This window comes from Aricia agestis, chromosome 21 (genome assembly GCF_905147365.1).
Source record: "Aricia agestis chromosome 21, ilAriAges1.1, whole genome shotgun sequence".
In the NCBI taxonomy this organism is placed as follows: Eukaryota; Metazoa; Arthropoda; class Insecta; order Lepidoptera; family Lycaenidae; genus Aricia; species Aricia agestis.
In genome coordinates this window covers 1029539-1101627 of record NC_056426.1, presented here as the reverse complement: position 1 = coordinate 1101627, position 72089 = coordinate 1029539, and the positions used below count along the sequence as shown (strand labels likewise).

Here is a 72089-nt window from a genome sequence, read left to right as displayed (position 1 = left end):
CGGCAACGCACCTGCAGCTCTTCTGATGCTTCGAGTGTCCATGGGCGACGGAAGTTGCTTTCCATCAGGTGACCCGTTTGCTCGTTTGCCCTTTTATTTCATAAAAAAAGGCAGTCTCATTTGTGCCTGTTAGACGTTTGTCAGCAAAAGCTAAAAATAATTGCTTTCGAAAAACCCACAGGCACTTTAGATAATTTACCTATGTTCGCAAGTCGCAACCGATAATAATTACTAATAGTCATAGACGTTAAACCCTTATAATTCTTATACCTTATATCTGTGCCAATTGTTCATTTTAACCGACTTCCAAAATAAAAAGTCTTCATTATTTTAAAATCGGTCCTAATCAGTAGTCACAAAAGTTGCAGATATTCTGTCATATAATTCACGATTATGATTATAATATTATTGTGACGACCTCTGTGGCGCGTCGGTAGCTCAAGCCGGGGGTCGCGGGTTCGAATCCCGCCGACGGAACAAAAAGTTTTCGATGTTCCCGGGTCTGGATGTGTATTAAATATGTGTAAGAAATATGATATAGTAAAATCTTCAATATATGTATAGTACAAAAGTATTAAATATATTTCCGTTGTCTGGTACCTGTAACACAAGTCCTTTAGGTACTTAGCACACGGCCAGACAGACGTGGTGTGAAGCGTCCATAGCTATTATTATTATTATTATTCTGTTATAAAAATGTCTACTTGCTTTTGTGTTTGTAAATAAATTCCCAGCCTCATACTAAAAACACGTACCTAGGCACATTCAAAATTAACTTCAACCCTTCACAGATACAGCTGAATTTCATTCAGTTGATATTGTGAATCGGTGCGGGGTAGTCGCGTTCATTGTTTGACAACTCGGTAGTCGTAAGTCGAAAAATAAATAAAAAAGTCGAAATAATAAAGTGAAATCAAGCGATTGTGTTGTGTTGTTTAATTATGAAGTTGTAAAGTTCCATGTAAGTATCATTTTGAACAACAAAGTGAAGTTTGTTAAAAATGTAAGTAGACTTTTAATAAAGTTTTAGGGGATTCAATAATTGTGTTAAATATTATATATAACACATTGTTATCATACAAATTATTGTCTTAATTTTTTATTAATTCAACTAATACTCATTGAAGAAAAGTGGATTATCTTATATTATATAAAATTCTCGTGTCACAATGTTAGTTACCCAGTACCCTACTCCTCTGAAACGGCTTTACTGATTTTTACCAAATTTTATATGCATATTCAGTAGGTCTGAGAATCGGCTACTGGGTACTTTTTATATTGATAGTACATTTGTTCAATAAATAAGGGATATTATTAAATGCACATCAGAATAATTTTTCAGCACACTACCTTAACTCCGCTAATTAACTGAATGCATACCAGAAAAACTAATGCTGATCAAAAAAAAAAAATTGATTAACTGAACATGTCCTTAAAAAAAACGTAAATATCATACAAAACGAGATGACCTTTATAACCGAATTCACACCAAAAGTATGGTTCATACATCAAATATTATTTGTAAAACTAAAATTTAAATTGTTTATCAAAAATACTAACTTGCACTCTAAATTGGACAATCTTACAACGGAATTTCTAAAAACGATATCGAAAGGTGCACCACAATAAAATCAATTTCTATTAAAAACAAGTCTACAAATTGACAAATCGTGCAACTAAAATATTTTTAACCTAACTTTATTTTCTTTTTGTTTCTCTGTTTTACTGAAAAAATTGTTGGGGCCTCCTCATCTAACGCCGCACTCACTCCTTTGCGCTCGCTCTTTACTCTTTAGCGACCACAGATATATCTTGATCTATTTCTGTGTTAGCGACAAAGATTTTTGGTAATTATGATGAGATATGGTGAAAGATTTTATCATTCCAAAACTATATAATTCAATATAAATTAAGAATTAAAAATTAAGAAAAATTATTAAAATTCACTACTGTATTGTAATTGTATGGATTAATAAATTTAATAATGATTCTTAAATAATTAATAGCAATGTTGGCCCAATACGACTTGATTGGGTTATGTTAGATGGCTAAGGTGGGAGCGTAGCGCAGCGTAGCTCCTGTCTTAGCCATCGTGGTTATTTTTTGTGAACCACCCAGATTGAAGCCAGTTGTTTTTTTCTTTTTTTTTTCTTTAGTAGCTTGTCAACCGCTAGAGTGCAATTCCTAAGCCGGAGGCTTAATTATTTTGCAATATATCGGTAAGGAACCCTTTGTGCGCGGATCCCACTCGCTCTTTGCCGATTGTTTATTATTATTGATTATAAACTGAGTTACCATTCACTATGCGAAAGTTTAGTCTATGTTAAATTAGCACTTGATGATGATGTGTTCTTAATTATATAAACATAACAGATTAAATTGGGTTTTATTTAGAATAAATGATGTTCCTAAAAGTAATTTAGGTGATGGTTTTCCTTTAAAAAGTTGTAGTATCTTTGTTGAACTAAGGAATTGTTAGATATACTATTTATAGTAATAGTTATTCGTTCAGTAAAACAGTTTCGCAAATAACTTTAAATAGTATGCTGAATTCGCATTATTTAGGGTGCATAATTAGTGTGCAAGTCAGTATTTTTGGTGAAACTTTCAAATATTTTGATCGAGAAAAGGGAATGTACAGATATTGATTTAAATACATGCCAATAAATAATAGTAAATTAATACAACTCGAGATTGACGGCGACCATGTTACCAATTACGATACTTATTTGGTCACTTCAATAACATAATAGTATTAATGGGCGAAATACTTTATATAAGCATATATATATTTTTTTATGAAATAAACGGGGGCAAACGAGCAAACGGGTCACCTGATGGAAAGCAACTTATGTCGCCCATGGACACTCGCAGCATTAGAAGTAAATTAGAGCTGCAAGTACGTTGCCGGCCTTTTAAGAGGGAACAGGGTAATAGGGGAGGGTAAGGGAGGAAAGGGTATAGGGGAGGGGCATATGGCAAAACAACGTTTGCCGCGACAGCTAGTAAATTATAATATTACTAGTTGATCCGGCAACTTTGCTTTCCTATCTATACCTACTTAGTACCTATTACAAATGCGGAAGTGTGTCGGTTCAGTGGTTTGGGCGGGAAGACGTAGGTAACCGACAAGCAGACAGACACACTAGCATTTATAATATTACAATTTACCAGAATGAAAAGTATATTATGTCTTTTACCAGGACTCAAAGTATCTTACCAAACTTCATCAAGACCAGTTCAGCAGTTTAAACGTGATAAGGTAACAGACATACAGATGCACTTTTGAATTTATATTAATGATTAGTAAGTATGAGTACATAATAAGTTTCACACATCATTTTAATGGTACTTAAGAGCTCACCTGACTCTAAAAATCAAACATCGTCCTTCTCTCTTCACACTCACGCCCGTCTTTCATATGCCAGGTGAAAAAGGACGGCGCGGAATCATCGCCGAGTTAGTTTTACTTGAATAAAAGACGAACTATAATGATTATGAAAAAAGTGTTTTGAGCAAATTTAGGTTTTATCAATACCTTTTTAGATAAAAAAAAATAAAAAAAGAAAAGACAGCAAACTTCGAAGATCCAAGCAAAAATGTGTCTAAAACAAGGTTTTTTGTAAAAAAGAAACTATCGAGCATTTTTTGAGTAATCGTGTTTTCGTCTTGAGCATTTAATCTTCATGAACTGAAGTTACTTGTGTCAAAAAATCAGTTTTCTAGACCTTACAGATTTTGAGATCTAGGTTAAAGTATGTAGTCAAGTTAGGGTCATATGGGCTCTTAATATAATGTTTAAAGCACAAACTAGACAATAATAATAAGTATGTATTCTGTGACATAACACCTTTATAAACTACAAGTACATTATGTGAATAAATGATTTGATTTCAATTGATTAGTAAGTATAATAATAATAATAATAATAATAGCTCCCACACCGGTTTCGGTGACGGTGGCCGGTTTCATTGAAACCAGGCCAGCTACGCAGGAGTAATTTTATAGTGCCCAAGTGTGTGCGCAGTACACAAGAACACTCTCTATTCCTTTACTCTCATAACCCAGTGGGACGGCAGACCGACACGACCGGCGAGAGATCAGGCGCAGGACCGACTTTTTACATGCCCATCCGACGCATGGATCATCTTAGTTGTCAGACAATCAGGTGATCAGCCTGCATTATCCTAACCAAACTTGGAAATAACATGTTTCCAACGCGGGAATCGAACCCACGACCTCCGAGTCAAGAGCCGAGCTCTGAACCACCTGACCACGGAGGCGTTGTAGTAAGTATAATATAGTATTGTTAAACAATGGCTTTAACTATAACAGATGTAAATGCGCCTTTTTACATATTAACTAGGTTAAACTTTATTTCAATAAAGTTGTATCTACTTACAGGCCTCTGAAAGCAAAAATTTAATTTCCTTTTACAAAAACGCCTAATTTCAATATTGCGAATGTTTCAAATAAGTAGGTAGTTCAATTTTATCTTTACCGGCTAATAATAATCATTAGCTTGTCAAGACAAAAGCATTTTAAATATTTGTCCAGTAATTCTAATTATTTTTTAATTAAATAATTAGAATTACGTAAATTTTAATTAAATAATTAGAAATACGTGGGAGAGCCATGCTTCGGCACGAATGGGCCGGCTTGACCGGATAAATACCACGTTCTCACAGAAAACCGGCGTGAAACAGCGCTTGCGCTGTGTTTCGCCGAGTGAGTGAGTTTACCGGAGGCCCAATCCCCTAACCCCTACCCTATTCCCTTCCCTACCCTCAACTATTCCCTTCCCTTCCCTACCCTCCTCTATTAACCTATTCCCTCCTAAAAGGTCGGCAACGCACTTGCAGCTCTTCTGATGCTGCGAGTGTCCATGGGCGACGGAAGTTGCTTTCCATCAGGTGACCCGTTTGCTCGTTTGCCCCCTTATTTCATAAAAAAAAATATTAAAATACTTAACTATTGGGCCAAAATTCATCGACAGCTAGTCTTTCGTCAATTTATAAAAGTCTTAACACACTAGGCCGAAAAACGCGGTCGAAGTTCGGCATGATTTACGCCTCTTCGGCCGCTTTTTTTCGGCCTAGTGTGTTTAGAGTCTAAACAAATAGGTATAATGTGTCTTAACTTAAGACACTTATACAGAAAAACTTTCAGCAGGAGTTTCTGGTTGTTCTCTATAACCTCTATAACCTCTATAATAGGGGTCATCCCCCATCAAAAAATTGTTAAAAATTTGTGTGTTTTTGTATGGGAAGATAATGAAATGTACTTATATTTTATTTTTAAATTTTATTAGTACTCATAAAGTAAAATTATACTTAATCGAAATTTTATGAATTTTGACATTCTTGATATCGACCAAAAAATTACGTTTGTTGTGTGAGAGCCTCCCCTTAAATATAAAGTTTATTTTTTTTAGTGTTTGCTGTTATGGTGATAATAGAAATTTATAATCTTTGAAAATTTTGGAAGTCTAGCTAGGTATCGGTTCTTGAGATACAGCCTGGAGACAGACAGACGGAGAGTCAACGAAGTCCTAAATAATAGGGTCCAGTTTACCCTTTGGGTACGAAACCCTAAAATCTTTCAGCTTTTTATGTTCTCGGTACAATTATATTATATACAATTATATGCCTAAGTTAACTTCAATAATAATACGCTTCAAATATAATTGCTATTTCAAAATTGTAGGCTCATTATTTTATTTGGTCCACTGTTGCATATTATTATATTTAACTAGCATTTGCGCCTGGCTTTGTCGAGTTTTTTTTTTTTTTTTTATGAAATAAGGGGGCAAACGAGCAAACGGGTCACCTGATGGAAAGCAACTTCCGTCGCCCATGGACACTCGCAGCATCAGAAGAGCTGCAAGTGCGTTGCCGGCCTTTTAAGAGGGAATAGGGTAATAGGGGAGGGTAGGGAAGGGAAGGGAAGGGAATAGTTGAGGGTAGGGAAGGGAATAGGGTAGGGGTTAGGGGATTGGGCCTCCGGTAAACTCACTCACTCGGCGAAACACAGCGCAAGCGCTGTTTCACGCCGGTTTGCTGTGAGAACGTGGTATTTATCCGGTCGAGCCGGCCCATTCGTGCCGAAGTATGGCTCTCCCACGTATAGCATGGCTCTCCCACGTATTCTTTTTTTACCTGTCACATAAAACTACTAGCTTTTACGCGCGGCTTCGCTCGCGTTAAGAAGTATTATTATATACAATATTTCATTCCCTACTTTATCTCCTTAGGGGTAGAATTTATCAAAATTATTTTATTAGAGGATGCCTACGTCATAGTAGCTATATGCATGGTAAGTCTCAACCCGATCGGTTTAAAATTGACAAAATTTCATACAAACTTTCATCCCCTATTTTAACCTTTTGGGGGTAGAATTGATCAAAATCCGTTCTCAGCGGATGCGTACGCAACATCTACCTGCAAGCCAAATTTCAGCCTGTTAAGTATAAAATTAATAATGGTATTATATTTAGATTTAGATGAATGCTATGATAAAGTCATAATTATAATCTTATAATATGTGTCCGTTGGCGTCACGTTTATTTTCTTTTTCTTATTAGGTACTTATAAAAATAAAAATACTTAATTTTAAGTCTGGAATCTAATATTTACAAATTATTATTTAGGCAGGTACTTTTTACAGGTTCTCGGGCTTATTAAATGCATACTTAATATTATACATGCAAAAGTCTGTCTGTCTGTTACCTCTTCACGCCCAAACCGTTCAACCGATTGTGATGAAAATATATCTTGGTATGGATATATTATGTTCTTTGATTCCCGGAAAAGAATATTTACGACATTTTTTATCCCGGAAAAATGCACGGTTCCCGTGCGATAAATGAATTTTAGCGAAACGAAGTTGCGGGGTCATTTAGTATATAATATTATGATAAATGCGAAAGTGTGTCTGTCTGTCTATCTGTCTGTTTGTTACCTCTTGACGCCCGAACCGCTAAACCGATTTTGGTGCAAGTTATGGAGATACTTTGAGTCGGAAAGGACATAGGATACTATTATCCCGGAAAATATACGGTTCCCACGCGATAAAATTTGGCGCAACGGAATTTCGGGCGTTATTAATTACTAAATAAAGCTAGACACCATCTCATGTTTATTCATGGGCAGTTGTCGTTTAACTGGGAGAAATAATATATCACTCTGGCAATCCTAGTTCTATACAGGGTTGCCAGGATTTAATTAATTTCTCTTATAGGCCAAGAGCCAGCGGCAGGCTTTCGTCATTTTATAAATGCTCAAAGTTTTCTTGTATATTATCCATACCTTATTATTATAAATGCGAAAGTGTGTGTGTCTGTCTGTTGCCTCTTCACGCCCAGACTACTGAACCGATTTTGCTGAAAGAATCATGGCCAAATTTGTATAGGAGCTGGACTCGACTTTTATTTTTGATGTCCCAAAATAAACTATAGTTAGATTTGGTTGTTCTTATGCTCTAAACATAATTCCGTTTGAGAATTATGTCTTAATAGCCAGCCACGATTTTTTTATAATAATTAATAACGTTTACAATTATTTTGAGGTTAGACTTAAGAACTACCTTTTTCCCGCTGCAGTGTGGCCTACAAGTGTATATTCGGCGATCTCGTTTCTAATTATTTCAATTTTTCCTAGAGTATTACCCAAATAATAGAACGAATGCGAATGATCGCCGGCTGTCAGAACATAACAAAACTAAAATGTATTGATCTTTTTTTTGTGGCTATTTATAGACACATTTCTAATGATTTTCGATGCCTTAAAATATTAGGGAATTTTTGCTACTAATGGCATATCGGGACGCCACCGCCCACCTGGGCCTCTATCATGAGCTCTTAAAGCCAGCCAGAATACTGACTGGCTCGCATTTTGGTACCATGACCTCTATTTTCCAGCCAGTCAGTGGTCACGTGACACAAAACTCACTTCTCCATTGTTAACTGAGTATAATTTCGTATCATTTGGTATCATGACAACACTTCTGACATAAGCTCGCTTGCTTTTACGTCAAATACAGCAATTCAATAAACACCAACCAACGAGTAGCTTTTACTGAATAGTTTACATTTTAGTAATTTTATTTATTAATATTACATACTTTTTAGTCTTAAATTATATTGCTATTTAGTTGGTTAGTTACTTAATAAGTTATATTTTAGTCTGTAGCATATATTTTAGTGAAAATAATTCGTTATTAAAACCAAAAAACTTAACATTCGAAGTGTCCAAATTTTTGGAAAACGATTAAGTATTCTCAAGTTAATCACGAACTGATACATAAGTAAAGACGTAGAGACCTTAGTAATCCATTTAGTGTTAGTGAGGTTTCAGAATAATAACATAAGTGAGGTGTAGTATACCTATATGTCTAGTCAACAATAAGGTTTGCATTTGTGCGATGAGCTAAGACTGCATTGATTTAGTACACAAGAAACACATACAAGGTATAAGGAACACAAGTGTTGTGTATAATTACTGTAAAACAAGTATGAATTTTCACCAAAAACCTACAGGTACAATCTTATAGTTGCATTGTAGGTTTTTGTGTTATTTCACAAACTATTTCCTTGTAAACCTGAAGTATTTTGGTATATGCATGATAAACACTGCACCAAAGAGGTAAATAATTCAATATTACTTACTTTTAACAAGAATTTTCAGAACACAACCTTTTAACCTTTAGATGTATGTATAACATGCTCCGGATAAACATTGACACACCTAAACTACTAGAAAAGTTAAATAATTGATATGATATTATCAATCCCAATTAGAAACCCAATTAGCTAAATTCTCATATGAGCACTTTTTCATTTATAACTTCTTCTCTTGACGACAATATGGTATTATATGATGGGAATAGTGTAAATCACTAAATTTTACTCAAAAACAAAAACCTACATTATAGTACTTTTCCAAAAAAGACTTACTTAATAAGAATTGCATAACAAACATATGGAACTTATTGTTCATAAAACATAATATTATCATAGGAACATATATTATTATGTATTACCAAAAATACTTTTGTACTTACCTCAATAATAATAATAAGTATTAGTTTTATATTAAATTAAAACTTACTATGTACTTCTTAGGAACCTATCTTAGGAGCATTTCGTACAATCTTTTGATTGCAGTAGGTCTTTGTGTTATTTCACAAACTATTTCCTTGTAAACCATGCATGATAAACGCTGCACCAAAGAGGTAAATTCAAAGGTATTACTTTCTCAATAACAAGAATTTTGAGAACACAACCTTTGAAACTTTAGATTCAAGTATATTCACGAATAAATATTGACACACACACATACACCTAAACTACTAGAAAAGTTAAATCATTGATAATATAAAATCCAAATTAGCTAAATTCTCATATGCACTTTTTCATTTATAACTTCTCTTGACTACAATATGATATAATATACAATGGGAATAGTCACTAAAACTCAAAAATATAATCCTACATTACTTATAGTACTTTTTCCAAAAAGACATAACAAAAATTGCATAACAAACATACTTATTGTTCATAAAACATAATATTTTCATTGGAACTTATATTATTATTACCAAAAATTCTTTTGTACCTCAATAATAATAATATTAGTTTTATATTACTTATTACATTAAAATTTAAAATACATGAGGACTTTAGTAAGTCCTCATGTATTATACATTTTAAAAAGATGTGGTCGTTTTAGGGACCTATCAGACAGAGTGGTCACGCGTTGAAGCATTTGCGTTGGAGCAGTCAGTGTGTGACTGAGGAGCAATTCTAACACATTCAGAACTCCTCCTGTGTGAGTATATAGAGATACTCACACGGGAGGCATTCTACAACATAATACAACACAAAGAACACAAAACCCTTGACCGCTCTCTGTCTGAGATATCCCAGGCAATTTCCCATAGTTGCAACTTGCAATGCAGTTTCTAATTGTTATTGGTTTGCCAAATAAAAGTCTGAAATTATAATATTGTTTTTATCTTTCATCAAAAGTTGGTATTTGAACTCCTTTAATAATAATAAATTAATATTTACACAAGGGATATTTGATTCATCTTCTTTGATTTTAAGTGACAAGACCTTGTTTAAGATTTCCGCTGTATAAATATTTTTAGAAGTATAATATAAAAGAGATTTAACACTTGCCTATCTGATACTAGGTTGATAATAAGGTGTAAGACAAATGTAGTACCTATTGATGAAAGCTGTGTATGAATATGTATCTAAGGTAGGTATATTTAAGTGAGAAAATAAATGAAAAAACATTTAAAAACGAGTATTTATTAAATTTCTTTTAATTAAAGCTTTTGAGTGAATATATATTATCTTCCTAGGACTTCGTCATCATTACACTTGCTATTCTTTATTATAAAATGTAGTACTTATAGTATCTCAGTGTTAGCAATCATCCTTTATCCTGAAAAATATTTGGTTCAGCGTACACAGTACTAATAATGTAAAATGCCTTACAAGGCACAAAAAGGGGATTATTAAACTTATAAATTGCCTGTTTATGTTACAATAATACCTATTTGAAAGCTCAAAAAATGTATCCAATTATCTTTTTTTTTTGTCTCCTTCTTCTTCTCTTTTTTAATTGCCGACTCAGTTAGTTGCCAATGTCAGAGAATTCTTTCTCCTCTAGATCGCCATGCTTGTGATAATATAAACATGAAGGAGTGTTATTTTCTCAGTGTTTTCATAAAGGGCTTATAAAATACCAAAAAATATAAATAAAACCATTTACACATTTATAATAATTACCTTTAAATACAATAAATCGGTGCAAAAGTAACTATTCCTACATTGACCACGTTTTATATTAGAAAATAGTATATTTTATAATAAAAAATATTAATCTTTTTTTAAACTATATTTTCATCTTGATTTACAATTTTTCCGTTAGTCGTTATGGCTAAGCCATTTCAATTCCTAAAAAAAAAAACAATTCCGTTAGTCAAATTTGACGTTCGTGTTTGACATTTCTTAATCCAGTTCAGAGACAAATATTACAGGTTAAAACCATTGAGAAGTAAAAGTGCACATGATACGGAAACATAACCATTCACTTTACAACTGTTTACATACCTGCACGGATTAGCTCAGGTTTTGACAAAGTTAATGATAGGGGGGCTGGTACGATTTGGCCATTGTTATTTGGCATGGAGATACTTTGAGTCCCGGGAAAGGACATAGGATACTTTTTAACCCGGAAAAATGTACGGTTCACGCGCGATAAACGAATTTTGGCGCAACGGAGTTGCGGGCTTCGTCTATTTCAGAATACTTAACTTTCAGCTTTTATAAAATGACGAAAACCTATCACTGGCTATTACCCTATTATATTATGTAGGTACTAGGTAGGTACAATGTAAAATGAACTGCTGTTTCCGTCGACTATGTATTGCGTAAATCGTAATTTAAACCTTTGTTATGTACTTACCATAAAGTTAATATACCTAGCGGAATAGAGAAACAAAGGCCTGAGCAAGAGAGATGTCACTATCTGTAACACTGCGTGGTAAAAAGAGACATATTGTGATACATGACAGCAGCACTGTTTTTTTTACGTCCAGTCGGTACGTGCCGCACGTTGACAATTTAATCTCATAGAATTCATGTTCAGTCATGCTTGTGTAAGTGTATACGTACACATATTTTACACACAGATGAAACCAATTTCGGTTTCGTTCGACAGCTCGAGATTGTTGCTCTATTCCGCTAGCTATATTAACTTTATGGTACTTACTTAGATGTTTCCTGTGACGTCGTAGAAAATTACACAGAAACCGTGCATTTAAAACGATAATGAGTAGCTTTTATGGGATTAATTGTTTTACTCTATGTTTGCGCCAAATTACATTAAAATCGGTCTAACCATATATTTTAAACGATAAGGTAGCCTATATTAAGGCATATATTTTACTCTATGGTTGGGTTGCACCAGAGGCGTGGTTAAAGTTAAAGTTAAGGTTAAAGTTATGGTTATAGTTAAATATGGCGTCCTTGAGCTTTAACTTTAACCCTAACTTTAACCCGAGAAATTCACAGATGTCTGTTGCGTTTATTTTTTTATTGAAGCTACAGGTATTACGGGATTGGGGGTATAAAAAATTGAATTATCCGTAAAAATCGACAGGAAAAATATAACACTGTAAAACATAGTAAATTTTCAGATATACGTATGAGCGGGTTAACCAAAGATTTGACATTTTGCACTGTAGTTATAGTTAAAGTTAGTTGGTGCAACCCAACCTAAATCTGCGCCAAATTTCATTAAAATCGGTCTAGCAGTTGCCAGTTCACGCTCGATGCCTATTCTAGGTTCCAACGTGATAGTCCAATTTCTGAAAAACATAAACGAAATGGGAGAGCCATGCTTCGGCACGAATGGGCCGGCTCGACCGGAGAAATACCACGTTCTCACAGAAAACCGGCGTGAAACAGCGCTTGCGCTGTGTTTCGCCGAGTGAGTGAGTTTACCGGAGGCCCAATCCCCTACCCTATTCCCTTCCCCACCCTCCCCTATTACCCTATTCCCTCTTAAAAGGCCGGCAACGCACCTGCAGCTCTTCTGATGCTGCGAGTGTCCATGGGTGATGGAAGTTGCTTTCCATCGAGTGACCCGTCTGCTCGTTTGCCCCCTTATTTCATAAAAAAATTAATGTCTAAATTTAATTAAAAACACTTTACTCTCTTTTGCGTGGCAGTCAGTAAAATACACTGCACACCTAGAAGCTTCCCTTGTCCGTACTAATATTATAAAATACGAGCTTTTGCCCGCGGCTTCGCTCGCGTTAAGAAGTATTATTATATACAAATTTTCATCCCCTATTTGAGCCTCTTGGGGTTGGAATTTATCAAAATCCTTTCTTAGCGGATGCCTACGTCATAACATCTACCTGCATGCCAAATTTCAGCCCGATCCGTCCAGTGGTTTGGGCTGTGCGTTGATAGATCACTATGTCAATCAGTCAGTCAGTCACCTTTGAGTTTTATATATTATATAGATGTGAAAGCGTGCCTGTCTGTCTATTAGCTCTTCTTGTCGAAACCGCTGAACCGATTAGCTGAAATTTGGTATGCAGGTACTTTGAGTTCCCGGAAAGAACATAGGATACTCAACATACCGGAAAAATGTACGGTCATCTGGTATAATTAACAGTATCTTACTGAACCCGTATTGTTCAGAAAATTCCTGAATATACATTTCTCAGTAATATCAGGCGTACTTATCTCCCATTCAGGGGCATTCACGCCAAATTCCCCCCCCCCCCCCCAGGTAACGTCCTTACGTCGCCCCCACGGTAATATGTTACTGCTTGTAAGCATAATGGCTTATAATTAATCGTCTTAAAGTATTTTAATTGCTGTCATTTGTTAGAGAAATTGTCAAATTACTTTCGAAGAAAAAGTGAGGGAAAATGTAAGAAAGAGTTTAGTAACAAGCATCGCCCAATTATGGTCGAAATTCGACCTTAAATTTACTTATCTTCTTCTTTTGACCATTTCAGATTAAAAAAAAAACAACAATCCATTTTTAATTTGATAACAGACTTCTTCATTCTTAATTTGACTACGGACTTCAACCATAAACAAAAGAGTATAATTCGTATGTATAGTCATTGTCATTAAAAAAGATGGTAGTGTGCACATTGTAGTGGGTGTAATGTTTTATTTATTAAAAAAATGTATGATAAAAGCATAATTTCAAAATAATATTAGCTCGATGCACTCCTTCTCTATATAAACTATAACTGTGCAAAATTTCATTCACCTACATTACCCGCATTTTTCGTCAAAAGGTATCCAAAGTTTTTCGCTCGCGTATACATATTATAATAATTTACTTAACTATGACTTAATATACTTAATAATTACTGGTGTACCATAATTAGTTTATCGCGCGGGAACCGTACATTTTTCCGGGGTAAAAGTAGCGGTAAAAAGTAATGGGAAAGGATACATCCTTTTCCGAGGCTCACAAGTCATAGTATCTCCATACCAAACAGCAAAATCTGTTCAGCTGTTTTGGCGTAAAAAGGTATACAGGGTGTAACAAAAATAAGTGATAATACTTTAGGGTGTGTACGTGTTCCTTGTAGAGAGTTCACTGTGAAAGTAGTAGCGCTGAAAGACCAAATTTTTTTTTCACGTACACACCCTAAAGTATTATCACTTATTTTTGTTACACCCTGTAGATAGACAGACAGATTGACGGACAGACAGACACACTTTCGCATTAATATTATTAGTATGAATCAACAATGCTGTTGAATGGATAAATTTCGATCAAAAAACTCTAAAAACTAAGTGATGTCAACAGTCAAACACGTTACACACTAATATAATAAAATTGAAGTGTCTGCTTGTAATATTGAAAGAACCAAGAATTATACGTGGGAGAGCCATGCTTCGGCACGAATGGGCCGGCTCGACCGGATAAATACCACGTTCTCACAGAAAACCGGCGTGAAACAGCGCTTGCGCTGTGTTTCGCCGAGTGAGTGAGTTTACCGGAGGCCCAATCCCCTAACCCCTACCCTATTCCCTTCCCTACCCTCAACTATTCCCTTCCCTACCTTCCTCTATTCCCTCTTAAAAGGCCGGCAACGCACTTGCAGCTCTTCTGATGCTGCGAGTGTCCATGGGCGACGGAAGTTGCTTTCCATCAGGTGACCCGTTTGCTCGTTTGCTCCCTTATTTCATAAAAAAAAGAACCATTTTTTACTAAATGCATATGAATGTACTATCAGAGATGTTGATTAGTATTAGACTAGCACGAGTCGGCGCTTGAGTACCGAAAACTATTCCACCTCAATTTTTTTATGCGATCCTCTTCAAATTGCCCTCCTGATGATATAAATGCATGTTGCCAGGGCGCAACCCGGTGCCATATTGTTCAAACAAACATTGTTAAACAATTACAAGGAATTGTTATTTTTCAACCGAACAAATTTTTTTTATATTCTTTATTGAAATACCAATAAAAAGGTCCTATGACTTTTTACGATAAAGTTAATATTTTTAAAGATATGAATTTTTAAATGTTCGAAAAACCTCAAATTTGGGTACTTTCGACCGATGAAAAATATATAAAAAAAAATGTCAAAGTAATATATTTTTTTAAATTCTATAAACAATAGTTAATACTATTGTTAATAGAGATTTCAAAAAAATTCATTGTTTATATCTTTTTTTTTATCTTAGCAAAAGTAGACAAAAATTGTGTTTTTGTATGGGAGCCCCCCTTAAACAATTACTTTATTTTAATTTTATTATTAATTATTAAAATAAGAATATAATTAAAGATTTTGTGAAAATTTCAAGTGCCTAACTGTTACTATTATTGATTACGAGCAAAAAAGGGCAAAAAATCACGTTTCTTGTATGGAAAATTTCAGAAGTCTGAATAATAGGGTTTACTAAGACTTCGTTGTCTGTCCGTCTGCCTGTTTGTCTATATGTCTCCAGACTGAATCTCAAGAACCGCTATAGATAGACTCCTGACATTTTTACAGATTGTGTATGTCTGTTGCCGCTATAAGAACAAGTACTAAAAATAAAATAAAGTTAATATTTAGGGGGGGCTCCCATACAATAAACGTGATTTTTTTGGCCTTTTTTGCTCGTAATCAATAATAGTAACAGCGAGGTACTTGAAAATTTCACGAAGTCCTCAATTATATTTGTACTTTAATACTAAAAACACAATTTTTTGTCTACTTTTGCTAAGATAAAAAAAGATATAAAAAATGAAATTTTTTGAAATCTCTATTCACAATATTATTAACTATTGTATATAGAATTAAAAAAAAATATATTACTTTGACATTATTATTTTTTTTAAATATATTTTTCATCGGTCGAAAGTACCCGAGGTTTTTCGAACCTTTAAAAATTCATATCTTTAAAAATATTAACTTTATCGTAAAAAGTCATGGGACCTTTTTTATTAGTCTTTCAATAAAGAATATAAAAAAAATTGTTCGGTTGAAAAATAACAATTCCTTGCAATTGTTCAAACAATGTTTGTTTAAACAATATGGCACCGGGTTGCGCCCTGGCAACATGCATTTATATCATCAGGAGGGCAATTTGAAGAGGATCGCATAAAAAATTGAGGTGGAATAGTTTTCGGTATTCATGCGCCGACTCGTCCTAGTCTATATGCAAATCGGGGTCCTAAGTAGTTTGGTTGCGTTACGTCAAACCCAGCTGAGAGCTGACAGATCACAATTAACATTGAATTGACATATTCGACCAAATAACGTTGGTCTGTCAATTGCATAGGAATCAATTTCCTCGATGGTACTTACGATACATATACCAAAATAGCATTTTTTACAATTTTTGTCTGTCTGTATGTCTGTCTGTTTGTTCCGGCTAATCTCCGAAACGGCTGGGGCGATTTTGACGGGACTTTTTTCGGCAGATAGCTGATGTAATAAGGAGTAACTTAGGCTACTTTTTAACTGACTTTCAATAAAGGAGGAGGATATATTTTATTTTTTTATATATTTTGTTCGGAAAAATTCTCTCTTTTTTATTATCTTCGTTATCACATTTTGCTGACGCGGACGAAGTCGCGAGCAACATATACAATATGTACAGTATACACTCCTGTTTCATTTGCTAATAAATCATTTTATACGTGTATACTTGTAGTTTTATACGTGGGAGAGCCATGCTTCGGCACGAATGGGCCGGCTCGACCGGATAAATACCACGTTCTCACAGAAAACCGGCGTGAAACAGCGCTTGCGCTGTGTTTCGCCGAGTGAGTGAGTTTACCGGAGGCCCAATCTCCTAACCCCTACCCTATTCCCTTCCCTTCCCTACCCTCCCCTATTACCCTATTCCCTCTTAAAAGGTCGGCAACGCACTTGCAGCTCTTCTGATGCTGCGAGTGTCCATGGGCGATGGAAGTTGCTTTCCATCAGGTGACCCGTTTGCTCGTTTGCCCCCTTATTTCATAAAAAAAAAAAAAACTATACTAAACTTCCAGAGCAAATAATATTCAGTCAAGTGTAAATATTGAACTTCTCAATATGTCCTATCAAATGTATTATATGTTAAAAAATATATATATGAATTTAAGAAAAAATGTGATACCCATGGGAGAAATACTCCAATAAACATTAGCTTAAAATTCCGGTGACTAGACTTACTAAAGGTATTAAAAGATCCTGCGCTGTTAAGAGATCATTATACCTTAGTTACAAATATAAGAAAGCAAATAAAGAGGAACAAAAAAAAGAATATAAAAATTACACAAAAATATTAAAAAAATGTATAAGTAAAGCTCAAAGTTCATTCAATAATAACTACATAAAAAAATCAAAAAACAAATGTAAGGCTACCTGGAATGTGATAAAAACTAACATGGGCAGTATAATTAATAATAAGAACATAAATATAATAAAAACAAAAAATAGAGTATATACAAATAGTAATGACATAGCAGAGCTCTTTAATAATTATTTCATTAATCTAACTAAGACAACTACAAATAATAAAAATGGAAATATTGACATGAATACAAAAGATGACAATTCTACAAGAAATTATAGCAACTCTATGTATTTATCCCCAACTGTGCCACAAGATATATACAAAATCATTAAGTCTTTGAACGATACACAGTCGGCAAGCTATGACGGAATTGTAACGAAAATAGTAAAGTTGGCAGCAAAATATATATGCATCCCTATTAGTCACACGGTGAACCTATCATTTGAACAGGGGCATTTTCCAAATCAATTAAAAAAATCGATCGTTAAACCCCTCTACAAAAAAGGTGATAGAGAGAATATTGCAAATTATAGACCGGTTACAATAGTACCTATATTTTCAAAAGTGTTCGAAAAAGCAATGCAAACTAAATTAATGAGTTACCTTAGCACTAATAATATATTGACTAAGCAACAATTTGGTTTTATAAAAGGGAGCTCTACCACCCTAGCTTGTTTCTCTCTAATTAAACAAATCGGTGAGGCTATTGACAAAGGTCTAGAAGCCGCCGCAGTATTCTTGGATATGAGTAAGGCCTTTGATTTTGTGGAACATAAAATACTACTCAATAAATTAGATAAATGTGGTATCAGAGGAAATGCTAACGATTGGTTTAAATCTTACTTAGAAAATAGGACACAGTGTACAGAAATAACTAATTTATCCAACAAAAGATTAAAAAAATATCAGTCGCAATTCAAATTGAATACTATCGGAGTCCCACAGGGCAGTATACTTGGTCCTATTCTATTTTTATTGTATATTAACGACTTGCCACATTCAACAAATCATGAATGTATTATGTTTGCTGATGACACGACATTGATAATTAAATGTAAAAAAGGACAATTAAATCATGATATTAAAATTGAATTGAATAATATAATAAATTGGCTAAATAAGAATAATTTGAAAATTAATTTAGATAAGACAAAAATTATTAAATTTAATAAAAAAATTGATGATAATGACAATGAATTAGATCCTATAAAATGTGTGACAACAACAAACTTTCTAGGTTTTACAATTGACAATGACATGAAGTGGAAAGACCATGTTGACAATGTGTGTAATAAATTGAATCGATTTATATTTGCCTTGAGAAGAATTAGAAATATAGCATCTGTTAATTCAGCACTAATGGCATACCACGGATATGTTGCGCCTATTTTAAGATATGGGTTAATATTATGGGGGAACTCATCAGATATCACAAGGGCATTTATTGTTCAAAAAAGATGCATAAGGGCTATAGCGGGAGCTGACTACTTGGAACATTGTAAACCGCTATTTAAAGACCTGAAAATTCTCCCCCTACCGTGTCAGTATATATTTGAGATCTGTCTCTTTGTTAAAAAATACCAATATTTATTTCCAACAAATCAAGAAATGCAGAAACAAGGATCAAGTAGGCATAAGCATAAAATTTGGGTACCTAAACAAAATCTTGAAATTTATCGTAGAAATGCATTTATCATGTCAATAAATATATATAATAAGCTACCAAATAATATAAAAAATATAACAACCTACAATAAATTTAAAAATAGTTTGTTTTCTTGGCTGTTAGACAAATGTTTTTATTCAAATAAAGAATATTTTGAAGACAGACAAAATGTAGGAAGGTTTTGATCAAGTTAAAATTAGATTGTTGATATTTTTTATAATTTCCTACTACAATTAAATAATTCTGTAATTTTAAATTCTTTGACATCTATGGTAAATAACCCTTATTTAATAATTTTAATAATTGTAAATTTGACTGACATTTTTATTGGATTGACTTTTTATTTAATTTATTATTATAATCAATAAATAATTATTGTATAGACTTGATTATATGACCACAATGTATAGCACAGAACTGTAAAGATGACACTGACATTATAACTTCTTTTTTTTTTCTTTTTTTTTTCTTCATCTATTCTCCTTCATCTTATCGCTCTTTTTTTTTTTTTCTTTTTGTTATTTAAATCGTTTTAGACGATGAATTTAATTTAATTACTGTATGCATTGCTAATTTTAATATTTTTTAATTGACATGTTTAAAAATACGATATTATATGCCTCAACTTATAAATTTGATTATTAATTGTGTAGTGATTATGACAATGTAATGATTATTAAGGAACTAATGTTACTATCTTGAGTCTTGACCAATGTTCATATTTTAATGTTTGCATGTCGAGAAAATCGACCAAAATATGTGAGACACTGTAAAATTGTACCATCTTATGACCATATTTTTGCAAATAAAGATTATTATTATTATTATTATTATTATTATTATACTAAAGTCAAAAATTCTTTTAAAGGTCAATGTATACGCCTTTATAATAAGATCCCAGAAAACGTTCAAAATCTTTCAATTCATAAATTTAAAAAAGTTGTTAAAAAACGTTTGTGTACCAAAGCATACTATAAAGTTACTGATTTCATGAATGATAGTACACCGTGGGAATAAGGTCGCCCCCTGCAGAGCTGTTTCTGTATATTATTTTATTATAATATTGTACACTTGTTGTATTTAGTTTTTTTTATTTAATCATAATGACATTGTAATTTTACAACTTTTTGGTAAAAGATGGCCCCGTGCGAGTTTCTTACGCCGGTTCTTCTCGCCGGGTTAGTTCCCGAACCGGTGGTAGGCATCTGTGTAGCCCCAACGTTCGGAAAGTGTTTGAAAAAAACCTATTCTGCACAAAAAATTTTGACTTTGACTTTGAACTTGGTTCAAAGTTATTTGAGGTAATAACAAAATGAGAAAACGAGGCACTAGTGGTCATTGACCTCACTAGTCTCGGAGCGAGGTGCAAAATGCTCGCACCGTATTCGACTGTTTTTATTTATTTATTATTATAATAAAGTAAGAGGGCAAGCGAGCAAACGGGTAACCTGATGGAAAACAACTTCCGTCGCCCATGGACACTCGCAGCATCAGAAGAGCTGCAAGTGCGTTGCCGGCCTTTTAAGAGGGAATAGGGTAATAGGGGAGGGTAGAGATGGGAAGGGAAGGGAATAGGGGAGGGTAGGGAAGGGAATAGGATAGGGGATTGGGCCTCCGGTAAACTCACTCTCTCGGTGAAACACAGCGCAAGCGCTGTTTCACGACGGTTTTCTGTGAGGACGTGGTATTTCTCCGGTCGAGCCGGCCCATTCGTGCCGAAGCATGGCTCTACCACGTATAAAACTGTTGAAACGCATCAACGTTTTCGAATCTGCATTGTGGCGTTATGCGACAACACAACTCTCTGGTTTTTCTAGCAATTTTCTAGCAATAGTTCATTATTGTCATCGATCATGGCACAAAAACTCAATCAAAATCGGTCTACCCGTTTGGTTGCTACAGAGAAACACACACATTGGCAATCAGACAAATAGATAGATACGTCAAACTTATTACACCCCAATAATTTTTGTCGGGGGTTAAAATCCTATCATTGAAGGTCTACGAGGAAACAAACGTATTTCATAAAATTATTAGTCGCTTTGTTACAATCGGGAAGAGGCCTAAACGAGGCTGGAATTTTCTTTATTAAATTTTTTAAAATATTGTAAGCAAAAGCTGAAATCTTCTATCATGCAAAGCAGCCAAACCCTATATTGTTCGTAGAAAATCTTAGGGCGCTTGGCTAGGCAGTTGACAGACCAACGTCATTTGGTCGGATCATCTTGTAAGCTTTATGTTTAGTTTATATTATAATTTACGTTAAACCTTATACTATACGAGCTTTTGCCCGCAGCTTCGCTCGCGTTAAGAAGTATTATTATATACAAACTTTCTTCCCCTATTTGAACCCCTTGGGGTTGGAACTTATCAAAATCCTTTCTTAGCGAATGCCTACGTCATAACATCCACCTGCATGCCAAATTTCAGCCCGATCCGTCCAGTGGTTTGGGCTGTGCGTTGATAGATCACTATGTCAAACGGATCGGGACGGATCTGGATCGGACGACGTAAAATGTAATGGTAAATGTTTTGATTTCGGGGAGATTGATTCTAGTGATACAATTAAATAGAATATAGTCTGTCAAGAAAGTCATGACAGGCGGGAAATTTTCGAAATGAAAGAAAAAATGTTCAAGGTATGGCCACCGTCACCGAAGCCGGTGTGGGAGCTATTATTATTATATATGATATTGAATGTACCGTAACTTCTTGGTGGAAATTCATGTTTCACAGTAATAATATACACTTTTCATGCACTTTTTCCAATTTTATTAATAACAATTATGTTTTACACGACCGGTTTCGATAAAATCATCATCAGGTGTAGTGATTATTTATATATTAATATGTAATTACACTTCCACTACCGCACATATTTAATAGGTAATTATTATTATTATTATTTTTTTTACATTCTAAGAATATGAATTATTTATTACTGTAAATTTTTTATCTAGTTTATGTTATATATTATGCTGTGTGTTGTGTGTCTGTCAAACGCCTGGCAGTCACAAGGATCCACATAATACCAGGGACCGTGGTACAGTTATCCTGTACCAAGATCATTACCTGAGTGGAGTCCTATTCAAAAACTTTTCGCACTGCACTGCCTTATACCGAAGCACTCAATCCGTGCCGCACCACAAAAATATTATGTACTTGTGTAAATTATTTGTAAAATTTTGTTTGTGTTAAAATTCGAATTAAGTGTTCTAATTTTTTTTTTTTACTGATAAGTATACCTATTATGTGGTTAGGCTTATAGTATGCATGTCTTTTTTTTTTTTCTTTCTCTGTCATTATTGTTGTGTGCTTTGTTCTATTGTAGTGTACTGTGAACTTTGTTGAATAAATGTTTACTATTATTATTATTATTTAAAAAAGATTTGTCTCGGCTTTAACCGGTAGAATGAAGCAGGTACGGGCGATTGCCAAGTATCCTGTTCATGTAGTGTGAAAAAAGTTTAATTGGTATGAGTTGAAGGGAAGGATGAAGATGAATTAAGGAAGCGGCGGACTATAGAGCAGGTATCTATAACGATTGACTTTTGTAACTGTATATATGTGTTTTTGTGAAGGTCAAGGGATTTAAGTGCAGCGGCAAGCGTTTTTGGAATAACACCGGTTGAGGAGATGACAATCGGGATTATTTTTACTGTGTTTTGATGCCACATTTGTTTGATCTCATCTGCGAGCGGTATGTATTTTTGGATTTTTTCTGTGTGTTTCTGTTTCAGGTTGTTGGTGTTTGGAACGGCGACGTCTATAAGGTAAGTGGTTTTTTCAGATTTAATTGTGAGGGTCATGTCTGGTCTATTGCTTAGAATGGTGCGGTCTGTGACGATATCGCGATCCCAGTAGAGTTTTACGGAGTCATTTTCTAGAACGTTAGATGGTTTGTATTTGTAGTACGGTGTATGCGTATCTATAAGGTTAAACTTGATTGCTATTAATTGATGTATATGTTTGGCTACGTTATCGTGACGGTGAGTATATTCTTTATTTGCTAGTGAACTGCATCCTCCGGTAATATGGTCGATTGTCTCAGTGGTTTGGTGGCATAATCTACACTTATCAGTTTCTACGAATTCTTTGAGGATAAATTTGGAGTAGTTGCGAGTTTTGATAATTTGGTCCTGTATAGCTATTAAAAACCCTTCTGTTTCACTATAAATGTTGCCCTTAGTTAACCAACAGAATGACGCGGCTTGATCGATATGGTCCTGGCTTAACTGGTACGGAAATTTACCATGTAGAGCCTTGCTCTTCCATTTTTCTATTTTGTTGTCAATTTTAATTATTTTATTTTGAGGGTCAAATTGGTCATTATTAAACTGTAGCGGTGTTCCAGAATGAGGTAGACTTACAATGGCTTTATGGAGTGGGCTTGTGTTAGCTTTTGTCTTGAAATATTTTCGGAGGTTATCTATTTGTGTGTAATGTAGATTTTTTATGTCTATAAAGCCACGCCCTCCCTGCTTCCTCTTTATTGTAAATCTTTCAACTGCTGAATGGATGTGGTGAATATTGTGTTTGTAACAAGCGGTTCGGGTTGCGGTGTTGAGAGCTTCCAAATCAGTGTCAGACCACCTGATAATTCCAAATGAATATGTTAATATAGGGATCGCATAGGTATTTACAGCTTTAATTTTGTTTCGGCCTGACAATTGAGTTTTCAAAATTTTATTAAGTCTCTGTTTGTATTTAATTTTTAAAGTATTTTTTATTTCTTTATGATCTATAGCTGTATTTTGTATATAACCTAGGTACTTATATGTGTCTTTAGCTTGCATGCTGTCTATTGTTCCTTCTTGTAGTTCTAAGTTGAGTGGTTCTGTATGTGTATGTTTGCCCTTAAGAATGCAATTAATTTTACATTTATCAGTTCCGAATGTCATGTAAATATCAGCGCTAAATTTTTCCGTTAATTTTAATAGGTGTTCCAGTTGTTGCCTGTCAGGTGCGAACAGTTTTATGTCGTCCATGTAAAGAAGGTGAGTGATTTTGATTTTATTGGCTTTATCTATAATGTATCCTAAGTTTGACCTATTCAGAGTTTTAGATAGAGGGTTTAAAGCTAAGCAAAACCATAAGGGGCTAAGTGAGTCGCCTTGGAAAATGCCACGTTTAATTTTAATTGGTGAGGTACTGACGGTGGTATTGACTGTTCTTAGATTGAGTTTAGTAGACCATTTATGCATTATGTATTGTAAAAAGTGAATTAAAGTATTATTAATCTTATATATTTGTAGGACATGTATCAACCAAGAATGCGGGACACTATCAAAGGCTTTTTGGTAATCTATGTATGCGTAATAAAGGTTCTTATGATCTTTTTTAGTTTGATTGTGTATTTGGGCGTCGATGATAAGTTGTTCTTTACAGCCCATTGAGCCTTTAGCACAGCCTTTTTGTTCTTCAGGGATTATTTTATTATCAGTAATGTGCGTATTTAGTTTTTGTGTGATTATTGACGTAAGTAGTTTGTAAAGAGTTGGAAGGCAGGTGATTGGACGGTATTTAGTCGGATTTTTTGTATCATTTTTATCTTTAGGCTTTAGATATGTTATTCCTTGCATCATAAATAGCGGTACTAATTTGGGATCCTGGAGGGCTGAATTGAATGCTTTTGCGATGTAGTGATGTGTTGAAGTAAAATATTTTATCCAATAATTTTGAATTTTATCTGGTCCTGGTGCTTTCCAGTTCAGAGTCTTCTTTATGGCGTATGTGACATCATTATCATCTATTATGATTTCAGGCATTGGGTTAATATTGTGACATTCATTTATTTCGGTATCAAGCCATGAAGCGTGTAGGTTGTGATGGGCTGGTTTGGACCATAGGTTTTCCCAATAGTCCTTAAGTGCATCTGTACTAGGCGGTTGTGTGATTTTAATGTTTTCGGTGTTTAAATTTTGGTAAAAGAGCTTTTGGTTGTTAATGAAAAGTAAATTATCCGTTCTTCTAGAGTTACTGATTTTAAGTCGGCGGAGTCTTTTTGATTGTGCTTGCAGTTTTTGTTTCAGAGTATCTAATAATTCTACTATTTGATCGTCAGTGAGATTGTTAGGGTTTAATTTTCGTTGTTTTGTGTGGCTAAGATTTCCTTTAAGGTACTGTGTAAGCTGTCCAATTTCTTTTCGTAGTTTCTTGACTCTGTTTTCAATTCGTAGTTGCCATTTTGGATTTTTCGGGTCTCTTGTTTTATTTGCTATATCTTTTTCAGGGGGGTTATTAAGTTTAGTGTGTAGAGTTGTAGTTGTTATTGCAGCGCAATAAATGGCACTGTGGATTTCCGCTATATCTGGTGTTTCTTTCGCTTCTAGATGTTCTCCTATTAACTTGTTAAGTAAATTTACCGTCTTTATTATGTTGCGTGTAATCTGGATTTTTGGTATTGCCGGTCTGAGTGTTGGATCTGTGTCGGCGTAATTAAGTAACATTTCTGTAAATACTTGACTAATTTTGTTATTCTGCGTTTGATCGGCGTCAGTTGTGAGTATGTCTGTCTGTGGTATTATTGCATTTTCTACAGTTTCAGAAGAGTTTGATAGAATTATGGGTTGATTATTATTTGTGGGTTGAATTGTAGGATGCTGTAGAGTTGGGTCGTCCGTTGCATTATGTGAGATTGTCAGAATATCGCAGGGGCTAAGCTGTGTGTCTATGCTACATATTGTATTGTTCTGGTCGTTGGAACAATCGAACGAATGCGCTACTGTATTTTTTATCTTGTCTCTTTCATGACTTGGTATTCTGTTATTGCGATGTATAACTCTGATTTGATCTGCTAATCGTTGCTCAGATATGTGTCTTAGTTCAGGGTAAGACTCTGTGAATTTTTTATGGAGTGATGGTCTGAATGCTGTGAGGTTGGCTTCGCATGATGTTACAATGTAGTAGCAACGGAGAAGTTCTTTGTTTATTTGATCAGTCCATTTCATCCGTTGTCTACTTTTTCCAGCAAGAGTGGTTGGAGGAAGCATTTCCTGCAAAACACTTCTTACTGGAGTGTTTATGATATGAGGCTGTGTAAGAGTATTATGATCTACGGTATTTGGATTAATGTTTTCAGAATTATTTCTCGTAGACGGACTGATGTCAGGAATGGGCACAGGATTAGTAGCAATTGCTTCCTGTGTAACATCCTCTGACAATGGTGATAATGTAGTGGATCGTGATGAAAATGAGTTATTGAGCATGAATGACTGTGGTGAAGAGTGAAGCGATGGAAACAAGCTGACGGATGAGGTAGGAGATGAAGGATATGAATATGTGTTGCTTATTGTTTGGAAATTAGTATTCTCTGCAGCAGTACTAGACTGGGCAGTAGGATGCGATACGGTGCCCCCCCCAGAATACGAGGGACAGCCCGGGCCCAAAGGCCCGGGGCGGGATTCTCCATTGCTTTTCGCGCCGGTACCCGCCTGGGGTAATATATTTCTATTACGTAGTCGCATTTTTCATTATATTATTATATTAAAACAAAAATAGGAAGAGTTAACTAAAAAGGAAATATAGGTAGAGAAGAAAAAAAGGAGGGTGAAAATTATTATTATTATTATTATTGATGATGATTTTTTCGAAACCGGTCGTGTAAAACATAATTGTTATTAATAAAAGTGGAAAAAGTGCATGAAAAGTGTATATTATTACTATTATTATTATTATTATGTCAATCACAGCCAACATCACGATTACAATAACTTAACAATATAACCTGACCAAATAACGTACATCCGTCATCTAATACATACTTACGTGAATCGTATTTTTTTTATTAAATAAGGGGGCAAACGAGCAAACGGGTCACCTGATGGTAAGCAACTGCCGTCGCCCATGGACACTCGCAACATCAGAAGAGCTGCAGATGCGTTGCCGCGGCCGGCCTTTTAAGAGGGAATACGCTCTTTTCTTGAAGGTATGCAGGTCGTATAGGTCCGGAAATACTGCTGGTGACAGTTCGTTCCAGAGTTTTACAGTGCGCGGCAGAAAGTTACGCGAAAAACGCACTGTGGAAGACTGCCACTCATCAAGGTGATGAGGATGGTATGTTTTTCGCGTGGGACGATGGCGAAAAGTTGCAGGTGGTATGATTCCGAACAATTCCTCAGAGCACTCCCCGTGATACAACCGATAGAGGTTTTTTTTAAATCATTAGCTGTTATATATTTATTGCTGTCTCTGCTTGATAGCTTTGGGTCTTTAAAAAGCCTTACAAAAAACCTTGCAAGATGGCCACAGTTTTTCGGTAATATGTCCATTTTCCCGTAGATTGCACAAGTAGTTAAATTTCGAGCCAAACTTCTCACGGCTTTTCATAACAGAAGAGTAATATGACAGTGTTCTTTGAAAACTTGGGACAAAAAATATTGATAGGTCGATTTTTCTACAATTTAAGTTCAAGGTGTTGGCTAGATGTTATCTTATTTAACGAAAAGCTGGCTAGGTTTTTCTTCGAATATCTTTTTAATTTATTATGAACTGTCACCAGCAGTATTTACGGATCAATACGACCTGCAGACCATTAAGAAAAGCGTAGAAGAGCGTATTCCCTCTAGCCAGGGTTCCCTAGAACAATATTTTTATTACTATCAAGCAAATTTTTGTCAATCAAGTATATCTACAGCCGACCATTAAATCTCCTCCTTTTTGGAATTCGGTCAAAAATAAGCGTAAGTTCTAATTTTTATAAACAGCTGTATAAACAGCTGTTTATAAAAATTATATATACGTGGGAGAGCCATGCTTCGGCACGAATGGGCCGGATCGACCGGAGAAATACCACGTTCTCACAGAAAACCGAAACCTGAAACAGCGCTAACGCTGTGTTTCGCCGAGTGAGTGAGTTTACCGGAGGCCCGATCCCCTACCCTATTCCCTTCCCTACCCTCCCCTATTCCCTTCCCTTCCCTTCCCATCTCTACCCTCCCCTATTACCCTATTCCCTCTTGAAAGGCCGGCAACGCACCTACAGCTCTTCTGATGCTGCGAGTGTCCATGGGCGACGGAAGTTGCTTTCCATCAGGTGACCCGTTTGTTCGCTTGCCCCCTTATTTCATAAAAAAAGGAGGAGATTTAATGGTCGGCTGTAGATATACTTGATTGACAAAAATTTGCTTGATAGTAATAAAAATATTGTTCTAGGGAACCCTGGCTAGAGGGAATACGCTCTTCCACGCTTTTCTAAATGGTTTGCAGGTCGTATTGATCCGTAATTACTGCTGGTGACAGTTCATTCCAGAGTTTTACAGGTTACATAAAGTTACGCGAAAAACGTACGGTGGAAGACTGCCACTCATCAAGGTGATGACTGATGAGAATGGTATACAACATGACTGGTGAGACAAGTTCAATACTTAAGGAGAGTACTCTGTACTCGATTCTCATTATAATTATGTAATGAAATTAGGTACTTAATATTTTTCCGAATTTTCTTTTAAATAAATGAATCGTGAATATTACGTAAATTACGCGGCTAGGCAAGAAGGCATACTTGATACTATGCGGCTGACGCGGCGGCGTGCGCCACCAAAGAAACACCGCGCCGCTACCCATCCCGAACGCGGTGTCCATGCGTTGGGTAAATAATTATTTAACTTAAGAGGACACACCAGGGGCGAGAGAAATCGAAAATAGGTATTTGAAAATGTATTGCTGTCTCATAAATCTCCAGTCTCCCACCGCAGAGCGCGATAGAGACAACACGACAAAAGTTCTAATAAAAGAACAGAAAATCTTCGATTCGTTGTCCGCTGATTCCTTCTCCAAAACTTAACCGATTAAAGTACTTTTTTCATTAAGAATTAAAGCAAGGCTTGAACTGCGTTCCTATGTTTTTTTTATTTTTTTATTTTAGCCAGTTTTGTTTTCTGGGTGTTTGAACACAGAGCAAAATCTGGCCATTTTTTTGGGTTTTTGAATGTTCTTATCTTTTTTAATAATAAAATTATGAAAAAAAGAAAACATAGGGACATGCTAATAGTGGCCATAGATATTTCAGGAAAAAAATCATAACTCTACCGGCATTATCCAGGGAGGAAACAGGGGACAACGTTTATATGGAAAAACGGCGGTGTGGACTCCTCTTAAGCTTTAATACTACTCAGTGATCAATTAATATTATGTTTTTCATCTAATACAATAGCCAAATATCACGTCCTCGAGTATTGAACATGTCTTACCGGTATTATTCGCGTGGAACGATGGCAAAATGAATGGTGTGTAAAAGTCGGTCCTTTATCCATCAAATCACAAGAGCATTGTCACCATAGTAATAGGTGTTCGGAACTTATTTTTTCAACGCCGCGTCGTACAATATTGAAGTTGATGAGAAATACTTCGCTCGCAGAATGTTTCGTTTATACACGTTTAAACTTCCAAATTGCCTATTTACAGACTATTATTACATTATGTTTGTTCATCAAACGAGCCTTTCAAGAAAAAAACATTTTAGTCTAGGAGTGAGTATTTTGCAGACTTACAGGCTGTAAGTTACAGCAAAGTCTATATTAATGCCAGATTGTTTCATCTGCCGTTGATGCAATGGGCATTTACTATTACCAACTAGGGTTCCTGTCGGCTCCGCCCGCGTAAATAAAGAGTATCCCGGGAACCGTACATTTTCCCGCAAAATATAGCTTATGTCCTTTCTCGTGGTCTATTAATTATTCTATACCTGTGCGAAATTACATAACAATCGCCCCAGTATCGTATTTCGTGAGGTTAGCGCGCTCAAACTGAAAAACTGTTTAGCTTTATAATATAAGGTGTAGATATTAGGAACGGAATAAGACATCAAGCCATTTAATTTTTACTATAGATCGCCCAATGGTCGAAATTCGACCTTAGTTTCAACGACATTAGGACTACTACCTATACTTATTTTGTAAAAAAATATTGACTTTATCATATTTTTTTCCACTCTTGTCTCTGGGACTCAGCTGATCTTAGACTGGCCGTGTAAGCATTGTCTAATAGTATCTCAGATTCAATAAAAAAACTATAATCCATTTTCAATTTATCAACTTGTTGTCAACAGACTTCAACCATAAATAAAAGAGTATAATTCGTATGTATAGGCTTGTCACTCAAAAATCTGTCATTTTTCCTAGTGTGTGTGTTGTAGTGTGTGTAATGTTTTATTTGTTAAAAAAATGTATGATAAAAGCATAATTTCAAAATAATATTAGCTCGATGCACTCCTTCACCATATAAACTATAACTGTGCAAAAATTCATTCACCTACGTTTCCCCATTTTTCGTCAAAAGGGATAAGTACAAAGTTTTTGGCTCACGTATTAATATATAGATATACAAATCTGTATCTGTCACTCAAAAGATCGTTAACCCCATTTCTCTCAGAAATCCAAGCAGTCTATTTAATTGCGCCGAAATCATCAATTCAAGTTGACGTTGATAAATATACATGTTGTAATTACACCACGGTCACCGAGACTCCTGGAGATCGTAGATAAGGAAGTTTAATTAACAAAATGTCTATTTTATATCTCAACATTGGCTGTTGTTCTAACATAAGCTTAATTTATTTTCCATAATAAATAGAAGGCGGAATAACCCAAAAAATCAAATATCGTCCTTCTCTCTTCACACTCACGCTCGTCTTTCATTTGCCAGGTGAAACACGACGCGGATTCATCGCCAAATTAGTTTTTTCTCAATGACTCGATAAATACAATATTTAAAAAATTTCTCAATGATAGAATTTTATACAATGTGTTAAAATATTAACTTAGTTCTATTCACGGTTATGGCAATAAATGAAAAATTCGTGAAAATTAAATGCATCTTTGTGATTTTTTTCTATCGAGAAAATTTTAAGATATCGTTATTTGCTCAGGTCGGATTCTTGGAAATATAATGTAGTATCTAATTTTAGAAAATGAAACAATTCGGGGCTCATTATCAAGTTCAAAAATCTAATATATAAAATTGTCGTGTCACAGTTTTCGTTGCCATACTCCTCCGAAACGGCTTGATCGATTCTCATGAAATTTTGTGAGCATATTGAGTAGGTCTGAGAATCGGCCAACATCTGTTTTTCATACCCCTAAGTAATAAGGGTTGTTCACCCTTAATAATTTATATGGCAAAACAACGTTTGCCGGGTCAGCTAGTGATTTATAAAATCGACAATTTTGGATTAGTCGCCTTCTTAATGCTTGTTCAGACACGGCGGGTACCGCGCGATTTACTGTGGATGCTGTAAGGGGTGAAGTCAAACGAGCGTAATTTGTGAGTTATGAGTCGCAGAATTTCGGCTGGTAGAACAACAAAATCTGTATTCAGTTTCATACAAAAGTCCTGTTTGATTCACACATTGAGCGTAAGTTTGTGAGTCATGATTTGTATGAAAAGATACTACCAGCATTTCCACCACTTTTTACTCCTGATTAAAGCGACTCTTTGTTCCAGACGATGTCGACGCCTGGGTGAATCCATGATAGCAGACCTCGACTACATAGACAGCGCGCAATGGAACACCACACGAACAGAATACACCATAGAAAACACAAAAGAAAACACCACTTGTGGTACCTGTGATAATTGCAATAGTACTTGTGATTATGACGTAGTTGAAGTCGGGGTGGTTAGTGTGTTATGTCTGTTGATAGTGGTGACTGTGATTGGTAATACTCTGATCATATCAGCGGTGGTGACCACGAAGAGGCTGAGGACGGTGACCAACTGCTTCGTCACCAGTTTGGCAGTTGCTGATTTGCTGGTTGGGATATTCGTGATGCCACCGGCGATCGCTGTACATATTAATGGTGAGTATGAATATTTTATGTATTTTAGAATAATAAGTTAACACCTCCATCGTGGGTATCGCAGACACAATAGATTTTCAATTGTTATGCGGCCGGCTGCCGCTTAGGGATTGATGGGTTAAGGGGGCGACTAACCCAAAATTGTCGATTTTATAATTCATTTTTATAGTTGAAAATAGGCCCCGAATTATTACATTTTCTAAACATAGATACTAAATTACTTACATAGATATTTCCAAAAAATTGATTTGAGTGAAAACACGATATTTTAAAAGTTTCTCGATAGAATAAAATCACAAAGATGCATCTAATTTTCACGAATTTTTCATATTATATTGCCATAACCCTGCATTGAACTTAGTTAATATTTTAACACAATGTATACAATTCTATTATTGAGACACTGGCCTGGCAGATTCTTAAAATGTTGTATATTTATCGAGTTATTTAGGAAAAACTAACTTGGCGATAAATCCGCGTCGTCCTTTTTCACCTGGCATATGAAAGACGGGCGTGAGTGTGAAGAGAGAAGGACGATGTTTGATTGCTTGGGTTAGTCTTCCTTTTAAAGCGAAAATGTTAAATTAATGTCAGAAATAATAGAAATAATCAGTGTCAGAAATGAAATAAAATTATTGGAAATTGCTGAAACCTTTGATGAAATAGATAAACCCTTCTGCACTTAATGGCAACTATATTTATTGTCGGTCAAACAAAAAAACTGAATCAAAATTAGTCCACTCGTTTGGATGCTATGATGCCACGGACAGACACATACTTAATATAGGCACGTTAAACAGGGCCCAGGGGTTAAAAAAAGCAAGATAGTAACTCATAATAATGCTAGGGATTTAAAATCATACACAGTGAAATGAAAAGAAAAAAATTGTTTAAATTGAAAATAACAATAGAATAGCTATTGTGTCTGGATTTTCCACGATCGAGGTATTAATGTTATAACAAAGGAAATTTACAATCGGTAACCACGTTTTACGTAATCAGTAAAAAAGTAAAATACAGTAAAATAATCAGAACCGTAGATGCACTCTTATTTTTGTTTCTTCTGTTTCTCCGTATATAAGCTTTTGATATTATCATAATGGAAGCTTCCCTCATTTTATAGCTTTCATACGAGCTTTGAGCACGTATTTCAAAATGCATTATTATTTTATTAAACAATTGTATTTTGATACGAGCTTTTGCCCGCGGCTTCACTCGCGGTTGATATCTTATAATATCTTTAAACGAGCAATTATTGTATATATATAAATATATAATTGGAATCTCGAAATCGGCTCCAACGATTTTCATGAAATTTAGTATATAGGGGGTTTTGGGGACGATAAATCGATCTAGCTAGGAATCATTTTTAGAAAATTTCATTTTATACGTGTTTTATCGAATACCGAGCAAAGCTCGGTCAAATAGCTAGTTATCATAATGGAAGCTTCCCTCATTTTATATCTTTCATACGAGCTTTGAGCACGTATTTCAAAATGCATTATTATTTTATTAAACAATTGTATTTTTATACGAGCTTTTTCCCGCGGCTTCACTCGCGGTAAGAAGTATTATTATATACAAACTTTCATCCCCTATTTTAACCCCTTGGGGTTGGAATTTATCGAAATCCTTTCTTAGCGGATGCCTACGTCATAATATCTACCTGCATGCAAAATTTCACCCCGATCCGTCCAGTGGTTTGGGCTGTGCGTTGATAGATCACCATGTCAGTCAGTCACCTTTGAGTTATAATATAAGTACTAGAGATCGCCCAATGGTCGAAATTCGACCTAACTTGCAACGACATTAGGACTACATACTAAAAAAAAAAAAATATTGTAGTTTTTTTTTTTCAATTCTAATAGTATCTTAGATTCAATAAAAAAAAACTATAATCCATTTTCAATTTGTCAACTTGTTGTCAACAGACTCCAACCATGAATAAAAGAGTATAATTCGTATGTATAATGAACTGAACAATATTTACGCATCCACATCCGCTGACATTATTTTTCTTTTTTCTTCTTCTTTTCCTTTGTCATGTCATTTGTTCTTTATATTTATAATTTTGACATATTATTAAGTAAGATGGAAATTATTAGGCATGCATTTATTAATAATTATTATGACAAATTATATTTAAGAATGTATCCTAAATTAACATTTGCACGTCGAGAAAATTGACAAAATATGTGAAGCACTGTTAGAATTATAGTAACACCTTATTGTACCATATTTATGCAAATAAAGAATATTATTATTATAGGCTTGTCACTCAAAAATCTGTCATTTTTCCTAGTAGTAGTGTTGTAGTGTGTGTAACGTTTTGTAAATGATAAAATTATAATTTTAAAATAATATTGGCTCGATGCACTCCTTCTCCATATAAACTATAACTGTGCGAAATTTCATGCACCTACGTTTCCCCATTTTTCGTAAAAAGGGTTACAAAGTTTTTCTCTCACGTATTAATATATAGATATATATTATATTAAATATTTTGAATTTAATCTTCGTTCACAAAAAATCAGCTTAGCTTGAACTATTTTACTGTTGTATTACTGTAACGTTACTGTTGTATGATGATAGATTGTTTTCAAACAGGAAAAGTCAATAGTTTACCGCAAAGTAAACGCACGGTTCCAGTACGATAAACAATGAACAAAAAAGTAACTGGCATTTAATAGCTTACACTTTTAAAGCTAAGCTTCCAATTATACGCCATCAGTGAATAGACCGGTGCTCAAAGTCCACTTAATTTTAACGTATTTTGTTCTAGTGTTAGTAATTTAGTCCTTAAACGGGCCGTTTTACTTAAATTACATAATCACACTGTAAAGGTACTCCTTCACCGCGAGCATTCAAGTGTAATGTAACATTTTAGATTTGACTTTGAGCAATTCATTACAATACTACCTCCCTGACCGACGAGCATTCACGTGCAATGCAACATTAAAGATTCGACTTTGAGCATTACATTACAATACTACCTCCCTGACTGACGAGCATTCGCGTGTAATGTTCGAAAAATTCGACTTTGAGCATTCCATATTATCTACTTGATACAAGTTTTATTAAAATATTACACACTGTATCATTATAATTTAAAACGTACGCATTGTAATGCTCGGTTTTGTATCATTACAAGGTGCGCATTGTAATGCTCGACTCTGTAACGTTATATTACAAGCGAATGCTCCCGGTAAGGGAGCACCTTAACAAAAGAATTGTAAAGTAAAACATCAACTTTTTTTAATGAAATAAGGGGGCAAACGAGCAAACGGGTCACCTAATGGAAAGCATCTTCCGTCGCCCATGGACACTCACAGCATCAGAAGAGCTGCACCTGCAGCTGCATTTTAAGAGGGAATAGGGTAATAGGGGAGGGTAGGGAAGGGAATAGGGGAGGGTAGGGAAGGAAATAGGGGAGGGTAGGGAAGGAAAAAGTGTTGGGGAATAGGCCTCCGGTGAACTGAACAAGTAACAACAACAAAAAATAAAATACAATGCCACTTTGTGAGTTTAGGCTAAAGGTTTCATTTCCATCATTGGTCTAGTGACTCATGCTGCTTTGTAGTGGCGTAGAGTAAAATGAAACTTATAGCCTACGTCATAAAGTGGCATTTTATTTGAATTTTTGTCGGTGACGTTCCGGTTTCGGTGAAGTGGTATTGTGTTCACAATATTGTAAAGAAGATCTCATTCATTTGGTAAAAAATCTCTTAAACATCGATCAAATGATGAAATAACTTTTTCTTTACATTTTATGCTGCAAAATGATTGTTTTTTACACTCATTTTTATCCATGTTATTGATATTTTATTTATATATGACGCCCGCAACTTCGTTGTACCAAAATGGGTTTATTGCGCGGGAACCGTACATTTTTCAAGATAAAAAGTATCTTAGTTCTTTCTCAGGACTCAAAGTATCTTCATACCAAATTTTAGCAAAATCGGTTCAGCGGTTTGGCCGTGAAGTGACACACGCACTTCCACATTTAAAATATTAGTAGTATGGATAGATTTTGATCACTACTTTTATTTCTCATTAATTCACCAATGAATAAAGATTAATCTGTCGTTTTACATAATGGTACTATAAATAATGTTCATCCATTTATTACTCGGTTTATAAAATAGACACTTTTAATCTAAACGAGTATTGTTGCCCGGGAAAGCTGATTCCACCGGGAAAATCGATTTAGAAAATTAGCATATTTCAATACAAGATGCTGTCCGCAACTTAGTTCGTTCTGATTCGGATCATAAAGTTAATATAGGTATATTAACTTTATGATTCGGATTTATAACATACCATAAGTGTATAAACACACTAGGCCGAAGTTACGCGGCGTAAATTCCGCATGATTCCGCCTGCAATGTATTTTAAATTACCGATGATACACTATTCCGTCGCGTTCCGTCCGTATTTTGTATGCGTTTGACATTGCGACGTAATCATGCGGAATTTACGCCGCGTAAGTTCGGCCTAGTGTGTTTAGACACTTAGTTAATGCCGACAACTCCGTTGCGCAAAAATTCGATGATCGTGCAAGAATCTTACAGATAAAATATTTAGTAAAAGTACCTCCAAAACAAACATCAATTGAGTGACAGGCACAAGTTGGAAGCCGGCTACACAGACGACGTGTCGTGGCGACACTACTGGTTTGTATGTATTTGTATGAAATACCCTCCGCAGCTAGCGACACGAAGCTAGCGACACTTTTCATAGAAATACATAGAAACCAGTAGTGTCGCGACAACACGTCGTCTGCGGTAGCTTCATGTCGTCCGCTGCTAACCGGTACCTTTATGCTAAGTACTCACATACGGTTTTGCTCGGTCGAGCAATCACATCGAGCAAAACCCGCGGCTCGGGATTTCGTCCACACATTCAGCATTGCTCGGTAGTTTTATTCTAAATCGATATATTTAATTCGATCGAGCCGGCTCGATGCGAGCCTTCGAGCTGTCAGTTTTGCGGTCCACTCGGTAATTATTACTCGGTTTGGAGTAAAACTATCGAGCAAAACCGCATGAGAGTATTTACCATTGCGCGTGAAAAGGTAATAAACTGACAGACACTTACTATGATGATAGTTCATATTGTAAGTCTAAATGGGGAGATTTGGCATAAGCGGTCAGGTAATGGTCGGATCTTAGTAGTCTAGGCTCTATTGGAACTTTTACAAAGACACAGCTGATTATTATAAACTAGATGTTCCGCGCGGCTTCGCCCGCTTAATTTAGGGATTTTACGGAAACTGTACATTTTTCCGAAAAAACAGCCTATGTAGAGCCAGCACGTGGTCTATTCCTTATGTGTGTCAAATAACATAAAAGTGCTCCATGAGTTCTAAAGATAATAAGCATTTTCATATAATTGTCCCAATTTTTTCCACATTTTCCTCCGTTTCTTCGCTCCAATTGATCTTATCCTATAGACTATAGCCTTCTTCGGTAAATGGGCTATCTAACACTGAAAGAATTTTTCAAATCAGACCAGTAGTTCCTGAGATTAGCGCGTTCAAACAAACTCTTCAACTTTATAATATTAGTATAGATTACTATAGATGTATTGGTATTCGTGATATAACTTGCCATATTATACGAGTTATAATTGAGAATTCAAATATACGATATCGTCGTTAGACCATAAAGTTAATATACCTAGCGGAATAGAGCAACAATCTCGAGCTGTCAAACGAAACCGAAATTGATTTTCATCTGTGTGTAAAAATATGTGTACGTGTACACTTACACAAGCATGATTGAACATGAATTCTATGAGATTAAATTGCCAACGTGCGGCACGTGCCGACTGGACGTCAAAAATGAGTGCTGCTGTCATGTATCACACGTCTCTTTTTACCACGCAGTGTTACTGATAGTGACATCTCTCTTGCTCAGGCCTTTGTTTCTCTATTCCGCTAGGTATAATAACTTTATGCTTTAGACTAGAAAGATCATTGTCAAACGCGGTCTCTTAAGTTCTTGACAGGAAGTCAATGACCGCCGTCGCTTATAATCACGTTATCAATTCTATAGTATGGATTTTTTAGATCTAATGAATAATTCAAAATTGTGTGTGTATGTGTTTGTCATGTCATCTCTAGTCTACGGTCTGTTTAGACGTTAGTAGCTTTTCATCAGGTGACCCGGTTGCTCGTTTGATCCTTTATTTTATTAAAAAAACGTACAAATCTAATTTAAAAAGCAATTCGTACAAAGCGAAATTTAAAAATTCAGCATGAGGCCACCAGACACGTTGGATTAAGAGATTTGATTTGTGATCCGTTCAGCGGTTTGGGCGGCGTTTTGATGATATATGTTAATGTCAAATTTATTTTTAATTGCCGCGTGGGTTACATTTTTTGTAAGAAGATTTATGATGACCTAATATTATAATAAAAAATGTGTCCGTCTGTTGACTCTTCACGCGCAAACGACTGAACTGATTGAGATGAAATTTGGTATAGAAATAATTTAAGAGACGAGAAAGGATATATAATAATAATTTTTGCAGAAAAATGTATGGTCCACGAGCGACAGATGAATTTCTAGGCAACAGAATTGCTTGCTTCTACTAGTTCACTACATTTTTTTTAATTAATAAGGGGGCAAACGAGCAAACGGGTCACCTGATGGTAAGCAACTACTGTCGCCCATGGACACTCGCAACATCAGAAGAGCTGCAGGTGCGTTGCCGGCCTTTTAAGAGGGAATACGCTCTTTTTGTCATTTTTATTTTTTGTCCAAGTATATCTTAAACTTGGGATAAAAACAATAAACAAAGGCCACAATGGCTTAGTGGCCAACATAGTGATAAATGAACTAATCACTTACCAAAACTACTTGTCTCTATTACTCCACCGCGACATTTTCGTAGAGGCTCTACGTCGTAGCACTTCGTAGCACTGTACGAAAAATCACTGTTAGAGAGCTACATTTTTATGAAATAGGCAAAGTGCCGATAGGCTATCCACAACTTATCTGACAGATACTCCATACTCTATCTGTCAGATAAGTTGTGGATAGCCTAGCCGGTATTCTACAGAAAGTGTGTTAACAGGCCCTTATACTTTATGATAAATTGTAATAATAATATTATCTAAGACATTAATCATCATCATCAGGCACGTGGGAGCTGGGCTGGGTGCTGTGCGACATCTGGATCAGCCTGGACATCCTGCTGTGCACCGCCTCCATCCTGTCCCTGTGCGCCATCAGCGTCGACAGGTATGTAATACTCGTAATAATAATAATATCTATGACTCTTCACACCACGTCAGTCTGGCCCCGTGCTAAGTGCCTGAAGGACTTGTGTTACAGGTACCAGATAACGGAAATATATTTAATACTTTTATACTATACATATATTTAAGATTTATATTATATCATACACATATTTAATACATATCCATGACCCAGGATCATTGAAAAACTTTTTTTTTTTTGTTCCGTTGGCGGGATTCGAACCCGCGACCCCCGGCTTGAGTTACCACACACTCTAACCATTGAACCACGGAGGTCGTCGTTATTGTCGTGTATTCGATGACTATTATGACGTCACAATTGTTAAGTTTGAAAACCTCAACTTGATTCAAAATTATTGTATTGAGTGTCAGGAATTATATTGCAAAACTGATTTAATCCGCACAAATATTATAAATGCGAAAGTGTGTCTGTCTGTCTGTCTGTTACCTCTTCACGACCAGACCGCTGAACCGATTTTGCTTAAATTTGGTACGGAAATACTTGGAGTCCCGGGAAAGGACATAGGATACTTTTATCCCGGAAAAATGTACGGTTCCCGCGCGATAAACGAGTTTTGACGCAACGGAGTTGCGGGCGTCATCTAGTTACTATATGAGTCATGAAATAGATGTTTCCCATTAAGGAGTGAGCGGGCTGATGATGACGAACTTTTCCTAGGAACACTTTGCTTTTGTCAGTTTTCAAACAAAAAACTAGGTCAAAATTGGTCCACCCGTTTGTACTGTAAAAGTAGCAGCACCAAAAGAGTTACTTTTGACTTAAATATTTCTATGACAAATTTTCCAACGTCATGAATTTGCCCATACAAAAGATAAAAGTTGCTCTCTCAACGCTGCTACTTTTACAGTAAACTATACAAGGGACACATACACACCATAAACTCTAAAGTACACACAGTATACACTACACTAGAACACTTTGTTTTGATAAAACAAGCAGATTTTCCCATTTTAATCACTATTTCTTCATCAGGTACCTAGCAGTAACACGTCCCCTGACGTACTCCAGAAGAAGAAGATCCAAGAAGTTGGCACTGACGATGATCTTCTGTGTGTGGGTGTCCGCTAGTGCCATCACGTGCCCGCCTATGTTTGGATGGTAAGAGACAGGGATCAAATTCAAATTCTTCATATCCATACTTCCATACTAATATTATAAATGCGAAAGTGTGTCTGTATATTACATCTTCACGCCCATTGGCTGAAATTTGGTATGAAGATACTTTAAGTCCCGGGAAAGGACATAAGATACTTTTTATCCCCGAAAAATGTACGGTTCCGCGCTATAATCAAATTTTGTCGCAATGGAGTTGCGGGCGTCATCTAGTAACATCTAGTAAATGTTAGGCTACCATATGGGCATGGACCCATATTAAATAAGGGGGCAAACGAGCAAACGGGTCACCTGATGGTAAGCAACTACCGTCGCCCATGGACACTCGCAGCATCAGAAGAGCTGCAGGTGCGTTGCCGGCCTTTTAAGAGGGAATACGCTCTTTTCTTGAAGGTTTGCAAGTCGTATCGGTCCGGAAATACTGCTGGTGACAGTTCATTCCAGAGTTTTACAGTGCGCGGCAGAAAGTTACGCGAAAAACGCACTGTGGAAGACTGCCACTCATCAAGGCGATGAGGATGGTATGTTTTTCGCGTGGAGCGATGGCGAAAAGTTGCAGGTGGTATGATTCCGAACAATTCCTCAGAGCACTCCCCGTGATACAACCGATATAGGATGCAGAGTGAAGCTACATCTCGGCGTAATTCCAGGGGGTCCAAGCTGTTTGAAACACTATGGCAGTCAACAATTCGAGCAGCCCTTCGTTGGATACGATCCAGAGGGAGCAGTTGGTATTTTGGCGCCCCTGCCCAGAGATGAGAACTTAGATATTATTATTATTAATAATAACAGATGTAATAATAATTCCCGCACCGGTTTCTGTGACTGTGGCCGGTTTCATTGAAACCAGGCCAGCTACGTTGAATTACTCCTGTCCAAATGCCTATTATAGTTCCCAAGAGTGTGCGCAGTACACAAGAGCATCCTCTCTTTCTTTACCCTCATAACCCAGTGGGACGAGAGACCGACTCGACTGGCAGGCGAGAGATCGACTTTTTACGTGTTTCATCCAACGCATGGATCATTTTATTTGCCAATCAGCCTACATTGTCCTAGTAAAACTTGGAAATAACACGTTTCCAACGCGCGAATCGAACCCACGGCCTCCGAATTAAAAGCCACGCTCTAAACCATTGGACTGGAGGAGGCTAAAGGCATGTATAAAAATGGATTTTTATTGTTATTATTCTGTATAATACAACCCTATTACTCTGTATAATAATACAATGAGAAGTATACGATCAAATGGCATTTAAAACGACGCACTCATTACATAATTAGGTCTCTAGTGTGCTTGACCCAGGTTTCTATTCAAATGAATTAATTATTATACACTGTTGCATTCTCACTGAAGCCATGTTTAGTCGCATACTAAGACTTCAAGAGTCTTCTTGTGTAAGCCCGGGAGGTCTTGATATTATGGTGTTGTTAAATTTTTATGCATTGAACTCTCCTATTTTATTAATCAACTAATCCTAATAAAAAGATTCACAATATACTGACGACTAGATGACGCCCGCAACTCGCGCCGGAACCGTACATTTTTCGGGATAAAAAGTATCCTATGTCCTTTCCCGGGACTCAAAGTATCTCCATGCCAAATTTCAGCAACATCGGTTCAGTGGTTTGGGCGTGAAGAGGTAACAGACAGACAGACACACTTTCGCATTTATAATATTATAGTATATAGCAAGTATATAGTATTGACGATATATAAATCTTTAAAAGTCGTCGAAAATATTCCAAACCGGGTCTAGAATATGTTGTGTGTGTATAAATCTCGGTATTTGCATATTGTAAAGTCAGCTATATTTGTGGCATGGCGATATCACTCCCGCGACACTGAGTCGTCTGCCCATCGTCAACTTTTTTTTTAACCCCCGACAAAAAAGAGGGGTGTTATAAGTCTGTTTGTCTGTGTGTGTATCTGTCCGTGGCATCGTAGCATCCAAACGGATGAACCGATTTTGATCTAGTTTTTTTTGTTTGAAAGCTGACATGATCGAGAGTGTTCTTAGCTATAATTCATCATCATCAGCCTGCTCAGTGCTGGACAATTAGGGTTTATCTGGTTCATGAAAGGCCGTTAGCAACTTGTAGTCGTTTTATGGGTTTTATATTTCATTCTAGTTCGTGACATTAGTGAATATACAATATACGTATACACATAATAATGGAAAGTTGACCTGGTGCTGCAGCATCGCCTGGTAATCAATAGGATATCCAACTCCTCGCCAACTAAGAGGAGAGGTTTCGTGTTTGGGCGCGTTTTAATTGCGACAGCCAGTAAGAAATAAAGTATAAAAGTATAAAGTAGAAACAGTAAATATTTACATGCTGCTGCTGCAGCATCACCTCGATTCTATAGGAATCGACCGTTTTTTTTTTTTTTTTTTTTCCCCCAAGCCTAAGTGGCCCGTGCCCTTGTTAAATTCTATTTTATTTTTGTCTCTTTTTTATTATAATTTCGGTATCGAGCTTCGTATGAACCCAAAGTGGAGGTTTCATGTTTGGGCTCATTTTAACGGCCTCATCGAAAAGGACATTGATAGATGGTAATCATGAGAATATGATTCTGTTGATAGGAATTATTCTGCACTATAACCAACACAAGTTTAAAAAGTATGAAATAAAATTAAATTAAGAAATTTAAAAAAAAACCCCGCCAAAACAACTTTAAAAAGTAATGAAATAATATTTACTGCCTTTAAGTTCAAATAATTCCTAACTTGTGTAAAGTAATATTTAAGTCCATAATTGTTGTCAAGGTGTGTCGGGGGACCGCTAATGTAGATGTTTAATTTCACTTAACAAGTTTAAGGATCAATCCACAGCGATCGGGATAGGTAATCAGCGACTTGGCGGTTGTAGGTTGTAGTTTACTTGGCGGTCCCCCGACACACCGTGACAACAATTATGGACTAAAATATTACTTTACACAAGTTAGGAATTATTTGAACTTAAAGGCAGTAAATATTATTTCATTACTTTTTAAAGTTGTTTTGGCGGGTTTTTTTTTTTTTTTTAATTTCTTAATTTATTTTTTATTTTATCGTTTGGGGAATGCATTTACGCATCCCCGGGGCCTGGGGAGGACCACCGAGCTTAACTGGTCGTGCAATAAAAAGATCCAGTGCATCAAATATTTCATTAGAAGACCCCAGTCATTGTTCACTTTTACGCAGATTTCGAAAGTTTTTCGTCGGGGTCACCAGTTTAGTGAACAATGGCTGGGGTCTTCAAATGAAATACTGAATTTTTAACTGATGTGCTGAATCACTTTATTGCACGACCAGTTTAGTTGGCGATGGGCATACGACTAACTCTCGCAGGAGTTATATCGCCACGCCACAAATATAGTTGACTTTACAATATTATGCAAATACCGAGAATACACACTACAAATATTTTAGCAACATCTTAAACATTTAATCTGGAATCTTACAAAATAATTTTAAACAATCAAAACTCATTTGCAGCATTCCAAACTAATTTGAAATCTTCTGAACCGATCTGGAACATTCCAAACTCATCTGGAATCTCCCAAACTCACTTTAAACGTTCCAAACTCGTCTGGAATCATTCAACCTCATCTAGGACATCCTAAACCCATCTTGCTCTGAGGAATTGTTCGGAATCATACCACCTGCAACTGTTCGCCATCGTCCCACGCAAAAAATATACCATCCTCATCACCTTGATGAGTGGCAGTCTTCCACCGTGCGTTTCTCACGTAACTTCCTGCCACGCACTCTAAAACTCTGGAACGAACTGTCACCAGCAGTATTTCCGGACCTATACAACCTGCAAACCTTCAAGAAGAGAGCGCATTCCCTCTTAAAAGGCCGGCAACGCACATTCAGCTCTTCTGATGTTGCGAGCCTCCATGGGCGACGGTAGTTGCTTCCCATCAGGTGACTCGTTTGCTCGTTTGCCCTTATTTCATTTAAAAAAATCTTAAACCTCCTTAGTCCATCTGAAATGTTTCAAACTCATCTGGAACCTTCTAAACTCATTTGTTTTATTCCCCAGGTACGAGCCCGACCACAACCAGGGTGGAGTCTGCCGGTACAACCAGAACGCCGGCTACGTGGTGTTCAGCGCAATGGGATCGTTCTTCCTACCCATGGCGGTGATGGTGTACGTGTATGCGCGGATCTCGTGCGTCGTGGCCAGGAGACACCAGCAGTTGGCGACGACGGCGCCGAAGTCTAAGGTGAGGTCATTCATGATGATCTCAAGCTACTGCATAGCTTTTATAGCGGGCTTTGAGCGGCGACCGAATCGAGAAATTTCGTAACGGAAAACCTAACACCCGGTTGGAGTACCAGCACGGTCCGACTGCCGGTCGGTGCGGCGTTGCCAGACTTTGGCATGGTGTTTGGGTGCGGGCGACTAGACGTATACGAATTATAATTGCATAAGTTGATAAAACATGTTATCCAATAACTTACCGCGGCAGTCCAAGAGTGCCACACGTTTTTTTTTTTTCAAAAAAAGGTTGGGAAGTTTTCTTTGAATGTCCTTCTTTGTGTCTGCTAAGTAAGCTGAGAAGGACCGATGAGAAGAACTGGCGCAAGAAACTCGCAAAAACATTGTTTAATTTCGGCTTCACTGTAGTTGGAAAAAAATGTAGCATAAAAAGGAACATAAACTCAAACTTTTTTATTCAGAATAAATTTTTTCATAATATGTTCTCTGAACGTCTACATGATAATATTTTAAACTTTCGCGTTGCATTATAATTAAACTTTTTAATCGGGACTTAACGCGACTTATTTAAGTAGTAATGCTACTACGAGTACATACTTTTTCTCGACGTTTCGGCCGTGTTGCAACGGCCGTGGTCACGAGGGGACTGAGTCCCCAAAGTTTAAAAAGTATGTACTCGTAGTAGCATTACTACTTAAATAAGTCGCGTTAAGTCTCGATTAAAAAGTTTCGTCTACATGATGCTTACCACCGGTTCGGGAACTAACCCGGCGAGAAGAACCGGCGTAAGATAAAAATTGAGAAACATGATATAGGGATTATATTATTATTACCATTGGACGTGGACACTGGACAGTTTTGCGGTTTAGATTGGCCATAAACTGACCTCAATAATAATAGTAAATATAATTTGTTACAGAAGCAACACTTCTCCTGCATACGGACAGAATCCGACTCAGGATCTGACAAACTCTCTCTCCGGCAGAACGTGTCAAAACAGACCTCCAAAAACTCCACCCAGCCTAGCGAATTTTCGACGCAGAGCCAGAAATGCCCCTGCTGCTTTAAAACCGATAGAAAGAGATGCAAATATCAGAAAGAGCGATACGATATCACCTTCAAAGCGAACTACCGATATAAGAACCAGAGGAATAGATCTGTGAAAGAACCAATGGAGAATCGCGTATCCTCCCTCCGAAGGGAGACCAAAACCGCTCAAACCCTAAGTTTTGTGGTAGGAGGTTTTATCGCCTGTTGGTTGCCATTCTTTTTATATTATTTACTAACGCCTTTCATACCTAATGACTACGTCAACCCGGTGTTAATGTATGTGTTGACGTGGCTGGGTTGGTTTAATTCTGCCATCAACCCTTTTATATACGCGTTCTATTCACCGGATTTCAGGATGGCGTTTTGGAGGTTGACCATAAAGAAATGTAAAAGAGATAAGCATTGACGTGGGTACTTTCAAAAACACTTGGGGTGACGCCACATTGCTCCGAATCAATGTGAAATTATCCTTATGAAATTATACTAAATTTTGGTGCGAGGGGGTTGCAGACGTCATAATATAGTTATAAGGTGTAACAAAACTAAGTGATAATTACTTTAGGATTTAAATGTGTCCCTTTTAAAGAGATTACAATTAAAATTTACACAAAAATGTTTTGTGACTTACACAATTTTTTTTTACATACAATGGTGAAAAAAAGTTGTTCTTTCAGCGCTGCTACTTTCACAGCGAACTCTATATATCCATACACAAGTATTATCACTTTGTTTCGCACACTGTGTAAGCGTTGTTTTACGCCAGTATTCTCTGAGAATGTGGTATTGATCCGGTCAAGCCTATCCATTTGTGCCAAAGGTCTCCTATATAATATATTTCTTTAGACGCCTCTTTTACTTTTAAAAGTACCTATCAACACGGCAAGCAACCGCGACCGACGAAAATGAGAGAAACTATTGTGAAGTAATTTATACGTCTGGGGCCAACCATGTGCAGGTTTCCTCACGATGTTTTCCTTGTAAATGTACTTAAGAGTCTGTATACGAAATTTTGCCGAAATTTTAAAGAAAACGACAGAAATAATCTATATAGATAAATTCTATCCAATTCGAGAAAAAAGAAAAAAAAACAAATTGTGCCAAAAAACACGATTCAAAACAACCTAAATCTCACATTATATTACTCGCCGCAAGGCTAATGTGAGATTTAGGTTTTTCTTTTTTTTTTTCTTTTTTCTCGAATTGGATAGAATTTTATCTATAGATTATTTTTGTCGTTTTCTTTTTATGAATTACAGCTCCAAGTTGCCGAAATTAACAGCAATTCTTTGCCCATTTTCTCTAAAATTTTGCCGAGTTACATATTTTTTTACTCAACTAATTCATATTAAAGTGGTAAAAAGTAAGTCCAACATTGTATAGACGACTTTCTCAACAGTACATTGTATTTTTTCATACCCTTAAGACGTCAATACAATCCATAAACAGGTGATACGAGTATTCTAAACCTTTTACAGCAAAAATCACAAAACTGTCGCGGGTTTGAGTTGGATTATTTAAAAATACTTAAAAAAAAACAAAAATCTAGCTCCAACATTAGATTATAATCGAAATGATCTTACATGTTGTGCATAAAAACTTATAGAAATACTGTATTCTAACTGTTAAATCACGTCTGTTAATCAGCGAAATCGGCAAAATTTCGTATACGGACTCTTAAGATCTATACAAAAGTGACCTACAGGAGAGAAATAATCAAAATACGCAGAATCAAATCTACACCTTCTAAGTATGTCTTGTGTGCGAATATGCATTGCAAAATTATAGACCACAAAACTCTTACCTAACTTTTTCAAGTTAATAAATTGTTTTATCTTAAACTTTCGTAATTGGTCGCTATTAAGCATTAGTGTCCTAACCCACAATATTTTTTGTTGTTAAATTTTGAATGCAGTCTTGTTCTAAATCGTCTAAAGAACATAATTGCATTCATAACTCAATACGTAATTTTTCTGTGGGTTAGTACACGAATGCTTAACAGCGTCCGTATATATTACCAAAAACCGAATAGTTATAGTATTATTATTTTTGTAAGTGTTGTCTCAGTTAAGCCAAGTATTATGTCAAATCTAGTCAATTAGTTAATAAAAATAATGTGATAAATAAATGTTTTGGTAAGAACGAGTTATTTTATTTAAATTAACTTTTGTCAAAAATGCTTAACATAAAATTAATTAAAAGCATTATTATTTTTCAACTTAAAAAGTATGAATCATTATTTCCTTTACATTCTGACTATAGCCCGGCTATCAAACACGTAGATTGATTACCATTTCTATCTCTTTTATTCAACCAATTGTCTTTTCCTTACTGAACCAAGAAAAAATAAATGCATACGAAAAGAGAATTACCGATATCCGTTCAGCAGTTCTCGAGATTATCTCTTTTAACAAGAAATAACACGTTAAGCTGTTTATTTTTTACCTAGTATAGATGTCTTATAACATAAAATAGGAGAACAAAATATTATTATAGTACAAGCAAAATTACCGGATACTTCAACACAATGGGGTATCTTATTTTATCTAGCCACTATAATAATTGTCTTTAATTTAATAGTTGTTTATCTATATAGGACCAATATAATATGATACTAGCTAATATTGTAACAATAGTTTTGGCACGGTCTGTGGCAAGATATTGGCATTTTGCCATACATTGTTAAAACCTCATTTGCTAGAAAGTTGCCGACTATGATAAATTGAGCATATTATGTTGATGTGGTAACATATTCTCGTATCATAAAGATATATTACATGACTATAATATGTTAGTATTATAAAAGGACATATTTTTCGTTTAGCTAGGAACAATTTTATGTTAGCTCAATGTAAATGAAAAAATATAGTCTTTTATTTATATTGTTTTGAATATTTTCGGGGGCGCTCGCAACGTGTCCGCTCCGATGAGGACACCTCAGACTGGTGCGATATCGAAGCGGGTGTACCCCAAGGTGGCGTACTCTCTCCACTCCTATTTTCTATTTTTATTAATATGATAGTCTCTTTGATATTTTCTTGTTTTCATCTCTATGCAGACGATCTCCAAATTTACCGCCACTGTAATATAGATGACATTGATCTTGTAGTTGCCTCTCTAATTCGGATTTACAGCGCATTGCAGACTGGGCTACATCTTATGGCCTGCTTGTCAATCCTAAGCAATCACAGGCCATTATAATAGGAAGCAGATGTATGACCCAACAATTACGTAATGTACCAAATGTCATTTACGACGGTATCACTATCGATTATGCAGAGACGGTCAAAAATTTAGGTTTAATTTTGGACAGCAACCTCTGTTGGAAACCTCAAGTTAATGAAGTCAGCAGAAAAGTACACTGCTGCACATGCTGAGGAATCTCCAAAACTTTTTACCTATCCAAACCAAAATTTTACTTGTCCAAACTCTAATTTTTCCCATCCTTGACTATGCCGACTCCTGCTACTTAGACTTGACTGATGAGCTTTTAACAAAATTAGAACGTTTGCAAAATCTTTGCATACGCTTTATTTTTGGCCGAAAAAAGTTCGACCATATATCAGCTCATAGGTCAAAGCTTAAGTGGCTTCCTATCCATCTCCGTCGCAATTCCCATATCCTTTGTCTATTGTACAATATCCTGTATAACCCTCTCTCTCCTTCCTACCTTGTTGAGCGTTTTAATTTTTCCCGACCACTCCATACCCCATGCAGGTCCAATATTAGAACAAACCTTTCACTCCCACTCCATCGTTCCAACTTTTACTCCTACTCCTTCACAGTCTATGCAGTCAGATTGTGGAACTCGCTTCCCCATACAGTTCGTGATAGCTCCACCATCAACGTCTTCAAGAAACGCTTCTCTCAAATCTTCAAGAGTCTCAATCCATTTAAATACCGTTATTAAATATACATATAGTATTTATTTGTTATAGACGTATTGTTTATAATTTACCATATTTATTATTGTAATAGTATTATTTATTATTTATTTTAGTTACTTTATACATGCATGTTTGGTATATCTAGTGTATTTAGATTTAATGTTTAATTTTGTAATTGTGCACGCTCTATCTGATGTCTTGTAAATATCACATCTCTCTCCGTAGGGCTGCTGTAAGAAATTTCTTTTGAAATAAGCAGTTCCTTTGTGTCGTCTTTCTATGTCAATTTTTATGTAAATAGTGTCTTGTGTGCAATAAATGTTAAAATAAAATAAATAAAAATATTGTTATTATACTACCATTACATTTCTATTTGATCACGTCTTTTAAATTATGCTATGTTTTAATTCCCGCATGGAGAATAGCTATTAGTAGAACAAAAGTCATATAAGACACTAGCTTTTGCCCGCAGCTTCGCTCGCGTATAAAATTATTATTAATTAGGTATCAAAGTCTCAGCCCGATTGGTTTAAAATCAAACTTTCATCCCCTATTATATCCCCTTGGGGGTGGAATTTATCAAAATCCTTTCTTCGCGGATGTCTACGTCATAACATCTATCTGCATGCTCTAGATCACTATGTCAGACAGTCAGTCAGTCAGTCACCTTTGAGTTATATATATTATTTAAATTATACTATATTTCAATTCACGTGTGGCCTACCTTTATTCATTTTATATTTCTTTATTTACATTTTTAGATTTTATATTTACAATATTTACAAGCACATAATATACACTTTCTTATCTATATTTACAATTTTACGTATACATATTTTACATATTTACAACTATATATTTTATTTATTAATTAAACTAAATGTATACCAGATGGTCGATATCGATACGACAAATTATCGATAGCGGTTTATCGAGCAGTGCCTCGCACTATCGATATGACCGGTCCCGCCGGAGCGGCGCGCGCGCATGTTTTCTAGAACCTCCCCAGTCACTCCCCGATACTGACGCGGAGCGCATGTCACTCGCTTGTTCGCCGCAGCTTAAATATTTCGCTAAATCACTATCCTGTGCTTGAACTCTTAATATCATTTCGTGCTATATCATACTGTGCTTTTTCATCTCCTGTTCTGCACCTTCTTTCGAACTATTATATAGATATGAACCTAGTGTATGTGCTTGGACAATATAACCTGCTGTATCAGTAAGTCTAGATTTTCATTATATACGGACCTCATCGCATACCTACTAGCAACCCATCATATCCATACACGCACGGAGACTCGCTACTGGTAGAACAAAAGTCATACAATACATACAACGGCACTTGTCGACTGAAATCGACGGCAGTCAACGGCTGCCGTCGACAATGCCGTTCGTCTGTAAGCGCTCTATTTCGTCAGCTTATGTCAAGCCTATCACTAATGATAAATATAATAGTCATGTTGGTGTTCGACTCTCCAGATTTGCAGATCAAACTTTTTTTGTACGTTTTGCACGGCCAATTCACGTGGATATACATAATATACATACACTTATAAATCCATATCCATCCATACTTTTTATAAATGCGAAAGTGTGTCTGTCTGTCTGTCTGTTATCTCTTCACGCCCAAACCGATGAACCGATTTTGATGAAACTTGGTATGGGGATACTTTGAGTCTCAGGAAAGGACATGGGATACTTTTGATCCTGGAAAAATGTACTGTTCACGCGCAATAACCGAATTTTTGCGCGTTTCAGTTATTGCGCGGGAACCGTACATTTTTCCAGGATCAAAGTATCATATGTCCTTTCTCGGGACTCAAAGTATCGCCATACAAAATTTCAGCAAAATCGGTTCAGCCGCTTGGGCGCGAAGAGGTAACAGACATACACACTTTCGCATTTATAATATTAGTATGGATATAAAACATTTCTTGCCCTATCCACAGTTTCCTAACTCTGCAGCTTCCGCATGGAGTATTCCAGAATAATATTAAGCCGGTGTCCACGCCAGATGTGAGCCACGCGTTTCGCTTTGGATCACTGTATAGTGTATCATACACCGAATGTATATCATATTATAGTGATACTAGCTGTCCCGGCAAACGTTTCCTTGTCATATAAAGTATTTCGCCCGTATTATTTTATTGAAGTGACTAAATAAGTATGTCACCATGGCAACGTCCATCGCTATCCCGTCGCACAAACAATGGTCGCCGGCAGTCTCGAGTTGTAATAATTTACTATTATTTATTCAACAAAATATGCTCTTATCAATATAATAAGTACCCAGTAGCCGATTCTCAGACCCACTGAATATGCATATAAAATCAGTAAAGCCGTTTCGGAGGAGTACGCGGCCTAACATTGTGACACGAGAATTTTATATATAAGATTATAGATGTGAAAGTGTGTCTGTCTGTCTATTACCTCTTCACGCCCAAACCGCTGAACCGATTTTGCTGAATGTATGGAGATACTTCGAGACCCGGGAAAGGACATAGGATATTTTGTATTCCAGAAAAACGTACGGTTTTCGCAAGATAACCTAATTTTGGCGCAACGGATTTGCGGGCGTTATCTAGTAGTTCTAAATACAAGGTACACAAACGTAGAGTTTGGTTTGGAGTAAAACTTTCAATGTTTTTTTTTTTATGAGATTAGGGGGCAAACGAGCAAACGGGTCACCTGATGGAAAGCAACTTCCGTCGCCCATGGACACTCGCAGCATCAGAAGAGCTGCAGGTGCATTGCCGGCCTTTTAAGAGGGAATAGGGTAATAGGGGAAGGTAGGGATGGAAAGGGAACGGAATAAGGAAGGGTAGGGAAGGGAATAGGGTAGGGGATTGGGCCTCCGGTAAACTCACTCACTCGGCGAAACACAGCGCAAGCGCTGTTTCACGCCGGTTTTCTGTGAGGACGTGGTATTTCTCCGGTCGAGCCGGCCCATTCGTGCCGAAGCATGGCTCTCCCACGTCGAAAATGACGTGGGACAATGTATAATAATACTAGCTCTCCCGGCAAACGTTTCTTTGCCATATAAAGTATTTCGCCCGTATTATTGTATTGAAGTGACTAAATGAGTATGTCACCATGGCAACGTCAATCGCTATCCCGTCAGTCAGTCAGTCTCGAGTTGTAATTATTTACTATTATTTATTCAACAAATGCACTTATCAATATAAAAAGTACCCAGTAGCCGATTCTCAGACCCACTGAATATGCATATAAAATTTGGTTAAAATCATTAAAGCCGTTTCGGAGGAGTACGCGGCCTAACATTGTGACACGAGAATTTTATATATAAGATTAAAAAAAAAGAATTTAAATTCCCTATCTCAAAAACTACAGGACGAATTTTGATGAAGCTTGCACTACTTAATCGTTAACTCCAAAGTTACACAATACCTAGTACAAAAAAAAGAATCTCTTAAATCAGACTACAGTTCCGGAGATATGCGAACACAAACATACATAGTACATAATATTATGTACATAGACTTTTGAAATTGGACACATTTGTTCTAACACTGATATAGACTAACATATACGGAAACTGAGCAGTTCTGGAAATATTATAGACATATGGGTCGAATTGATAATAACCCCCCTTTTCAGAAGTCAGTAAAAATACAAAATTTTCATGTTATACTCGTACTGTTATGTTAAGTTTACATAGTAAATAATACTGTAATATTGCATGCTCTGGTAGTACACCCGTGATCTTCATAACATATACTATGATCTTCAATGCAAACTATACGTGGGAGAGCCATGCTTCGGCACGAATGGGCCGGCTCGACCGGATAAATACCACGTTCTCACAGAAAACCGGCGTGAAACAGCGCTTGCGCTGTGTTTCGCCGAGTGAGTGAGTTTACCGGAGGCCCAATCCTCTACCCTATTCCCGTCCCTTCCCTATCCTCCCCTACTACCCTAGTCCCTCTTAAAAGGCCGGCAACGCACATGCAGCTCTTCTGATGCTGCGAGTGTCCATGGGCGACGGAAGTTGGTTTCCATCAGGTGACCCGTTTGCTCGTTTGCCCCCCTTATTTCATAAAAAAAAAAACGTATATCGAATTGCAAGCCTTACCCTATTTCAGGGGTCACCAAATGGCGGACCGCCGACCTATTGTGTGCGGACCGAGCATGTTCGAAGATGATCTTCGTTGATCTTAGGACTTCAACATCTCCAGGGACTAGGATTTAATGTCAATATCTATATTCTATAGATTGCACCAATATTTCACTCCAAAATTCAGAGAGATAATTAACTACAAAAAAATTGTTACTTTTCTCATTGATATCTAAAAATACTTTTGTAATTTCCGTAATTACCTATGTTTATTTTTTTTTAATGTAAAATGTGTGGACCGCAAAGGTCATTTCATGTCTTAAAACGGACCCCGAGCAAAATTAATTGGTGACCCCTGCTCTATTTTGTCGGGAAACGAAACAATATGGGTCTGAACTCCGAAGACTTAGTAAGTATTATTATGAAACAGTAATATTATGAAATGAAATTTAATCTTCTTATGAGATCAGTATTCTACTATTTCAAGCTACATTAATGCAGCTTCTTCTGAATATAATATTAGGTCCTTACATATGAAATTTACGTTTTGTATGAGAGGAATGTAAAGTCGATTTTTTTTGTATAATATTATATTTATTTAATCAATTTATGTACCAATAGCTTTGTCCACACTGTGCCTTTTTCTGTTCGTCAAGGGCATGTGTTATAGCGCAGTTAACAGCGAACGTGAGGCCCTCTGACCGTATCCAAAACTTCAAAAATGACAATATCGGCGTTGCGTTCCTTGACGCATTCAATTATTGTATGCGCCAATATGAACGAAAATTGAAGAAGTGCACAGTGTGGACATTGCTATTGTTATCGATGCATTTTTGCCATCTTAAGAGGATACCACAGGGGCGAGAGAAATTGAAAATAGGTATTTGAAAATGTATTGCTGTCTCACCAATCTCAAGTCTCCCACCGAAGAGCGCGATAGAGACAATACGACAAAAGTTCTAATAAAAGAACAGAAAATCTTCGATTCGTTGTCCGCTGATTCCTTCTCCAAAACTTAACCGATTTAAGTACTTTTTTCATTAAAAATTAAAGCAAGGCTTGAGCTGTGTTCCTATGTTTTACTTTTTTTGTATATTTTAGCCAGTTTAGTTTTCTGGGTGTTTGAACACAGAGAAAAATCTGGCCATTCTTTTGGGTTTTTAGACGTTCTTATCTTTTTTAATAATAAAATTATGAAAAAAAAGAAAACATAGGGACATGCTAATAGTGGCCATAGATATTCAGGAAAAAAATCATAACTCTACCGTCATTATCCAGGGAGGAAACAGGGGACAGCTTTTGTATGGAAAAACGGCGGTGTGGATTCCTCTTAAGGTACCATTCGGATCTGCGAGGCAAGCGTACGGCGTCACGCGTAAGCGACCGGTCGCTTGCTGCGGAGCAGCAAATAGCTTACCAATGTCCGCGACCGCGTAGCAACGACCGACAAAAATTTAATTAAAATGATACTTTATTGACATGATTATAGCTATTATTTTTGTCTAAGTCACTAAGTAGTATTATAATAACCACGTGGCCAGCGTCGCTTGCCGCAGAGACCCGCGTCATGCAAGTGCGCCGCGTAAATAAGTACATTTGAACAAAATGCAACATTATTAACTACGTAACTAGGTAGCATTTCAAACTATGTTGCGATCTACAATTTTGTGATGTTGTGCGCAGACAGAAGCTTTGACTATCTTTCCACCATAACTACGAGTGTAAACAAAACAATAATTGTGAATTATTTTACAATATTATGGCAGGGAATTTAGTATTAAGGGAAGAAATTATACAAAAACTGTTGGCAGATGAAGAGGATGACGAAATTATTTTGTATTTTTTATCATTTCCGGAAAAGAGGAGAAAGGTTGGCCCTATTTTTACGTCGCGGGTCGAAGAGGGATGCTACAATATACTCACCGCTTTGTATAACCTTTGACCTGTCCCCCGTTACCCCCCTTCCAACCCCCTTTTCCAGTTAAAAAGTAGATTATGTCCTTTCTCAGGCTCTAGACTATCTGTGTACAAAATTTCATTACAATCGGCTCAGTTGTTTTGGCGTGAAAGCGTGACAGACAGACAGACAGATACTTTCGCATTTTATAATATTAGTATGGAAGTATAGATTACTATGAGAGAAGTAGCTGACAGCTGTTATAATAATATTATAGTTCATACCTACATACTTTGATACCTCCATGGCTTATATTATACGAAAAATTTTATTTTCGGTTGCAATATTTAGGTGAGTGGTGACCTTGAGCGGTACTTGGCTGACGTTACATGACAGATCAAAAGGAACCAAATTTAAAACGGTAATAGTATGGGAGTTACGATTCCTTAGTTTTTATTATTCGTAGCCTTTTGACGAAAAATGGGGAAACGTAGATCAATGAAATTTTGCACAGTTATAGTTTATATGGTGAAAGAGTGCATCGAGCTAATATTATTTTGAAATTATGCTTTAAAAAGAGAAAATAAAAAAAAATTAACTTGAAAAACGGGTACAATCCGGTACAAACGATACTCTTCCAGATGGCATCATTGAAATTCCGGTATCTTTATGTCGGTTGCTAAGCAAATTTTACCACCCCCCCATTTCTACCCTATTGAGGTACAAACGATTTTAATTGCGGTACAATCGGGTACACTCCGGGTACAATCGAATGACATATATAAAAATCATTTACCTTGAACTCGGTTGCTAACTTCGCATAGGTCGAAAACTGGTGTGCTCAATACATCCCGTATACGTAGCCTGAAGTGAATCACATATGCATATTGCATAAGTCGAAATTGAAAACTAGTGTCCGACCGTATCCGAATTATGAGTCGAACCGAACTTTCGACCTGACGAAAACTGGTGTGCTCAATACATCCCGTATACGTAGCCTGAAGTGAATCACATATGCATATTGCATAAGTCGAAATTGAAAACTAGTGTCCGACCGTATCCGAATTGTGAGTCGAACCGAACTTTCGACCTGACGAAATCTGGTGTGCTCAATACATCCCGTATACGTAGCTTGTAGTGAATCACATATGCATATTGCATAAGTCGAAATTGAAAACTAGTGTCCGACCGTATCCGAATTATGAGTCGAACCGAACTTTCAACCTGACGAAAACTGATGTGCTCAATACATCCCGTATACGTAGCATGTAGTGAATCACATATGCATATTGCATAAGTCGAAATTGAAAACTAGTGTCCGACCGTATCCGAATTATGAGTCGAACCGAACTTTCGACCTGACGAAAACTGGTTTGCTCAATACATCCCGTATACGTAGCTTGAAGTGAATCACATATGCATATTGCATAAGTCGAAATTGAAAACTAGTGTCCGACCGTATCCGAATTATGAGTCGAACCGAACTTTCGACCTGACGAAATCTGGTGTGCTCAATACATCCCGTATACGTAGCTTGTAGTGAATCACATATGCATATTGCATAAGTCGAAATTGAAAACTAGTGTCCGACCGTATCCGAATTATGAGTCGAACCGAACTTTCGACCTGACGAAAACTGATGTGCTCAATACATCCCGTATACGTAGCATGTAGTGAATCACATATGCATATTGCATAAGTCGAAATTGAAAACTAGTGTCCGACCGTATCCGAATTATGAGTCGAACCGAACTTTCGACCTGACGAAAACTGGTGTGCTCAATACATCCCGTATACGTAGCTTGTAGTGAATCACATATGCATATTGCATAAGTCGAAATTGAAAACTAGTGTCCGACCGTATCCGAATTATGAGTCGAACCGAACTTTCGACCTGACGAAATCTGGTGTGCTCAATACATCCCGTATACGTAGCTTGTAGTGAATCACATATGCATATTGCATAAGTCGAAATTGAAAACTAGTGTCCGACCGTATCCGAATTATGAGTCGAACCGAACTTTCGACCTGACGAAAACTGGTGTGCTCAATACATCCCGTATACGTAGCCTGAAGTGAATCACATATGCATATTGCATAAGTCGAAATTGAAAACTAGTGTCCGACCGTATCCGAATTGTGAGTCGAACCGAACTTTCGACCTGACGAAATCTGGTGTGCTCAATACATCCCGTATACGTAGCTTGTAGTGAATCACATATGCATATTGCATAAGTCGAAATTGAAAACTAGTGTCCGACCGTATCCGAATTATGAGTCGAACCGAACTTTCAACCTGACGAAAACTGATGTGCTCAATACATCCCGTATACGTAGCATGTAGTGAATCACATATGCATATTGCATAAGTCGAAATTGAAAACTAGTGTCCGACCGTATCCGAATTATGAGTCGAACCGAACTTTCGACCTGACGAAAACTGGTTTGCTCAATACATCCCGTATACGTAGCTTGAAGTGAATCACATATGCATATTGCATAAGTCGAAATTGAAAACTAGTGTCCGACCGTATCCGAATTATGAGTCGAACCGAACTTTCGACCTGACGAAATCTGGTGTGCTCAATACATCCCGTATACGTAGCTTGTAGTGAATCACATATGCAAATTGCATAAGTCGAAATTGAAAACTAGTGTCCGACCGTATCCGAATTATGAGTCGAACCGAACTTTCGACCTGACGAAATCTGGTGTGCTCAATACATCCCGTATACGTAGCTTGTAGTGAATCACATATGCATATTGCATAAGTCGAAATTGAAAACTAGTGTCCGACCGTATCCGAATTATGAGTCGAACCGAACTTTCAACCTGACGAAAACTGATGTGCTCAATACATCCCGTATACGTAGCATGTAGTGAATCACATATGCATATTGCATAAGTCGAAATTGAAAACTAGTGTCCAACCGTATCCGAATTATGAGTCGAACCGAACTTTCGACCTGACGAAATATGGTGTGCTCAATACATCCCGTATACGTAGCTTGTAGTGAATCACATATGCATATTGCATAAGTCGAAATTGAAAACTAGTGTCCGACCGTATCCGAATTATGAGTCGAACCGAACTTTCGACCTGACGAAAACTGATGTGCTCAATACATCCCGTATACGTAGCATGTAGTGAATCACATATGCATATTGCATAAGTCGAAATTGAAAACTAGTGTCCGACCGTATCCGAATTATGAGTCGAACCGAACTTTCGACCTGACGAAAACTGGTGTGCTCAATACATCCCGTATACGTAGCTTGTAGTGAATCACATATGCATATTGCATAAGTCGAAATTGAAAACTAGTGTCCGACCGTATCCGAATTATGAGTCGAACCGAACTTTCGACCTGACGAAATCTGGTGTGCTCAATACATCCCGTATACGTAGCTTGTAGTGAATCACATATGCATATTGCATAAGTCGAAATTGAAAACTAGTGTCCGACCGTATCCGAATTATGAGTCGAACCGAACTTTCGACCTGACGAAATCTGGTGTGCTCAATACATCCCGTATACGTAGCTTGAAGTGAATCACATATGCATATTGCATAAGTCGAAATTGAAAACTAGTGTCCGACCGTATCCGAATTATGAGTCGAACCGAACTTTCGACCTGACGAAATCTGGTGTGCTCAATACATCTCGTATACGTAGCTTGTAGTGAATCACATATGCAAATTGCATAAGTCGAAATTGAAAACTAGTGTCCGACCGTATCCGAATTATGAGTCGAACTGAACTTTCGACCTGACGAAATCTGGTGTGTTCAATACATCCCGTATACGTAGCTTGAAGTGAATCACATATGCATATTGCATAAGCCGAAATTGAAAACTAGTGTCCGACCGTATCCGAATTATGAGTCGAACCGAACTTTCGACCTGACGAAATCTGGTGTGCTCAATACATCCCGTATACGTAGCTTGTAGTGAATCACATATGCAAATTGCATAAGTCGAAATTGAAAACTAGTGTCCGACCGTATCCGAATTATGAGTCGAACCGAACTTTCGACCTGACGAAATCTGGTGTGCTCAATACATCCCGTATACGTAGCTTGTAGTGAATCACATATGCATATTGCATAAGTCGAAATTGAAAACTAGTGTCCGACCGTATCCGAATTATGAGTCGAACCGAACTTTCAACCTGACGAAAACTGATGTGCTCAATACATCCCGTATACGTAGCATGTAGTGAATCACATATGCATATTGCATAAGTCGAAATTGAAAACTAGTGTCCGACCGTATCCGAATTATGAGTCGAACCGAACTTTCGACCTGACGAAATCTGGTGTGCTCAATACATCCCGTATACGTAGCTTGTAGTGAATCACATATGAATATTGCATAAATCGAAATTGAAAACTAGTGTCCGACCGTATCCGAATTATGAGTCGAACCGAACTTTCAACCTGACGAAAACTGATGTGCTCAATACATCCCGTATACGTAGCCTGAAGTGAATCACATATGCATATTGCATAAGTCGAAATTGAAAACTAGTGTCCGACCGTATCCGAATTGTGAGTCGAACCGAACTTTCGACCTGACGAAATCTGGTGTGCTCAATACATCCCGTATACGTAGCTTGTAGTGAATCACATATGCATATTGCATAAGTCGAAATTGAAAACTAGTGTCCGACCGTATCCGAATTATGAGTCGAACCGAACTTTCGACCTGACGAAATCTGGTGTGCTCAATACATCCCGTATACGTAGCTTGTAGTGAATCACATATGCAAATTGCATAAGTCGAAATTGAAAACTAGTGTCCGACCGTATCCGAATTATGAGTCGAACTGAACTTTCGACCTGACGAAATCTGGTGTGTTCAATACATCCCGTATACGTAGCTTGTAGTGAATCACATATGCATATTGCATAAATCGAAATTGAAAACTAGTGTCCGACCGTATCCGAATTATGAGTCGAACCGAACTTTCGACCTGACGAAATCTGGTGTGCTCAATACATCCCGTATACGTAGCTTGAAGTGAATCACATATGCATATTGCATAAGCCGAAATTGAAAACTAGTGTCCGACCGTATCCGAATTATGAGTCGAACCGAACTTTCGACCTGACGAAAACTGATGTGCTCAATACATCCCGTATACGTAGCATGTAGTGAATCACATATGCATATTGCATAAGTCGAAATTGAAAACTAGTGTCCGACCGTATCCGAATTATGAGTCGAACCGAACTTTCGACCTGACGAAATCTGGTGTGCTCAATACATCCCGTATACGTAGCTTGTAGTGAATCACATATGCATATTGCATAAGTCGAAATTCAAAACTAGTGTCCGACCGTATCCGAATTATGAGTCGAACCGAACTTTCGTCCTGACGAAATCTGGTGTGCTCAATACATCCCGTATACGTAGCTTGTAGTGAATCACATATGCATATTGCATAAGTCGAAATTGAAAACTAGTGTCCGACCGTATCCGAATTATGAGTCGAACCGAACTTTCGACCTGACGAAATCTGGTGTGCTCAATACATCCCGTGTACGTAGCTTGAAGTGAATCACATATGCATATTGCATAAGTCGAAATTGAAAACTAGTGTCCGACCGTATCCGAATTATGAGTCGAACCGAACTTTCGTCCTGACGAAATCTGGTGTGCTCAATAGATCCCGTATACGTAGCTTGTAGTGAATCACATATGCATATTGCATAAGTCGAAATTGAAAACTAGTGTCCGACCGTATCCGAATTATAAGTCGAACCGAACTTTCGACCTGACGAAATCTGGTGTGCTCAATACATCCCGTATACGTAGCTTGTAGTGAATCACATATGCATATTGCATAAGTCGAAATTGAAAACTAGTGTCTGACCGTATCCGAATTATGAGTCGAACCGAACTTTCGACCTGACGAAAACTGGTGTGCTCAATACATCCCGTATACGTAGCCTGAAGTGAATCACATATGCATATTGTATAAGTCGAAATTGAAAACTAGTGTCCGACCGTATCCGAATTATGAGTCGAACCGAACTTTCGACCTGACGAAAATTGGTGTGCTCAATACATCCCGTATACGTAGTTTGTAGTGAATCACATATGCATATTGCATAAGTCGAAATTGAAAACTAGTGTCCGACCGTATCCGAATTATGAGTCGAACCGAACTTTCGACCTGACGAAATCTGGTGTGCTCAATACATCCCGTATACGTAGCTTGTAGTGAATCACATATGCATATTGCATAAGTCGAAATTGAAAACTAGTGTCCGACCGTATCCGAATTATGAGTCGAACTGAACTTTCGACCTGACGAAATCTGGTGTGCTCAATACATCCCGTATACGTAGCTTGTAGTGAAACACATATGCATATTGCATAAGTCGAAATTGAAAACCAGTGTCCGACCGTATCCGAATTATGAGTCGGACCGAACTTTCGACCTGACGAAATCTGGTGTGCTCAATACATCCCGTATACGTAGCTTGTAGTGAATCACATATGCATATTGCATAAGTCGAAATTGAAAACTAGTGTCCGACCGTATCCAAATTATGAGTCGAACCGAACTTTCGACCTGACGAAATCTGGTGTGCTCAATACATCCCGTATACGTAGCTTGTAGTGAATCACATATGCATATTGCATAAGTCGAAATTGAAAACTAGTGTCCGACCGTATCCGAATTATGAGTCGAACCGAACTTTCGTCCTGACGAAATCTGGTGTGCTCAATAGATCCCGTATACGTAGCTTGTAGTGAATCACATATGCATATTGCATAAGTCGAAATTGAAAACTAGTGTCTGACCGTATCCGAATTATGAGTCGAACCGAACTTTCGACCTGACGAAAACTGGTGTGCTCAATACATCCCGTATACGTAGCCTGAAGTGAATCACATATGCATATTGCATAAGTCGAAATTGAAAACTAGTGTCCGACCGTATCCGAATTATGAGTCGAACCGAACTTTCGACCTGACGAAATCTGGTGTGCTCAATACATCCCGTATACGTAGCTTGTAGTGAATCACATATGCATATTGCATAAGTCGAAATTGAAAACTAGTGTGCGACCGTATCCGAATTATGAGTCGAACCGAACTTTCGACCTGACGAAAATTGGTGTGCTCAATACATCCCGTATACGTAGTTTGTAGTGAATCACATATGCATATTGCATAAGTCGAAATTGAAAACTAGTGTCCGACCGTATCCGAATTATGAGTCGAACCGAACTTTCGACCTGACGAAATCTGGTGTGCTCAATACATCCCGTATACGTAGCTTGTAGTGAATCACATATGCATATTGCATAAGTCGAAATTGAAAACTAGTGTCCGACCGTATCCGAATTATGAGTCGAACCGAACTTTCAACCTGACGAAAACTGATGTGCTCAATACATCCCGTATACGTAGCTTGTAGTGAATCACATATGCATATTGCATAAGTCGAAATTGAAAACTAGTGTCCGACCGTATCCGAATTATGAGTCGAACCGAACTTTCGACCTGACGAAAACTGGTGTGCTCAATACATCCCGTATACGTAGCTTGTAGTGAAACACATATGCATATTGCATAAGTCGAAATTGAAAACTAGTGTCCGACCGTATCCGAATTATGAGTCGAACCGAACTTTCGACCTGACGAAATCTGGTGTGCTCAATACATCCCGTATACGTAGCTTGTAGTGAATCACATATGCATATTGCATAAGTCGAAATTGAAAACTAGTGTCCGACCGTATCCGAATTATGAGTCGAACCGAACTTTCGACCTGACGAAATCTGGTGTGCTCAATACATCCCGTATACGTAGCTTGTAGTGAATCACATATGCATATTGCATAAGTCGAAATTGAAAACTAGTGTCCGACCGTATCCGAATTATGAGTCGAACCGAACTTTCGACCTGACGAAATCTGGTGTGCTCAATACATCCCGTATACGTAGCTTGTAGTGAATCACATATGCATATTGCATAAGTCGAAATTGAAAACTAGTGTCCGACCGTATCCGAATTATGAGTCGAACCGAACTTTCGACCTGACGAAATCTGGTGTGCTCAATACATCCCGTATACGTAGCTTGTAGTGAATCACATATGCATATTGCATAAGTCGAAATTGAAAACTAGTGTCCGACCGTATCCGAATTATGAGTCGAACCGAACTTTCGACCTGACGAAATCTGGTGTGCTCAATACATCCCGTATACGTAGCTTGTAGTGAATCACATATGCATATTGCATAAGTTGAAATTGAAAACTAGTGTGCGACCGTATCCGAATAATGTTTTTTTTTCTCGTGTGGCAACATTTGTGACATTACGCCAAATTGTATCTCCCGATTATAAAATTGTAATAAAATTATTTTAATTAGTAATTCGTGTTAAAATTGTTTGTAAAACTAATGCTTAGTGTGTAAACTTCAAGAAAAAATAATAATTTTATTAGATAATGGACTTTAATGTGGACTTCCAAGAAGTTCTAAAGTGACAGCTGACGGCAAGCTAACGAACTTTACGAAATCAAAGTGGATGAATTTTGTTCCTGATATTCTGCAAAAAAACCCGGGGAGTATAGTGTTTTATTCACATACTAATACACTTTCTGCTCAATATTATATGATATTGACACCTAACACTTCACAAAACTTATCCTGAGTCACTTACAAACAAAGTTTACATTGGCTTTGTAAGTTCTCTCTTAGCTTAACGTTTGTGGAAGCTAAAAAGATGATGGACATACTCTAGCCGACTCATATACCATAATCCGTGTTAGCTACTATCATAATTTTACTGCTCTCATAACAAATTTCGTATATAAGTATATGTAAGTACATTTATTAACTAAAACAAATTACCAATCTTTTCATCGTCACTCTCTTGGTTTAACTGATGTTAAAGCAAAGCAGATGATAAGAAAAAAAAAACAACACTTACATACTCTGAAACACTTACAATATAGTATATTAAAACAGTATAACTAACATACTCTGTCATTCTCAAATTTGTTCAATTAAAATATAATTTTGTTTTACATAATATTTCAGTACAGTATACACAGATTTCAGTCACTACTTTAATCTGTCTATTCTGTCTTTCCTGATCCTTTTCTCTCATTTTACATAACTTTCTTTTCATCTCTTCATTTTGCTACATTAATTTGCTGAAATGCTTTTAATTTTGCAAAAAAATGCTGATTTAAAATTAGAACTTAACAAATTAAGTCAACAATATGAACTTACCTGTGAGCGTAACATTGAACTACAAAGTGTTGTGGACAGTTTTGACAATTGCCGAGTGGAACATGAACAATGCCTAGAGGACACTTGTAATATTAAAAAGAAGCTTCAGGATGCTCAGGAATATATTAAGTCCCTAGAGTATGAACTTAATTCAAAAAAATTAAAAAAAACACAAAGTTTATATGATGAACTTCTGGGAAGTGTAAAGGACCTTTCAAAAAATAACTTAACTACCATTGACTTGACTGGTGATGACACAATAACGACTTGTCACACCATGAACAGTAAAAGGAAGATAAAAAAATATGTTAAAGTTAAAAAATGTATTAGAAAAACTGAAGAATTGCTACAAAAAAACCGAAAAATTATGAAGCAGCTTAAAAATTTATCAAAAAATAAACAAATAGTTAAAGATCAATTATTAAGCTGCTGTGAAGAGTTGGAACATACTAGGCTTAGCTACGAGGCTGATGTATGTAGCCTTCAGTCTGAAATTACAGAACTACATAGTTCCCTAACACAAATAAAAATTAAATATGAATTAGCGCAAAAAGAAATTGTCTGTCATATATCGGCTATGGATGGTTTAATAGAAATGGGATGCTACAATGGGATAGGAACGAGTAAAATCTTTGCTCAATAACTGTCAGTGTCTCAGAAATGTAAATCATTCACAGCATGATCTTGACATTTCAGTTACCTGTTCAGAGGTAAAGACTCATACTGAACCCTTAAAAAATAATTATAATAGGACCGATGCCCCAGTTAATATATACTGTGATGAAATAGGACATAGCGTTAGTGTACTTATGAATAAATTAAGTGTGGGTCAGCAAGTAATTAGCACTTGTTTGCCCGGGGCATCATTTGAACAAGTAATTAGCCGGGCAATAAATTCTGCTTGCTGTCCCAACACAACCATAGTTATCTTAGTCGGGAGAAGGGGAAAGATAAACAAAAAACAAATGACAGATTATATTAATACATTAAGTAGAAAAGAAAATGTTAGTCGACTTATTTTGTTTACCTTTCCTTATATTAAGAAATTGCCACACGAGAGTAAGGAAAATTATATTAGGTTTAAGCTGAACAGCCTACTATGTAGTGCAACAAATCAAAATTGTTTGGTATTAAGTAATACCTTACCACAAATAGATGTGGTGGACATTAATAATATTTTCAATTCTAGATTAGGTAATTTGACATATGATAAGTATTTCTTATCTAATTTTTTAACTCGACATTTAGCTAAATGGCTATACAATTTTATAGTTTTAAGAAAAGCCAAAAAATTGGCTAAGCCGACCACTGCTTTTATTGAGCAGTGTTCTTATTCTAATCAATATATAACTGAGAGCTTGGAATATGTTCCAAATAATTTAAATTAGATTCTAAGACAACAGAGGCACACTCTAGCAGTATATTATTAAACAAAAATAATAATACTAATGCCTACCACCAACAACCTAGTAAGATTTCGAGACAAAATTGTAATTTTAATATAAACTTGGTGCATCAGAACTTATAGGGAAAAATAGGAAAAGAATTAGAAATTGAGTTATTTTTAAATGAATGTAACATTGACATTTTGTGTATATCAGAACATTGGTTAAAAAATTATGAATTGTCATATAATTATTCTGATCATCAGCTAGCAAGTTCGTTCAGTCGAGAGAATGCTATTAGGGGTGGCTCCTTAATATTGATTAAGAAAAAACTTAAATTTAAAGAACGTAAGGATATTGTTAGACTGTCAACTGAACGAATTGCTGAGTTAGCCTGTATCGAGCTGAGCCACCTTATTATTGTAAGCGTATACAGACCTCCATCCGGCTTATATGATTCTTTTGAACAAATAATGGAGCAAGTGTTAACAAAAGTGTGTGCATCTAACAAAAAGATTATAGTATGTGGTGATTTCAATATTAATTTACTAGACTTAAACTCCACCACTGTTAGATTCACATCATTGTTCAAATCGTATAACCTTATTAATTTATTCAACGAGCCGACAAGAATTTGTGATGCAACTGCGACTTGCATAGATAATATTTTCACCAACATAACTCCCTATATGAAGGAAATAATTAATGTATTAAGCTCTGATCACTGTGGACAGTTAGCTTCATTTAATATAAATTGTGATACTAATTTAAAAGAAAAAATTGAATATATACCTATAAATACAAAACGTATTGAGAAATTTAGAAGTAAATTATCATCAAGTTTTGAGAAGTTGAATGTATCAAATGATCCAGATAAAGCGTTTAACAATTTATTCAATAGAGTAAATCAGCAATATAACGCTATATTTACTTCTAAAACGGTTAGTTTGAATAATAAAAGAAATAATTTCAAAAAATGGGCAACTGCAGGTATTATTGTAAGTAGACAAAAATTATATGATTTGTATAACGAGAAAACTATAAACCGGAGTGAAGCTTTTAAATTGTACGTCAAGAAATACTCAAAAACTTTTAAAAAGGCCTGTCAAGCAGCGAAGGCACTTCAAATTAAAGAGAAAATTAGAGACTCTAAAAATAAAGTGAAAACCACCTGGAAAATAATTGCGGATGAGACTGGAAAAGTCGCCTGTCGTAACTCTAAATTTGAACTTTTAATTAATAATAAAAAAATCAATTCTGATTTTGAGGTTGCGACAGTCTTTGAGAAGTTTTTTGCAGACATTCCAATCTCAACTACAAAGAACTTAAATTCATCACCTACAGTTGCAGAAAAAATACTTAGAGAACATGTCAAGGAATGTGATGTCAATTTTATATTTAGAGATATTGACTCCAGAGATATTATCAAGACTTTCAAATCAATCAATATTAAAAGTACCACTGATCTCTGGGGTATGTCCACAAAAATTATAAAATCAGTAATTGACATCATTGCCCCTTACCTAGCTTTAGTTTTTAATAATTGTATCAAAAGTGGTGTGTTCCCAGACTTAATGAAGCACAGCAAGGTGATGCCTCTATTTAAAGCTGGGAAGAAATCAGACCCAGCCAACTATAGACCAATATCCATATTGCCGACTTTAAGTAAAATCTTTGAAAAAATAATTCTAAATCAATTACTTGCTCATTTTAACTCAAATAATTTATTACATAATAATCAATTTGGTTTTACTAAAGGTCGGTCTACAACAGATGCAGGCATTAGTCTTCTGTGTAGTATTTTTGAAGCTTGGGAGGGGTCGCAGGATGCACTTGGTATTTTCTGCGATCTCTCTAAATCATTTGACTGTGTGGAGTATGATACTCTAATAAGAAAACTACACCATTATGGTGTAAGGGGCACGGCACTTAAACTTCTAAAATCTTACCTTACAAATAGAACGCAGAGGGTGGAAGTTAACTCCATAAGGTCTAATGGAACCAAAATAAAACTTGGTGTGCCACAAGGGTCCATTTTAGGGCCTTTTCTTTTTCTCATCTATATAAATGATTTACCTTATCTTGTTAAAGATAAGCATGAGATAGTACTTTTTGCTGATGACACTTCACTAATTTTTAATGTGAAGAGGCGACAATTTAATCATGACGAGGTAAATTGTGCTCTCTCAAAAATATTACATTGGTTTAATGCTAATAATTTACTTTTGAACTCTAATAAAACAAAATTTATCTTGCCAAATCTTAGGCAAGTACAAACCAATGTACTATTAAATGATGAGAAAATGAATTTAGTAGACACCACCGTATTCCTAGGCATAACGCTTGATTGTAAGTTACAATGGGGTCCACATATTGCGAAACTGGCAGATAAGTTTAGTTCTGCAGCATATGTAGAGACCGCGCGATTAGTTTACTTTAGCTACTTTCATAGCATAATGTCTTACGGCATCCTCTTGTGGGGAAACGCGGCGGACATTAATACAATATTTGTGCTGCAGAAGCGAGCTATTCGTTCTATTTATAAGATGTCGTCTTTGGAATCTCTAAGAGAAAAATTTAAAGAAATAAGAATTCTGACCGTCACATCTCAATATATTTTGGAAAATCTCTTATATGTTAGAAAGAACATAAATATTTTCAAAAAGAAAAGTGATAATCATAATGTAAATACTAGAAATAAGAACAAGTTAGCAATACCAATGTTCAGACTAGCCAAAATAAGCAAATCCTTTAAAGGCCAATGTATACGCCTATACAATAAAATCCCAGAAAATGTTCAAAATCTAACTTTAAACAAATTTAAAAAAGCAGTTAAAGAACGTTTGTGTGCTAAAGCGTATTATAAAGTCAATGATTTCTTCGAGGACAGCACACCTTGGGAATAGGGTGGCTCCGTGCAGGTTACTTTTCTTTTAATTTTGTTACATAGCTGTAAGCCATAACATTGTAATTTTCCATTTTTTTAGTAAAAGATGGCCCCGTGCGAGTTTCTTACGCCGGGTCTTCTCGGCGGGGTAGTTCCCGAACCAGTGGTAGGCAACGTAGTTTCTTCGTTCGACTTTCAAAAAGTGTATCATGATACCCATTTTGAATAAAAAGATATTTTATTTTATTTATTTATTTATATAGAACTGTACAGTTATTTTTTAAGAACAGCACAGTTTTAGTAGAAAACTGTACAGTTTCAGTAGAAAACTGCACAGTTTTAGTAGAGAACTGTACAGTTTTTTAAGGAAACTGTACAGCTTTCATAGAGATCTGCACAGTTTTTTGTAAAGGACTTCTCAGTTTTAGTAGAGAACTGTATAGTTTTAGTAGAAAACTGTACAGTTTATTTGTAAAGAACTGCACAGTTTAAGTAGAGAATTGTACAGTTTTAGTAGAGAACTGTACAGTTTTAGTAGAGAGCTGTACAGTTTTTGTAGAAAACTGTACAGTTTTAGTAGAGAACTGTACAGTTTTTTTGTATAGAACTGTACAGTTATTTTTAAAGAACAGCACAGTTTTAGTAGAAAACTGTACAGTTTCAGTAGAAAACTGCACAGTTTTAGTAGAGAACTGTACAGTTTTTTAAGGAAACTGTACAGCTTTCGTAGAGATCTGCACAGTTTTTTGTAAAGAACTTCTCAGTTTTAGTAGAGAACTGTACAGTTTTAGTAGAAAACTGTACAGTTTTTTTGTAAAGAACTGCACAGTTTAAGTAGAGAACTGTACAGTTTTTTAAGGAAACTGTACAGCTTTTGTAGAGAGCTGCACAGTTTTAATAGAGAACTGAACTGTTTTAATAGAAAACTGAACAGCTTTTTGTAATGAACTGCACAGTTTAAGTAGAGAACTGTAGAGTTTTAGTAGAGAGCTGCACAGTTTTAATAGAGAACTGAACTGTTTTAGTAGAAAACTGAACAGCTTTTTGTAAAGAACTGCACAGTTTTAGTAGAGAACTGTACAGTTTCAGTAGAAAACTGTACAGTTTTAGTAGAGAACTGTACAGTTTTTTAAGGAAACTGTCCAGCTTTCGTAGAGATCTGCACAGTTTTTTGTAAAGAACTTCTCAGTTTTAGTAGAGAACTGCATAGTTTTAGTAGAAAACTGTACAGTTTTTTTGTAAAGAACTGCACAGTTAAAGTAGAGAACTGTAGAGTTTTAGTAGAGAACTGCACAGTTTTAGTAGAGAACTATACAGTTTTTGTAGAAAAATATACAGTTTTAGTAGAGAACTGTACCGTTTTTTTGTATAGAACTGTACAGTTATTTTTAAAGAACAGCACAGTTTTAGTAGAAAACTGTACAGTTTCAGTAGAAAACTGCACAGTTTTAGTAGAGAACTGTACAGTTTTTTAAGGAAACTGTACAGCTTTCGTAGAGATCTGCACAGTTTTTTGTAAAGAACTTCTCAGTTTTAGTAGAGAACTGTATAGTTTTAGTAGAGACTGTACAGTTTTTTTGTAAAGAACTGCACAGTTGAAGTAGAGAACTGTACAGTTTTAGTAGAGAACTGTACAGTTTTAGTAGAGAGCTGTACAGTTTTTGTAGAAAAATGTACAGTTTTAGTAGAGAACTGTACCGTTTTTTTGTATAGAACTGTACAGTTATTTTTAAAGAACAGCACAGTTTTAGTAGAAAACTGTACAGTTTCAGTAGAAAACTGCACAGTTTTAGTAGAGAACTGTACAGTTTTTTAAGGAAACTGTACAGCTTTCGTAGAGATCTGCACAGTTTTTTGTAAAGAACTTCTCAGTTTTAGTAGAGAAATGTACAGTTTTAGTAGAAAACTGTACAGTTTTTTTGTAAAGAACTGCACAGTTTAAGTAGAGAACTGTAGAGTTTTAGTAGAGAACTGCACAGTTTTAGTAGAGAACTATACAGTTTTTGTAGAAAATGTACAGTTTTAGTAGAGAACTGTACAGTTTTTTTTGTAAAGAACTGCACAGTTTAATAAGAGAACTGTCCAGTTTTAGTAGAGAACTGTACAGTTTTAGTAGAGAGCTGTACAGTTTTTGTAGAAAAATGTACAGTTTTAGTAGAGAACTGTACCGTTTTTTTGTATAGAACTGTACAGTTACTTTTAAAGAACAGCACAGTTTTAGTAGAAAACTGTACAGTTTCAGTAGAAAACTGCACAGTTTTAGTAGAGAACTGTACAGTTTTTTAAGGGAAACTGTACAGCTTTCGTAGAGATCTGCACAGTTTTTTGTAAAGAACTTCTCAGTTTTAGTAGAGAACTGTACAGTTTTTTTGTAAAGAACTGAACAGTTTAAGTAGAGAACTGTAGAGTTTTAGTAGAGAGCTACACAGTTTTAATAAAGAACTGAACTGTTTCAGTAGAAAACTGAACAGCTTTTTGTAAAGAACTGCACAGTTTAAGTAGAGAACTGTAGAGTTTTTGTAGAGAACTGCACAGTTTTAGTAGAAAAATGTACAGTTTTAGTAGAGAACTGTACAGTTTTTTTGTAAAGAACTGCACAGTTTAAGTAGAGAACTGCACAGTTTAAGTAGAGAACTGTACAGTTTTAGTAGAGAACTGTACAGTTTTAGTAGAGAGCTGTACAGTTTTTGTAGAAAAATGTACAGTTTAAGTAGAGAACTGTACCGTTTTTTTTTATAGAACTGTAAAGTTATTTTTAAAGAACAGCACAGTTTTAGTAGAAAACTGTACAGTTTTAGTAGAGAACTGCACAGTTTTAGTAGAGAACTGCACAGTTTTAGTAGATAACTGTACCGTGTTAGTAGAAAACTGTACAGTTTTTTTGTAAAGAACTGCACAGTTTAAGTAGAGAACTGTAGAGTTTTAGTAGAGAGCTGCACAGTTTTAATAGAGAACTGAACTGTTTTAGTAGAAAACTGAACAGCTTTTTGTAAAGAACTGCACAGTTTTAGTAGAGAACTGAACAGTTTTAGTAGAGAACTGTACAGTTTTAGTAGAGAGCTGTACCGTTTTTTTGTATAGAACTGTAAAGTTATTTTTAAAGAACAGCAAGGTTTAGTAGAAAACTGTACAGTTTTAGTAGAGAACTGCACAGTTTTAGTAGAAAACTGTACAGTTTTTTTGTAAAGAACTGCACAGTTTAAGTAGAGAACTGTAGAGTTTTAGTAGAGAGCTGCACAGTTTTA

The 72089-nt window shown here is 36.2% G+C and overlaps 2 protein-coding genes across 2 annotated transcripts; one reads left to right on the top strand and one right to left on the bottom strand.

Annotated features, from left to right (window-relative positions):
* Positions 1–20876: 20876 nt before the first annotated feature.
* LOC121737855 lies at positions 20877–28559 on the bottom strand. The gene is made up of 4 exons (XM_042129587.1): positions 28498–28559; positions 23248–24044; positions 22655–22878; positions 20877–20891 (listed from the first exon to the last, which is right to left on the bottom strand). The coding sequence occupies exons 1-4, from the start codon at positions 28557–28559 to the stop codon at positions 20877–20879; spliced, it is 1098 nt and encodes a 365-aa protein (XP_041985521.1).
* A 2902-nt stretch (positions 28560–31461) lies between these two features.
* On the top strand, positions 31462–45870 carry LOC121737854 (octopamine receptor 1-like). The gene is made up of 5 exons (XM_042129586.1): positions 31462–31792; positions 38937–39039; positions 40051–40176; positions 44224–44407; positions 45323–45870. Exons 1-5 carry the CDS (start codon positions 31462–31464, stop codon positions 45857–45859), a joined length of 1281 nt encoding a protein of 426 aa, XP_041985520.1. The 3' UTR covers positions 45860–45870.
* Positions 45871–72089: the final 26219 nt, after the last annotated feature.

Coding starts and splice junctions, on each gene's coding strand:
- LOC121737855 (XM_042129587.1), bottom strand. CDS start 28,559: ATGGGTAGCGGCGCGGTGTTTCTTTGGTGGCGCACGCCGCCGCGTCAG. Junction 24,045..28,497: donor CGTCAGCCGCATAGTATCAA/GTATGCCTTCTT, acceptor AACTCTGAATAG/GTCAAACTTAGGATACATTA. Junction 22,879..23,247: donor GAAGAGCAAGGCTCTACATG/GTAAATTTCCGT, acceptor CTAACGTTCTAG/AAAATGACTCCGTAAAACTC.
- LOC121737854 (XM_042129586.1), top strand. CDS start 31,462: ATGATAGCAGACCTCGACTACATAGACAGCGCGCAATGGAACACCACA. Junction 39,040..40,050: donor TGCGCCATCAGCGTCGACAG/GTATGTAATACT, acceptor TTTCTTCATCAG/GTACCTAGCAGTAACACGTC. Junction 40,177..44,223: donor TGCCCGCCTATGTTTGGATG/GTAAGAGACAGG, acceptor TTTATTCCCCAG/GTACGAGCCCGACCACAACC.